Consider the following 71,789-nt stretch of genomic DNA (forward strand, 5'->3'; position numbering starts at 1 on the left):
AGCACCGATCCCTGTGGTACACCACTGGTCACAGGCTTCCAATCGCAAAAACAACCCTCGGCATAACCCTCTGCCTCCTGCCACTAAGCCAATTTTGGATCCAATTTGCCAAATTGCCCTGGATCCCATGGGCTCTTACCTTCTTCACCAATCTCCCATGCGGAACTTTATCAAAAGCCTTAGTAAAGTCCATGTAGACTACATCAACTGCTTTACCCTCATCTACACACCTAGTCACCTCCTTGAAAAATTCAATCAAATTGGTTAGACATGATTTCCCCCCACACAGGGCAGCACAGTGGCGCAGTGGTTAGCACTGCAGCCTCACAGTTCCAGCGACCAAGGTTCAATTCTGGGTACTGCCTGTGTGGAGTTTGCAGGTTCTCCCTGTGTCTGCGTGGGCTTTTGCCGGGTGCTCCGGTTTCCTCCCACAGCCAAAGACTTTTAGGTTGATAGGTAAATTGGCCATTATAAATTGCCTGTAGTATAGGTAGGTGGTAGGGGAATATAGGGACAGGTGGGGATGTGGTAGGAATATGGGATTAGTGTAGGATTAGTATAAATGGGTGGTTGATGGTCGGCACAGACTCGGTGGGCCGAAGGGCCTGTTTCAGTGCTGTATCTCTAAATCAAAATCAAAGCCATACTGACTATCCTTGATTAATCCCTGCCTCTTTAAGTGGAGATTAATCCTGTCCCTCAGAACTTTTTCCAATAGTTTCCCAACCACTGATGTTAGACTCACTGGCCTGTAATTATCTGTTTTATTCCTGCTACCCTGCTTGAATAATGGTACCACATTCGCTGTCCTCCAGTCCTGTGGTACCTCTCCTGTGGCCAGAGAGAGTTTGTAAGTTTGTGTCAGAGCCCCTGCAATTTTCTTCCTTTGCTCACATAACAGCCTGGGATACATCTCATCTGGGCCTGGGGATTTATCCACTTTTAAGCCTGCTACAACAGCTAATATCTCCTCCCTTTCAATGCTAATATGTTCAAGTATATCACAATCCCCCTCCCTGATCTCTACACCTACATTGTCCTTCTCCAAAGTGAACACAGATGCAAAGTAATCATTTAAAACCTCACCTATGTCCTCCGGCTCCACACACAGATTGGTCCCTAATGGGCCCTACTCTTTCCCTGGTTATCCTCTTGCCCTTAATATATTTATAAAATGCCTTGGGTTTTTCCTTTATCTTGCCTGCCAGTGTTTTTCATGCCCCCTCTTTGCTCTCCTAATTACTTTTTAAAATACCCCCCTACACTTTCTATACTCGAGTGCCTCCGCTGTTTTCAGCCCTCTGAATCTGCCATAAGCCTCCTTTTTTCCTTATCCAATCCTCAATCTCCCTTGACATCCAGGGTTCCCTGGACTTATTGGTCCTACCCTTCACCTTAATGGGTACATGTTGGCTCTGAACTCTCACTATTTCCTTTTTGAATGACTCCCACTGGTCTGATGTAGAATTTCCTACAAGTAGCTGCTCCCAGTCCACTTTGGCCAGATCCTGTTCTATCATATTGAAATCGGCCTTCCCCCAACTCCTTTCTTTCCAGTCCATCTTTGTCCTTTTCCATAACTACCTTAAATCTTACAGAGTTATGATCACTATCCCCGAAATGCGCCCCCACTGACACTTCTACCACTTGTCCGACTTCATTCCCTAATCTTAGGTCCAGTACTGTCCCTTCTCTTTTAGGGCATTCAATGTCCTGGCTCAAAAAGCTCTCCTGTATGCACTTTAAGAATTCCGCCCCCTTTAAGCCTTTTTAAAAAATTCATTCATGGGATTTGGGCGTCGCTGGCCAGGCCAACATTTATTGTCTATCCCTAATTGCCCTTGAGAAGGTGATGGTGAGCTGCCTTCTTGAACCACTGCAGTCCATTTGGGGTAGGTGAACCCAATGTTAGGAAGGGAGTTCCAGGATTTTGACCCAGCGGCAGTGAAGGAACGGCAATATAGTTCCAAGTCAGGATGGTGTGTGACTTGGAGGGTAACTTGCAGGTGGTGGTGTTCCCATGCATTTGCTGCTCTTGTCCTAGTTGGTAGAGGTCGCGGGTTTGGAAGGTGCTGTCTAAGGAGCCTTGGTGCATTGCTGCAGTGCATCTTGTAGACGGTACACACTGTTGCCACTGTGCGTCGGTGGTGGAGGGAGTGAATGTTTGTAGATGGGGTGTCAATCAAGTGGGCTGCTTTGTCCTGGATGGTGTTGAGCTTCTTGAGTGTTGTTGGAGATGCACCCATCCAGGCAAGTGGAGAGTATTCCATCACACTCCTGACTTGTGCCTTGTAGATGGTGGACAGGCTTTGGGGAGTCAGGAGGTGAGTTACTCGCCGCAGGATTCCTAGCCTCTGACCTGCTCTTGCAGCCACGGTATTTATATGGCTACTCCAGTTCAGTTTCTGATCAATGGTAGCCCCTACGATGTTGATAGTGGGGGATTCAGCGATGGTGATGCCATTGAATGTCAAGGGGAAATGGTTAGATTCTCTCTTGTTGGAGATGGTCATTGCCTGGCACTTGTGTGGCCCGAATGTTACTTGCCACTTATCAGCCCAAGCCTGGATATTGTCCAGGTCTTGCTGCATTTCTACATGGACTGCTTCAGTATCTGAGGAGTCACGAATGATGCTGAACATTGTGCAATCATCAGCGAACATCCCCACTTCTGACCTTATGATTGAAGGAAGGTCATTGATGAAGCAGCTGAAGATGGTTGGGCCCAGGACACTAAGACTCTCTTTGGCCTCCTTGTCTTGAGAGACAATGGGTAAGCGCCTGGAGGTGGTCAGTGGTGTGTGGAGCAGCACCTGGAGTGGCTATAAAGGCCAATTCTGGAGTGACAGGCTCTTCCACAGGTGCTGCAGAAAAATTTGTTTGTCGGGGCTGTTACACAGTTGGCTCTCTCCTTGCGCCTCTGTCTTTTTTCCTGCCAACTGCTAAGTTTCTTCGACTCGCCACACTTTAGCCCCGCCTTTATGGCTGCCCGCCAGCTCTGGTGAATGCTGGCAACTGACTCCCACGACTTGTGATCAATGTCACAGGACTTCATGTCGCGTTTGCAGTCTTTAAAGCGGAGACATGGACGGCCGGTGGGTCTGATACCAGTGGCGAGTTCGCTGTACAATGTGTCTTTGGGGATCCTGCCATCTTCCATGCGGCTCACATGGCCAAACCATCTCAAGCGCCGCTGACTCAGTAGTGTGTATAAGCTGGGGATGTTGGCCGCCTCGAGGACTTCTGTGTTGGAGATATGGTCCTGCCACCTGATGCCAAGGATTCTCCGGAGGCAGCGAAGATGGAATGAATTGAGACGTCGCTCTTGGCTGACATACGTTGTCCAGGCCTCGCTGCCATAGAGCAAGGTACTGAGGACACAGGCTTGATACACTCGGACTTTTGTGTTCCGTGTCAGTGCACCATTTTCCCACACTCTCTTGGCCAGTCTGGACATAGCAGTGGAAGCCTTTCCCATGCGCTTATTGATTTCTGCATCTAGAGACAGGTTACTGGTGATAGTTGAGCCTAGGTAGGTGAACTCTTGAACCACTTCCAGAGCGTGGTCGCCAATATTGATGGATGGGGCATTTCTGACGTCCTGCCCCATGATGTTTGTTTTCTTGAGGCTGATGATTAGGCCAAATTCATTGCAGGCAGCCGCAAACCTGTCGATGAGACTCTGCAGGCACTCTTCAGTGTGAGATGTTAAAGCAGCATCGTCAGCAAAGAAGAGTTCCCTGATGAGGACTTTCCGTACTTTGGACTTCGCTCTTGGACGGGCAAGGTTGAACAACCTGCCCCCTGATCTTGTGTGGATGAAAATTCCTTCTTCAGAGGACTTGAACGCATGTGAAAGCAGCAGGGAGAAGAAAATCGCAAAGAGTGTGGGTGCGAGAACACAGCCCTGTTTCACGCCACTCAGGATAGGAAAGGGCTCTGATGAGGAGCCACCATGTTGAATTGTGCCTTTCATATTGTCATGGAATGAGGTGATGATACTTAGTAGCTTCGGTGGACATCCAATCTTTTCTAGTAGTCTGAAGAGACCACGTCTGCTGACAAGGTCAAAGGCTTTGGTGAGATCAATGAAAGCAATGTAGAGGGGCATCTGTTGTTCACGGCATTTCTCCTATATCTGACGAAGGGAGAACAGCATGTCGACGGTCGATCTCTCTGCACGAAAGCCACACTGTGCCTCAGGGTAGACACGCTCGGCCAGCTTCTGGAGCCTGTTCAGAGCGACTCGAGCAAAGACTTTCCCCACTATGCTGAGCAGGGAGATTCCACGGTAGTTGTTGCAGTCACCGCGGTCACCTTTGTTTTTATAGAGGGTGATGATATTGGCAGCGCGCATGTCCTGAGGTACTGCTCCCTCGTCCCAGCACAGGCATAGCAGTTCATGTAGTGCTGAGAGTATAGCAGGCTTGGCACTCTTGATTATTTCAGGGGTAATGCTGTCCTTCCCAGGGGCTTTTCCGCTGGCTAGAGAATCAATGGCATCACTGAGTTCCGATTTTGTTGGCTGTACGTCCAGCTCATCCATGACTGGTAGAGGCTGGGTTGCGTTGAGGGCAGTCTCAGTGACAGCATTCTCCCTGGAGTACAGTTCTAGGTAGTGCTCAACCCAGCGGTCCATTTGTTTGCGTTGGTCAGTGATTATGTCCCCTGATTTAGATTTGAGGGGGGCGATCTTCTTGATGGTTGGCCCAAGAGCTCTCTTCATGCCATCATACATTCCTCTGATGTTTCCGGTGTCTGAGGCCAGCTGAATATGACTGCGTAGGTGTTGCCAGTAGTCATTTGCGCAGCGCCTGGCTGTTCTTTGTGCAGTACTTTTGGCTACTTTAAGAGCTACGGATGTTAACTCGCTGGGGGCTTTCTTGTAGTTCAACAGTGCAATGCGCTTAGCGGCTATGACAGGTTCCAGCTCTTCAAAGTGAGCTTGAAACCAGTCTGATTGACTATCCCAGTTGATATTGGGGAAGTTAAAATCCCCTACTATTATTACCCTATTATTTCTCCGAGATTTGCCTCCATATCTGCTCCTCTATCTCTCCCTGACTGTTTGGAGGCCTGTAGTACACTCCCAGCAAAGTGATTGCCCCTTTTTTGTTTTTAAGTTCTTCCCAAATGGCCTCATTTGAGGAGCCTTCTAAGATATCATCCCTCCTTACTGCAGTAATTGACTCGTTGATCAACAGTGCAATACCACCTCCTCTTTAACCCCCTCCCCTGTCACACCTGAAGATTCTATACCCTGGAATATTGAGCTGCCAGTCCTGCCCCTCCCTCAACCATATCTCTGTGATAGCAATAATATCATAATCCCATGTGTTAATCAATGCCCTCAATTCGTCTGCCTTACTTGTAAGATTCCATGCATCAAAATAGATGCAATCCAGCCTTACACTATTCGCTTGTGCCTTAACAGGTCTATATTTGCTTTGCTTTCCAGACTGGCTTAGTTTCTCTTCTATATTTGACTGCGCCTCACCCCCTACTGTACCTCCACTCTGTATCCCATCCCCCTGCCAAATTAGTTTACACCCCCTCAACAGCACTAGAAAATCTCCCTGAAAGGATGTTGGTCCCGTTCCGGTTCAGGTGCAACCCGTCCAACTTGTCCAGCTCCCACCTTCGCCAGAAACAGACCCAGTGATCCAGGAAACTAAAGCCCTCCCTCCTGCACCATCTCCTCAGCCACGCATTCATCTGCTCTATCCTCCTATTCCTATACTTGCTAGCACGTGGCACCGGGAGTAATCCGGAGATTACAACCTTTGAGGTCCTGTTTTTTACTCTGCTACCTAGCTCCCTAAATTCTTGTTGCAGGACCTCATCCCTCTTTCTACCTATGTCATTGGTACCAATGTGAACCACGACCTCTGACTGTTCACCCTCCCCCTTTGGAATGTTTTAAAATTTACAAAGGATGAACAAAAAAGTGATAAAGAGAGAGAAAATAGAACATGAGAGTAAACTAGCAAGAAATATAAAAGATGTAGAGGGTGGAAGGAGGTTCACGTGGAGCAGAAACCCCGTTATGGACCTCCTACAAATGCAAAATACTGAGGATGCTGGAAATCTGAAACACAAACAGGAAATACTAGAAATACTCAGCAGGTCAGACAGCATCTGTGGAGAGAGAAACGGAGTACGGTCATTGACCTGAAATGTTAATTTTGTTTATTTCTCTCCACTGATGCTGCCTGACCTGCTGAGTATTTCCAGCATTTACTGTTTTAATTCCTCTTAGGAACATGTAGGGTCAAATGGCCTGCTTCTGTGTTGTTAATACTCTGCTATAAAGATTCAGTCTGTACAATAGCAAGAAGTTATGATCTATCTTTTATTACACCAGGCCAGAGAAAGAAACACAGATACAATCAAATTGTCAGATCCCCACATTACCTTCCACACATTTTTATACTGAGCAGATCATTGTTTTATGCAGAAATTATAGTTTAAACTTTTACAGACGACCATGGGAGTGTAAAATGAGTTAACTGAACACACAGGAATACACAGTGTCTATATGGCAATACACAGTGAATATACGAGAATACACCGTGAATATATGAGACTACACAGTGAATACATGAGACTACACAGTGAATACATGAGACTACACAGTGAATATACGAGATTACAGTGAATATATTGAGTATACAGGTAAATATGAGAGTATACAGTGAATATATAGAGTATACAGTGAATATATGGAGTATACAGTGAATATACGAGATTACAGTGAATATATGGCAGTACACAATGACTAAGCAGGAAAAAGTGGAAGCACTTGACAATACCCAGTCAGCCACTCACTCAATTAAAAGGCAGTAACTTCACCACAAAATATTAACCCAAACTAACTGTTTATTCATCAAACAACTGACCCAATGGCACTGTCTGGGTACTTGCATCTGTGATAAAAATGAAGGTTGGGTCATTCTCCTGCCCCTTTAAGATGGAACATCGCACGGGAGATGCAAGTGTAGCCAACCAACTCCCCTCCCACTATCAACCAGCAGCCTACACACAGAGATAGGACACCCAAAATAATATCACCAGAATCTCCAGCCATTCCCTTTTCCCCAGGTTATTAGCTCTAAATAGATTAGAATGTTTGCCTGAAACTTTCCCCTCACAAGGAAGATTTTCACTCCAGAATTTCTTCAGTTTCCTGCTTCTCAGAAATCACCTTCCCATCAACGACCTTCTGGGAAATGATGACGACTTTCTTAGCGGCTTTCTTTGCATCTGCAATAGATTTGGAAAGACTTTGTTGAGTACACGGGAATATGTAGGGATACACAGTGAGTACGCGGGAATATGTGGGGATACACAGTGAGTACGCGGGAATATGTGGGGATACACAGTGAGTACGCGGGAATATGTGGGGATACACAGTGAGTACGCGGGAATATGTGGGGACACACAGTGAGTACGCGGGAATATGTGGGGACACACAGTGAGTACGCGGGAATATGTGGGGACACACAGTGAGTACGCGGGAATATGTGGGGACACACAGTGAGTACGCGGGAATATGTGGGGATACACAGTGAGTACGCGGGAATATGTGGGGATACACAGTGAGTACGCGGGAATATGTGGGGATACACAGTGAGTACGTGGGAATATGTGGGGATACACAGTGAGTACGCGGGAATATGTGGGGATACACAGTGAGTACGCGGGAATATGTGGGAATACACAGTGAGTACGCGGGAATATGTGGGGATACACAGTGAGTACGCGGGAATATGTGGGGATACGCAGTGAGTACGCGGGAATATGTGGGGATACGCAGTGAGTACGCGGGAATATGTGGGGATACGCAGTGAATACACAGGACTAAACTGAAATACACAGGCAAAGGAGGATGCTTTATGTCTCTTCAAGCCTGCTTCACCAGATCATGGTTGATTTGTGTCTCAACCCCTTTGTATCCCTATCCCTTGATACCCTAATCCTGATGTAATAGTTCCTCTGTATCTACTCCATTAAATCCCTGAATCATTTTAAAGACCTCAGTTAGATGATCTTTTAATCTTTTATGCTCAACACATACACAAACCTAGCCAATGCAAACTGACCTCATAATTTAACCCTTTTAGCCCCGGCATCACTCTGGTGAATCTGTGCTGCCCCCTCTCAAGGCTAATATCTCCTTCCTGAGCTGCAGGGCCCAGAACTGAACACAACTTCTCCAGTTGGGGTCTGATCAAGATCTGTATAACTGAAGCACAACTTCAGCCCCTTTGTTTTCCAAACTCCCTCAAAATAAAGGCCAACATTCCATTGCTGTCTGGATTACTTTTTGCACCTATAACAGTAGCTTTTACTGATTCCTGTACAGGGACCAACCCCCCCTCCCTCCCCACCCTCCTCACTCCAATATCTTTGCTCCTCCACAGCTCTTAGTTTCTCCCCATTAAGAAAATATTCCAATACATTTCCGCTCAGATTTAAAGTAGATGTCCTCACATTTCTCCACATTGAACTCCATCGACCATTGTTTTGCCCACTCACTTAATCTGTTTATGTCGCTTTGTAACATCCTGCTCCCATCTACACAACTTACTCTGCCTCCTAACTTAGTGTCATCTTGGATATAAAACCATCTATTCCTTCGTCCAAGTTATTACTATATATGTGAAAAGATGAGCCCCCAGTACCTTAGGGAACACTATTTGTCACATCCCACTAATCAGAGAATATTCACTTTATCCCTATTCTTTATCTCCTACTTGCCAACTAATTACTGACCCATGTCACACAATTATCTCCAATTCCCTGATCTTCCATCTTGCTAATAACCTCTTGTGTGGAACCTTGTCAAATGCCCTCTGGAAGTCCATGGACACACCATCCATAGAGATGGCCCTGCCAAGCATGCCAGTGACCTCCTCCAAAACTTCAATTAGATCACTCAGAGGAACTACCCTTCACAAAGCCATGCATTTAATCGGCGAATACTGGTCATACGACTAGGACTTAGAAACAGGAGTAGGCCATTTGGTCCTTCGAACCTGCTCAGCCATGGCTAATCTGATTGTGATCTCAACTCCACTTTCCTGTCTGCCCCACCATAACCCTTAACTCTTTTTGTCTACCAAAAATCTATCTAACTCAGCCTTCAATATATTCAATGACCCAGCCTCCACTGCTCTCTGGGGAAGAGAATTCCACAGACTAATGACCCTCTGAGAGAAATTTTTTCCTCATCCCTGTCTTAAAAGTGAGACCGCTTTTTAAACTGTGTGCCCTAGTTCTAGTTTCCCCCACAAAAAGACACATCCTCCCAGTATCCACTCTATCAAGTCCCCTCAGGATCTTATATGTTTCAATAAGATCACCTCTCATTCTTCTAAACTCCAAAGGGTTAAGGCCCAACCTGTTCAACCTTTCTTGATAAGATAAGCCCTTCATCCCTGGAATTAGTTGAATGAACTTTCTCTGAACTGCTTCTCACACAATTATATCCTTTTTCAAATAAAGAGACTAAAACAGTCCACAGTACTCCAGATATGATATCACCAAGATCCTGTACAGCTGCAGTAAAATTTCCCTATGTTTATACTCGTTTCCCCTTGCAATAAATACCAACATTCCATTTGCCTTTCTAATCACTTGCTGTACCTGCATACTTGATTCATGTACCAGGACACCCAGATCCCTCTGTACCACCGAGTTCTGCACTCTCTCTCCATTTAAATAATATACAGCTTTTCTATTCTTCTACCAAAGTGGGCAAGTTCACATTTTCCCACATTATACTCCATCTGTCAATTTTTTGCCCACTCACTTAACCTATCTATATTCTTTTGCAGGCTCTTTACCTCTTCTTAACAAAATACTTTCCTTCCTATCTTTGTGTCATCAGCAAATTTAGCTACCATACATTCGGTGCCTTCATCCAAGTCATTGATATAGTTTGTAAATAGTTAAGGCCCCAGCACTGATCCCTGTGACACACCACTAGTTACAGCTTGCCAACCTGAAAAATACCCATTTATCCCGACTCTCTGCTTCCTGTTAGGTAACCAGTCCTTTATCCATGCTAATATGTTACCCCTACATCATGTGCTCTTATCTTGTGTAGTAACCTTCGATGTGGCACCTTATCAAATGCCTTTTGGAAATCCAAGTACACCTCCACATCTACAGGTTCCACCTTGCTTGTTACTTCTTCAAAGAACTCTAATAAATTAGTTAAACATGATATCCCTTTTACAAAACCATGTTGACTCTGTCTTTATGATTTTCTGAGTATGCTGCTTGACCTCATTAATGGATTCTAGTAATTTCTATATGACAGATGTTAGGCTAACTGGCCTATAGTTTCCTGCTTTCTGTCTCCCTCCTTTCTTGAATAAAAGTGATACAACTGTGATTTTCCAATTCGCTGGGAAACTTCCAGAATCAAAGGAATGTTGAAAGATTATAACTAAAGCCTCTACTCTCTCTGCAGCCCCTTCTTTTTAGACCCAAGGATTCAGGCCATCAGGTCCTGGGGACTTGTCAGCCTTTAGATCTAATAGTTTTCCCAGTACATTTTCCCTGGTGATGGTGATTGTTTTAAGTTCCTCCCTCCATTTCACCTCTTGATTTTCAAGTATCTTTGGCAGGTTTTCTAAGTCTTCTACCATGAAAAAGGACACAAAATACTTGTTCAACCTGGTCCTAATGCTCAATCACTCTGTCCCTGGTGACAGGTTCTAGTAATCTGCTGATGCCATCAGACAGGTCTGTAGTTACCTTGGGCTTCCTTTCCTCCGTTCTTAAATAACGGAGTGACATTCACAATTTTTAAATGTACCAATTCTGAAACTAGAGAGCTTTGGAAAATTATGACCAGTGCACCTGCAAATTCCTACCTATTTATTTTAGCATTTTGGGGCGAAAACCATCAGGCCCTGGTAATGTGTTTATCTTAAGTCCCATTATTTTCTCCATTAGCATTTTGTAGTTAATATTAACTCTGCTCAGTTCCTCCCCTTGACATATTTTTAGGTTCCCTTGTACCTACAGATGTCACTGGTAGGAACTTAATGGATTTGATATAATACAGTGAGTCTGAGATTTCTTTTATAAAAGCAAAATACTGCAGATGATGGAAATCTGAAATAAAAACAAGAAATGCTGGAAATACTCAGCAGGTCTGGCAGTATCTGTGGAGAGAGAACAGGACCTGAAACGTCAACTCTACATCAGATGTTGCCAGACCTGCTGAGTATTTCCAGCATTTCTGGGTTTTCTTTTATTTGTGAGATGTGGGCATCATTGGCTAGGCCAACATTTATTGCCCATCTCGAATTGCCCTTGAATTGAATGGCTTGCTAGGCCATTTCAGAGGACATTTTAAGAGTTAATCACATTGCTGTGGAGTCACATGTAGGCCAGAACAGCAGGTTCCCTTCTCTAAAGGACATTGTGAACCATTTTTACAACAATTGGCAATGGTTTCACGGTCATCATTAGACTAGCTTTTTTAAATTCCAGATTTATTAACTGAATTCAAATTTTACCATCTGCCATGGTGACATTTGAACCCTTGTCCCCAGAGCATTAGCCTGGGCTCTAAACCACAAGTCCAGTGACATTACCCCCACACCACCACTTCCCCCTGTTAGCTGATCTCAGGTGGAACACTATTTCAATTGGCCTCAGAGCCATCTGGGCTAGCGAGGTGAGAGGTCAGCCATGGTTTCCAGTCCCCACTGCCTTCCTGAAATTTCCACGGGAAGATACATGCATGAGGAAACTAGGGACAGTCAGGATTGTTGCTGCCTGTGTTGACTTCATAGGTTGAATAGCCTGTTGATGCCCTCTGCCATGTTGTACAGCCAGGTGGCTCTGCCAGTTCCGCTGTGCAGTACAGTCACCAACTCACCTCCAATGCTCGTAGCAGGAGTAGTTCTTAAGTAATCCGTGTGACTGCGTCTGCAAAACAGAAACATATTTGAGCACAGTGGAGTGATCCCCGTCACTGAGGGCCACAGTCGGGTCATCAACTCAGTTTGGGAGGTTTCATCACCTGGCCTCTTGTCTCTAACTGCTACCCTCCCCCCACATCAAAGGTCGCCCGACATGTCAATCCTTGCGACAATCAGACAACAATGGCAGCAACAATCCCCACAATCCTCCGTGCCCCAGAAAGCGCTCTATCCACCAGGCGGTATTCCCAGTTCGAGCATGCGTGCCGTACGTCCGCTGGAGCCAAACAAGGCAAGAAAATGTCTGCATCGTTTTTCTCCTGGAGTCCAAGAGATTAATTTTGAATTCCAGGAGACTCCAAGACAGTGTGGGGCGGTCAGGCAGCCTCTGTAGGTGTTGAAATTCATCCCACATGCTGGGAATTGGCTTTGGACATGCTAGGGCATTGGAATTAACAAGTAACTATTTCACAAAGAAGACACGTTCTCCTTTATTTCCACTTCTCACTGCATCGGGAGTTTTGAATTATGAAGAAGTGCAGTTAAGAGGGGATTTGTTAGAGTAGATATCGAAAAACTGTATCCAGTGGCAGGAGGGTCGATAACCAGAGGACACAGATTTAAAGTAATTGGCAAAAGGACTGGTGGGAGAGATGAGGAGAATGTTTTTTACACAGTGAGTTGTTGTGATCTGGAAACTTGAAGGGGAAAAATTTGCAGGACGATGGGGCAAGAGCAGAGAGAGTGAGGCTCAAGCAAGAAATGCTGGAAATACTCAGCACATCTGGCAGCATCTGTGGAGAGAGAAACAGAGTTAACGTTTCAGGTCAGTGACTCTACATCAGAACTGACAAATATTAGAAATGTAAAAGGTTTTAAGCAAGTAAGGCGGGGGTGGGGCAAGAGATAACAAAAGTGAAGGTGTTGAGAGGACAAGGTCACAGAGAATAACTGACCAGAAGGTCTTGGAGCAAAGGCAAACAATATATTATTGGTGTGGTGAAAGACAAAGCGTTAATACAGAGAGGGTATAAATGGACAGAAAAATGAACAGCCTGGCCCCAAGCACAAACATGAAAAAACAGCGGGTAGGCACAGTAGAAACAAACTAAACAAACTAAAATAAAATAAACACGAAGAAAAAAAAAATAACTAAAACAAAAAGTAAAAAAGGGGGGCCCGCATGCTCTGAAATTATTGAACCCAGTGTTCAGTCCGGCAGTCTGTAGTGTGCCTAATCGGTAAATGAGATGCTGTTCCTCGAGCTTGCATTGATGTTCACTGGAACACTGCAGCAAGCCCAGGATAGAGATGTGAGCATGAGAGCAAGGGGGGTGTGTTGAAATGGCAAGCAACCGGAAGCTCAGGGTCCTGCTTGCGGACTGAGCAGAGGTATCCCGCAAAGCGGTCACCCAGTCTACGTTTGGTATCCCCAGTGCAGAGGAGACCACATTGTGAGCAGCGAATACAGTATGCTACATTGAAAGAAGTACAAGTAAATCGCTGCTTCACCTGAAAGGAGTGTTTGGGGCCTGGGATAGTGAGGAGAGAGGAGGTAAATGGGCAGGTATTACACCTCCTGCGATTGCAGGGGAAGGTGCAGTGGGAAGGGGACGAGGTGGTGGGGGTAATGGAGGAGTGGACCAGGGTGTCACGGAGGGAACGATCCCTTCGGAATGCTGACAGGGGAAGGGAGGGGAAGATGCGACTGGTAGTGGCATCACGCTGGAGGTGGCGAAAATGGCGGAGGATGATCCTTTGGATGTCGAGGCTGATGGGGTGGAAAGTGAGGACAAGGGGAACCCTGTCAAGGTTCTGGGAGGGAGGGGAAAGGGTGAGGGTAGAGGTGCGGGAAATGGGCCGAACACGATTGAGGGCCCTGTCAACCACAGTGGGGGGGAATCCTCGGTTGAGGAAAAAGGAAGACATATCAGAAGCACTGTCATGGAAGGTAGCAAAATCAGAGCAGATGCGTCGGAGACGGAGAAACTGGGAGAATGGAATGGAGTCCTTTCAGGAGGCAGGGTGTGAGGAAGTGTAGTCGAGGTAGCTGTGGGAGTCGGTGGGCTTATAATGAATATTAGTAGACAGTCTATCCCCAGAGATGGAGACAGAGAAGTCGAGGAAGGAAAGGGAAGTGTCAGAGATGGACCATGTGAAGGTGAGAGAAGGGTGGGAATTAGAAGCAAAGTTCATAAAGTTTTCCAGTTCGGGGCGGGAGCAGGAAACTGCACTGATACAGTCAGCAATGTACTGGAAAAAGAGTTGGGGGAGGGGGCCTGAGTAGGACCGGAACAAGGAATGTTCGACATATCCCACAAAAAGACAGGCATAACTAGGACCCCATAGCGGGTACCCATAGCAACACCTTTTACTTGAAGGAAGTGAGTGGAGTTGAAGGAGAAGTTGCTCAATGTGAGAACAAGTTCAGCCAGGCGGAGGAGGGCGGCGGTGGATGGGGACTGGTTGGGCTTCTGTTCAAGGAAGAAGTGGAGAGCCCTCAAACCATCCTGGTGGGGGATGGAGGTGTAAAGAGATTGGACATCCATAGTGATAGTCATATATGAGAGAGTGGGGCTAATTGGATAGCTCTTTCAAAGAGCCAGCACAGGCACAATAGGCTGAATGGCCTCCCCTGTGCTTTATGATTCTATTGTAACTCCTGCTTTCCTCTGCCAATTTTCTTCTGTACTTCATGCCACCCTGTGCCAGGGTACAGGCAGTAGGTGCCCATTAGTGCATAGTTTGATTGTATGAGCATGTGTGAATGTATCAACATCCTAGGGGTTACCATTGACCAGAAACTGAACTGGAGTAGCTATATAAATACCGTGGCTACAAGAGCAGGTCAGAGGTGAGGAATCCTGTGGCGAGTAACTCACCTCCTGACTCCCCAAAGCCTGTCCACCATCTACAAGTCAGGAGTGTGATGGAATACTCTCCACTTGCCTGGATGGGTGCAGCTCCAACAACACTCAAGAAGCTCAACACCATCCAGGACAAAGCAGCCCGCTTGATTGGCACCCCATCCACAAACATTCACTCCCTTCATCACTGACTCACAGTGGCAGCAGTGTGTATCATCTACAAGATGCACTGCAGCAATGCACCAAAGCTCCTTAGACATCACCTTCCAAACCCGTGACCTCTACCAACTAGAAGGACAAGGGCAGCAAATGCACGGGAACACCACCACCTGCAAGTTCCCATCCAGGTCACATACCATCCTGACTTGGAACAATATCGCCGTTCCTTCACTGTTGCTGGGTCAAAATCCTGGAACTCCCTTCCTAACAGCACTGTGGGTGTACCTACCCCACATGGACTGCAGCGGTTCAAGAAGGCAGCTCACCGCCACCTTCTCGAGGGCAATTAGGGATGGGGGCAATAAATGCTGGCCTGGCCAGCGACGCCCACATCTCGTGAATGAATAAAAAAGACATTGGATTGCCAGAGTATTTAACCGTAGGCAAATTCAAAGCTAAAATCAACCCCATTCTTAAACAGTGACTCTATACTCATGTTCAACCAAACTTACTGGTTAGCAACCCTCCTCAGAAGAACCACAATCACCCTCCCTCCCATCCCCCAGTCATTCCCACGCCCATTCCGAACTCTGTATCTAACCCCGGGTTATACCTGTCCTCAGAGTGTTCGATGGGGGACAGCGTAGAGGGAGCTTTACTCTGTATCTAACCCCCGTGCTGTACCTGTCCTGGGGGTGTTTGATGGGGGACAGTGTAGAGGGAGCTTTACTCTGTATCTAACCCCCGTGCTGTACCTGTCCTGGGGGTGTTTGATGGGGGACAGTGTAGAGGGAGCTTTACTCTGTATCTAACCCTGTACTGTACCTGTCCTGGGGGTGTTTGATGGGGGACAGTGTTGAGGGAGCTTTACTCTGTATCTAACCCCCGTGCTGTACCTGTCCTGGGGGTGTTTGATGGGGTACAGTGTAGAGGGAGCTTTACTCTGTATCTAACCCCATGCTGTACCTGTCCTGGGAGTGTTTGATGAGGACAGTGTAGAAGGAGCTTTCTCTTCTCTTTGGCCTCCTTATCTCGAGAGACAATGGGTAAGCGCCTGGAGGTGGTCAGTGGTTTGTGAAGCAGCGCCTGGAGTGGCTATAAAGGCCAATTCGAGAGTGACAGACTCTTCCACAGGTGCTGCAGAAAAATTTGATTGTCGGGGCTGTTACACAGTTGGCTCTCCCCTTGCGCCTCTGTCTTTTTTCCTGCCAACTGCTAAGTCTCTTCGACTCGCCACACTTTAGCCCCGCCTTTATGGCTGCCCGCCAGCTCTGGCGAACGCTGGCAACTGACTCCCATGACATGTGATCAATGTCACAGGACTTCATGTCGCGTTTGCAGACGTCTTTAAAGCGGAGACATGGACGGCCGGTGGGTCTGATACCAGTGACGAGCTCGCTGTACAATGTGTCTTTGGGGATCCTGCCATCTTCCATGCGGCTCACATGGCCAAGCCATCTCAAGCGCCGCTGACTCAGTAGTGTGTATAAGCTGGGGATGTTGGCCGCCTCGAGGACTTCTGTGTTGGAGATATAGTCCTGCCACCTGATGCCAAGTATTCTCCGGAGGCAGCGAAGATGGAATGAATTGAGACGTCGCTCTTGGCTGGCATACGTTGTCCAGGCCTCGCTGCCATAGAGCAAGGTACTGAGGACACAGACTTGATACACTCGGAATTTTGTGTTCCGTGTCAGTGCGCCATTTTCCCACACTCTCTTGGCCAGTCTGGACATAGCAGTGGAAGCCTTTCCCATGCGCTTGTTGATTTCTGCATCTAGAGACAGGGAGCTTTACTCTGTATCTAACCCTGTTTTTTTTTTTCTTTTTTTCCCCTCTGTATCTAACCCCGTGCTGTACCTGTCCTGGGAGTGTTTGATGGGGACAGTGTAGAGGGAGCTTTACTCTGTATCTAACCCCGTACTGTACCTGTCCTGGGAGTGTTTGATGGGGACAGTGTAGAGGGAGCTTTACTCTGTATCTAACCCCCCGTGCTGTACCTGTCCTGGGAGTGTTTGATGGGGACAGTGTAGAGGGAGCTTTACTCTGTATCTAACCCCGTGCTGTAATTTAGGAGTGAGGTGATTTTACCCATCCCCCTCCAGCAGTTCACGATATTGGTTGATTTCCGCCTGCAGCTTCATGTTGGTTTTGAGGAGACCTTGATACTCCCTATTCTTATCGTTCAGGGTAGCGTGAAGATCGGAGAGCTGCTGCTCATTGATTTGGATCTGTTTGTTGATGGCCTGTAGCTCTGCAGCCGCCTGATCCTCATTGTCCTGCAGAGTGCCTTCCAGTGAATGAATCTAATGAGAAAAGAATCATTTAGCAACAACATCTTGTAATTACATAACATCCTGAACTTAGTAAAACATCCCAAAGTGCTTTACAAGTATTATCAAACAAGGTTTGACAATGAGCCAGATAAAAAGATATTAGGACAGGTGACCAAATGATTTTTCAAAGAGGCGGATTTTAAGGAGCATCTGAAAGGAGCAGAGAGAGATGGAGAGGTTTAGGGAGGGAATTCCAGAGCTTAGGATCCAGGCAGCTGAAGGCACGGCCGCCAATGGTGGAGTGATAGAAATTAGGGGATGCTCAAGGTGCCAGAATTGGAGGAGTGCAGAGGTCTTGGAGGGTATTGGGGCTGGAGATTAGAGACATAGGGAGGGGGTGAAGCCATGGAGGGATGTGAAAACAAGGAAGACATTTTTAAGAAGGAGGCGTTGCTTGACTGGGAGCCAATGTAGGTCAGTGAGCATAGGGTTGATGGGTGAACGGGACTCGGTACAAGATAAGGCAGGTCTTTGAGAACCGACAGGAGTTTGGTCACTGGCCTCAGTCAGAGAAGATGTTCATTCTCCCAGTCTCAGCTGGTCTGGAACACAGGTCTGCAAGCTGAAAGGACAACCACTTGCCAAGTTCCCACTGGCAAGAGATTCTGCCTGCACTGGAATTGAAGCCAGCTGCCAGAGATGAAAGGTTGATGCCTAACTGGACCCAGTTACCAGTTGTGAGAGCAGACTTTCACCCCATCTCTGCTCAGGCTCCGTGACAGCTGCTGGACAGAGGGCAAATCTCAGGGAACTTCTCATTTACTCCAGAAAAACTGTAACATCAATGAGAATTATTGTGTTGGGACCAAAATTACATCAAAGATAGGAAGGAGGAGGGCTAGTTACTGGAAGATGGAATGCAGTGATGAAGTGTGTGTGCGTGTGCGTGAGAGAGAATGAACATGGGCAGATGCAGTGATGAACATTATTAACAGGTATTGATTAGTTTGCTGCGATTGCGTTTGGGACTTACCGTGGCCCCAATGGAGTGATGCTCAACCTCCAGGGTTTTAATCTGACGCCGAAGCCTGGATAGCTCCAGCTTTGCTGCCTGAAGGGCCTCGTTGTTCTTCGAAGCTTCAAGAGAGGCAGCATCAAACTGCGAAAGAGAGAGAACAGAACAAACATTACTTATACCTGATACATACACAGACACACACACAGACAAATGCAAACAGAGAGAGACAGACAGACACACACACACACACACAGACACACACAGACAAATGCAAACAGAGAGAGAGACATACACACACATGGATATACACACCCACAAATACACAGAGACAAATGTAAACACACACAGAGACACAGAGAGAGACAAAGAGAGAGAGAGAGACACACATACACACAAACACAGACAGAGAGAGAAACACACAGACAGACACAGAGACAAATGCAAACACACGGAGAGAGACAGAGAAACACACACACACAGACACATACACAGACACACAGAGACAAATGCAAACACATGGAGAGAGACACACAGAGAGAGAGAGAGACACACACACACACACACAGAGTCACACATGAGAGACACACATGAGAGAGAGAGACACAGAGAGAGAGACACACACACAGACAGAGAGACACACAAGAGACAGAGTCACACAGGAGAGAGAGAGAGACAGACAGACAGAGAGACAGAAGGAGAGAGACAGAGGGAGAGAGACACAGAGAGACACACAAGAAAGAGAGAGAGACACACACACACACATGGATATACACACATAGACAAATGCAAACACACGAGAGAGATACAGAAACACACACACACACACACACGGAGAGACACACACATACAGACACACAAAGAGACACACAGACACAGAGAATCACAGAGAGACACACGAGAGAGACACAAGAGAGAGAGACAAGAGAGAGAGACACACACACAGACAAATGCAAACACACGGAGAGAGATACAGAAACACACACATACAGACACAGGGAGAGACACACACATACAGACACACAAAGAGACACAGAGAGACACACAGACACAGAGAGACACAAAAGAGAGACACACAAGAGAGACACACAAGAGAGACACAGAAACACACACACACAAACAGACACAGAGAGACACACATACAGACACACAAAGAGACACACAGACACAGAGAGTCACACAAGAGAGACACACAAGAGAGACACAGAGAGGGAGAGAGACACAGAAACACACACACAGACACAGGGAGAGACACACAGAGAGGGAGAGACACAGAGAGGGAGAGACACAGAGAGGGAGAGACACAGAGAGGGAGAGACACACACAGACTCCAAATCACATAGAGACCTGTTTCAGTTACCTTCTTTCTATAACACTCCTCTGCATCCTTCCTGTTCTGATCTGCCAGAGCCTGATATTCCTCACGCATTTTGTTCATAACTTTTGCAAGATCTTCATCATCAGAATTTTCAACCTCCACAGAGATACTGGAATTTGCAATCTGCATTTTGAGTTCATCCACATCCTGCACATAGAGAGAGAGCCTGTGAATATCACAGGGTCTAAGGGAGCACTGCACTGCCAGAGGTGCCAACTTTCAAGTGAGATGTTAAACTGAGGTCCCGTTTGCCTTCTCGGGCAGACATAAAAGATCCCACGGCCACTATTTAAAATGAGAGCAGGGGAGTTCTCCCCTGTGTCCTGGACAGTATTTATCCTTTAACCAATGTCACTAAAACGGATTATCTGGTCATTATCACATTGCTATTTGTGGGATTTTGCTGTACAGAGATTGTCTGCCATGTTGCTTACATTACAATGAACGGTGACTATGATACACTTTGGGACTAGAGCATGGCTACCCGACCCAACCCCGATGGGACCTGACAACATGTGTCAGGTTCGGGTTGGGTCGGGTCGGACAGGTTCTATCACCACTTAAGGTAAGTGGCTCCAATGTTAATGTACTTTTTGGGCTTGAAAGGTGGTTTTGTTACAGTTATTTTAAGCTTGTGCAGATAAGCAACAAAGTGAAAAACGGAAGGTCGGTAACTGATGGTCAGATTGGGTCAGGCGCGTGAAAAAGTGAAAGGACTTGGGCCGGGTTGGGCTTGGGCCGGGTGTGGTTCTAACAGGCTCGGGTCGGGTTTCATTTGCAGACCCGATCCAGTCTTTATTTGGGACATCCTAAGAATGTGGAAGGTGCTATATAAATGCAACTTCTCTATTTACCTCCAGGTGGTTCTTACGGAGGTAACTCAGCTCCTCATTCATGGCCTCAATCTGTGACTCCAGCTGCATACGGCCCATGTTAGTGTCATCGAGGATTTTCCGCAGCCCATTGAGGTCCTGCTCCACTGACTGCCTCAAGTCCATCTCCGACTGCCATCTGGAGACCAATTATTGATGGGTTACAAAGCAGCCTCCAGCATCAGCCCCAGACCTCAAGCTCCTGTGCTCCAGTGATCCTGGTGTTGCACTGGTAACCCAGATAGCATGACTTCAAAACATTGAATTTTACAGCACAGAGGGAGGCTATTCGACCCTTCATGCCTGTGCTGGCTGTCTGAAAGAACTATCCAATCAGTCCCTCCACTGCTCTTCCCCCCATAGCCCCTGTAAGATGTGTCCTTTTCAAATATTTACCCAATTCCTTTTTAAAAGTTACAAAAATTCTCCTCATCTCCCCCTCTGGTTCTTTTGCCAATTACCTTCAATCTGTGTCCTCTGGTTACTGACCCTCCTGCCACTGGAAACTGTTTCTCCTTATTTACTCTATCAGAACCGCTCATGTCTTTGAACACCTCTATTAAATCTCCTCTTAACCGTCTCTGCTCCAAGAACAACAATCCCAGCTTCTCCAGTCTCTACAATATCTAGCTGTGAAATTGAATTCAATAATGCAGTGATTTGTCAGCTGGAATCAGTAATGAACCATGAAAGCTACAGAATATTGGAAAACACAATGTTTTTTTTTATTCTTCCATGGAATTTATGTGTCACTGGCAAGGCCAGCATTTGTTGCCCATTCCTAATTGCCATTGAGGAGGTGGTGGTGAGCTGCCTTCTTGAGCCACTGATTAGCAGTTTTAAACGACTTTGTTAGGCCATTTCAGAGGGCAGTAAAGAGTGGGTCTGGAGTCACATGTAGGCCAGACCGGGTAAGGACAGCAGATTTCCTTCCCCAAAGGACATTAGTGAACCAGATGGGTTTTTACGACAATCGATGATAATTTCATGGCACCATTACTGAGACTAGCTTTCAGTTCCAGATTTTTATTAATTAACTGGATTTATGAATGAATTGAATTGAAATTCTACCAGCTCCCTCAGCCCCTCTCGCAGACTCACTTCACTTTGAAATCATCAGAAGCCAGCTCACTGTTGTCCAGCTGCAGAGTCAGACCAGCATTATCCATATTCACATCCTGGACCTGCACAGGAAAACAGGATTTGTTGATACCAATACAAGCCATTTCACAGGAGGAAGCTGTACAATAAATTATAACTTGTACAAACTCCTTGTAGGTTTTGCCTAACAAAACAATCCACAAGAACTGAATGTAGCAAGACTCATGTCTGTGCAGTAAATGAGTGCAGTAATACTGGTGCCTGATCCATTGAGTGGCCTCCTGTGATACAAGGTACAGCCAGTCATTAGGAAGGGAAATGGAATGTTAGCTTTATTGCAGGGGGATAGAGTATAAAGGTAGGGACACCTAGAGTACTGTGTACAGTTTTTATTCCCTTACTTAAGGAGGGATATACTTGCATTGGAAGCAGTTCAGAGAATGTTCACTAGACTGATTCCTGGGATGAAGGCTTATGAGGAAAGGTTGAGCAGGTTGGGCCTACACTCATTGGACTTTGAAAGAATGAGAGGTGAAACATGTAAAATTCTGAGGGGGCTTGACAGGGTAGATGCTAAGAGGATGTTTCCCCTCGTGGGGGACTCTAGAACTAAGGGGCACAGTTTCAAAATAAGGGGCCTCCCGCTTAAGATGGAGCTGAGAAGGAATTTCTTCTCTCAGAGGGTCGTTAATCTTTGGAATTCTCTTCCCCAGTGAGCAGTGAAGGCTGGGTCATTGAATATATTCAAGGCTGAGTTAGGTAGATCAAAAATCTGTAAGGGGGTGAAGGGTTATGGGGGGCAGGTAGGAAAGTAGAGTTAAGGGCACAATCAGATCAGCCACAATCTTATTGAATGGCAGAGCAGGCTTGAGGGGCCGAATGGCCTACTCCCGCTCCTAATTCATATGTTTGTATAGCTGAGATGCAGCACTCTCACCTCTGAGTCAGACACTCAAGCACAAAGCTTTAGGCTGACAATCGCAGTGCTGAGAGAGTGCTGCACTGTCAGAGGTGCCACCTTTCAGATGAAACGTTAGCACAGTAGATCCTATGGCACTATTTCAAAGAAGAGCTTGTGTTTTATGACCTTATGATAATGTTCAGGATTTCTCTGATTATCTGATACCAAAGCATTTCAGACATCAGGCCCATAATAATGTCAGGAGTGAGATGTCACACATGCATTATTCAAATCAGTCAAACCTGCATCACTTTAACGCAACAAAGTCTAAATTGTTGTTAAGTAAATACAGATTCATTGCGGTTGGATCAAGGAATGGTGAAAATAATCATTTTCAGCTCCAGGGCAGCAGTAACAAGCACAGAATTACTGGCTTCTGTTGCAAAATGTGACAGCCAAGATGTGATATGTGATGTGTAATGATGTGTAATTTTTAATATCTTCATAGATTGTATGGATAGTTGAAGATACAGTATTCTATACTGCATTAGTTACTTGTGTCGTAGTGACACAAAATGATGTCCCGCTTGAGAGACAGAATGAAGGACAGAGAGAGAGAAAGAGGGAGGTGCCAGGTATGGGGTTTGAGAAAAATTACCAGAGGGCGGGGCAAGCTGCAACAGCCAAAATGACAGGAGATGCTTTAGGTTAAGGAATGTCATTTTCCTTCCCTCACCCTTTAGTTAGTTACCTTAAGTACCTTTTTTACAAAGACAGTACAACTTATTTCACAAAGAAGATGGTAAATACAGCAAAATAAATATATTTGCATACATATTTATATATGCACATATATTAAAACTCCTACAACTGGGCACACTTCCTGTCAACTGACTGTGTAAATTTGTCATGCTGGATTTGCACCTTTCCCCAATGGAAACACTGCAGTACCACCACTGGCATGAGTGTGTAATTACAGTGTTACATGCTTACATGTACAGTTTCCACTGTAAATGTAGACATAGAAATCTATAATGAATATACATTAAAAACGAGGAACAGACTTTAAAATGGGGTCTGAATGACATCTATGCACCTGGTCCTATTACATTCACTCCTTAAACCTACTTCACCTGAAGACTAAATTATAGAATGGTTACAGCACAGAAAGAGACCATTCAGCCCATGTACCCAATGCTAGCAGTTTGGCTAGTCCACTCCCTCACCCTTTCCCCATAACCCCTCCAATCTTTTTCCTCTTCAGATAATTGTCCAATTCTCTTTTGAATGCCTCAATTGAATCTGCCTCCACCACACTCACAGGCAGTGCATTCCAGATCCTAAACACTCACTGTGTGAAGAAAGTTTTTCCTCATGTCATCTTTGGTTCTTTTGTCAATCACATTATTGTAGTGTCCTCTGGTTCTCAACCCTTCTGCCACTGGGAACAGTTTCTCTCTATCTAGTCTGTCTAAATCCCTCATGATTTTGAACACTTCTATCAAATCTCCTCTCAACATACTCTTCGCTAAGGAAAACAACCCCAGCTTCTCCAATCTATCCACGTAACTGAAGAATCTCACCCCTGAAACCATTCTCACAAGTCTTTTCTGCACCCTCTCTAAAGCCTTCACATCCATCCTAAAGCGTGGTGCCCAGAATTGGACACAATACTCCACTTGAGGTCAAACCAAGGTTTTATAAAGCTTTATCATACTGGTAACTTCCTTGCTATTGTACTCTATGCTTCTATTTATAAAGCCCAGGATCCCATATGCTTTTGTGACTACTTTCTCAACCTGCTCTGCCACCTTCAATGATTTGTGCACATATACCCCAATATCTATCTGTCCTCTTGAAGTCTATCACAGTCCTCACAATTCACAATACTTACAAGATTTGTGTCATCTGCAAATTTTGAAATTGTATCTTGTGCAGCCAAGTCTAAGTTATTAATATATATCACGAAAAGCAGAGGTCCTAGCACTGACCTCTGGGGAACCCCACTATATATCTATATACAGGTTCACCACTACTCTCTGTTTCCTGTCACTCAGCCAATTCCATATCCATGCTGCCACTGTCCTTTTTATTCCATTGGCTTCAACTTTGGTGACAAGCCTGTCATGTGGCACTTTATCAAATGCCTTTTGGGAAGTCTACATACATCACATCAACCCCATTACCCTCAACAACACTCTTTGTTACCACATCCAAAAACTCAATCAAGTTAGGTAAACTTGCCTTTAACAAATCCTTAATTAATGCACGTTGTCTAAGTGACTGTAAATTATGCCCCAGATTATCATTTCCAAAAGCTTTTCCACTCACTGAGGTTAAAATGACCGGCCTGTAGTTGCTGGGTTTGTCCTTGCACGCTTTTTTGAACAAGGGTGTAACATTTGCAATTAATTTTCCAATCCTCTGACATCACCCTTGTATCTAAGGAGGATTGGGAGATTATGGCCAGTGTCTCTGCAATTTCCACCCTTTCTTCCCTCAGTATCCTCGGCTGCATCTGATCCAATCCTGGTGACTTTTAACTTTAAGTACAGGCAGCCTATGAAGTACCTTCTGTTTATCAATTTTTAACCCATCCAGTGTCTCAGCTACCTCCTCTTTCACTATAACTTTGGCAGCATCTTCTTCCTTGGTAAAGACAGATTCAAAGGAGTCAGACAATACTCAGCCATGCCCCCTGCCTTCATGCGTGAATCCCCTTTTTTTGACCCTAATTAGCCCCAACCCCTCCTTTTACTACCCTTTCACTATTTATGTGCTTATAGAAGGCTTTTGGATTCCCTTTTATATTCGCTGTCAATCTTTTCTCATATGCTCTCTTTGTCTTTGATTTCTTTTTCACTTTCCCTCTGAACTTTCTATATTCAGCCTGGTTCTCACCTGTGTTATCAACCTGACATCTGTCATATTCACGCTAGTGCATGAAACAATACATTTCAAATAAAGCAATCGCGAACAATGGGAAGAGAATTAAACAGATGGATTAAAGAGTTTGAGGAGCCACCTACCTGTTTGCAAACATTTAACACCGGCCTCTCATAAGAGCTCCAGTCCCGAGCCACGTTGCCTTTCTTGACCAGATAGTCTTGGATTTTGCCTTCCAGCGCCCTGTTCTCATTTTCCAAGGTTTTCACCTTGTTCAGAAAATTGGCGAGTCGCTTATTCAGCCCTTGGAGCTCGTCCTGCTGGTTAAAGGAGATTGGTCCCCCCACCCTGCTCAGGCTGGAAGCAATGCTCGGGCTGTAAGAAGCTATCCTGGTGCTCCGGCTGACATCACCCTGCAGGCTCCGAGCGCTGCTCGCTCTCCTGGGGGAGCTGCCAATCACCATACTGCTGGAACTGGCCGTACGGGACAGGTGGCTCCCTTTACCCCAATTCATCATGTACCGCTATCGGCTGGCTGGCTGGCTGTTCGGGGATGTCCTGGGCAGCACTTCACTCCTCTCTCTCGCTGTCTTTCTGTTTCTCTCTCTATCTCTCCGCTCTTCCCTCTGTTTCTTTCTCTCTTTCTCTGTGTCCTTATCTCTGTGTCCCCCTCTTAGTGTTTCTCTAGCTCTCCCTCTGACTGTTTCTCCCTCTGACTATCTCTCCCTCTCTCTTTCTCTGTTCCTCTCTCTATCTGTTTCTCCCTCTATCTCTCTGTTTCTCCCCCACTCTGTTACTCTATCTCTCCCTCTCTCTTTCTCTGTTCCTCTCTCTATCTGTTTCTCCCTCTATCTCTCTGTTTCTCCCCCACTCTGTTACTCTATCTCTCCCTCTCTCTGTTCCTCTCTCTATCTGTTTCTCCCTCTATCTCTCTGTTTCTCCCCCACTCTGTTACTCTATCTCTCCCTCTTTCTCTGTTCCTCTCTCTATCTGTTTCTCCCTCTATCTCTCTGTTTCTCCCCCACTCTGTTACTCTATCTCTCCCTCTTTCTCTGTTCCTCTCTCTATCTGTTTCTCCCTCTATCTCTCTGTTTCTCCCCCACTCTGTTACTCTATCTCTCCCTCTCTCTTTCTCCCTCTCTGTCTCTGTCTCAGGTGAAAAACTCCGATTATATTTACCTGGAGGTGTAGGTTGTGAGTGACGGCTGCATTCTCCAATCAGAGCGCACCGCGACTCCCTAAGGCTAATTAAAATAAAAAGGGGTGTGGTTTAATGCGGCCTCTGTCCAATAGAAAGCGAGGGGAGGCGGGGCCGATGCTTTAAAGGATGGGGGTCCGGTGGGAGCCGGCACTCGGAGTTGTGTTTGATCCGCTGTGAGGATGCAGACTGGCCGCTCACTGTTCAGCGGCCGCCCCCTGCAGAAAGCTGGCAGTTTGCGGACGGTTTCCCGGAGTTTCTCGGTCGCCTCGTCGGCGCTGCTGAATGACGCCCCCCGGGTGGACATCGACCCCCAACAGCGGGCGGCCCGGAACCAGGAGAAGGAGGAGATCAAGGGGCTGAATAACAAGTTCTCGGATGTCATCAGCCGGGTAAGAGACAGAGATCGGAGCCCAAATACCCCCTAACCTGCCTATACCCCTCAAATACCCCCTAACCTGCCTATACCCCTCAAATACCCCCTAACCTGCCTATACCCCTCAAATACCCCCTAACCTGCCTATACCCCTCAAATACCCCCTAACCTGCCTATACCCCTCAAATACCCCCTAACCTGCCAATACCCCTCAAATACCCCCTAACCTGCCTATACCCCTCAAATACCCCCTAACCTGGCAATACCCCTCAAATACCCCCTAACCTGGCAATACCCCTCAAATACCCCCTAACCTGGCAATACCCCTCAAATACCCCCTAACCTGGCAATACCCCTCAAATACCCCCTAACCTGGCAATACCCCTCAAATACCCCCTAACCTGCCTATACCCCTCAAATACCCCCTAACCTGCCTATACCCCTCAAATACCCCCTAACCTGCCTATACCCCTCAAATACCCCCTAACCTGCCTATACCCCTCAAATACCCCCTAACCTGCCTATACCCCTCAAATACCCCCTAACCTGCCTATACCCCTCAAATACCCCCTAACCTGCCTATACCCCTCAAATACCCCCTAACCTGCCTATACCCCTCAAATACCCCCTAACCTGCCAATACCCCTCAAATACCCCCTAACCTGCCTATACCCCTCAAATACCCCCTAACCTGCCTATACCCCTCAAATACCCCCTAACCTGCCTATACCCCTCAAATACCCCATAACCTGCCTATACCCCTCAAATACCCCCTAACCTGCCTATACCCCTCAAATACCCCCTAACCTGCCTATACCCCTCAAATACCCCCTAACCTGCCTATACCCCTCAAATACCCCCTAACCTGCCAATACCCCTCAAATACCCCCTAACCTGCCAATACCCCTCAAATACCCCCTAACCTGCCAATACCCCTCAAATAGCCCCTAACCTGGCAATACCCCTCAAATAGCCCCTAACCTGGCAATACCCCTCAAATAGCCCCTAACCTGGCAATACCCCTCAAATAGCCCCTAACCTGGCAATACCCCTCAAATAGCCCCTAACCTGGCAATACCCCTCAAATAGCCCCTAACCTGGCAATACCCCTCAAATAGCTACCAATACTCCCTAACCCCCCCCCCCAAAAAAGAATACCCCCTCTAACTCTACATCTTAACCCTCAAATATCTGCCATTACTTCCTAACCCTCCCAATCTTTCCCCCCCCCCCCAAAGAAACTGCAAAATACCCCCAAATACACTAAACCCCCAGGACAGAGAGAGACTGGAGCCTAACACCTGCCCCCTCCCCTCCCCTAACAGAGATGGAACAAATTTCCTTGCAGGGTGATTTGCTGTGCTAGTGGGGTTTAAACTAACAGCAGACATGTGGGCACCAGGAGGTAATACACGAGAGGAAGACCAGGTGCATGGAGAATTAAAGAGACAGATAGAACTAGAGTAGGAAATAGTGATGTATGAGGTGGGCCAGAGTGAGAGTGTTACAGTACTAGAGGAGGGAGTAGTTCTGTATTAGAGGGGAGCAGACTGAGAAGGACTATGAGGAATGTAAAGACAGGATTACAATGCATGTGTGTAAATGCACAAAGTGTGGTAAATAAGGTTGGTGAGCTACAAGCACAAATAGCAGTATGGGAATATGATGTAGTGGCAATAATGGAAATGTGGCTTAAAAATGGTGAGGACTGTGTGCTTAATATACAAGGATATAAAGTGTTCAGAAAAGATGGGGGGGGGGGGGGAAGAGGTGGGTGTGGCAGTTCTGATTAGGGAAGAGATTGTAGTCTTGGAAAAGGAGAATGTTCTTGAGGGGACAAGGGTAGAATCCATTTGGTTAGAGTTGAGAAGCAAAAAAGGTATAATCACACATTACTAAGGTTATTCAATAGACTTCCAAATAGACAGAGAGAGAGGAGCAAATCTGCAGGGAAATTCACAGATGTACAAGATCTATAGAGTGGTGAAATAAAAACAAGAGCACAGTGGCGCAGTGGTTAGCACTGCAGCCTCACAGCTCCAGCAACCCGGGTTCAATTCTGGGTACTGCCTGTGTGGAGTTTGCAAGTTCTCCCTGTGTCTGCGTGGGTTTCCTCCGGGTGCTCCGGTTTCCTCCCACATGCCAAAGACTTTCAGGTTGATATGCTAATTGGCCATTATAAATTGCCCCTAGTATAGGTAGGTAAATATAGGGACAGGTGGGGATGTGGTAGGAATATGGGATTAGTGTAGGATTAGTATAAATGGGTGGTTGATGGTCGGCACAGACTCGGTGGACCGAAGGGCCTGTTTCAGTGCTGTATCTCTAAACTAAACTAAACTAAATGCTGGAACCACTCAGCAGGTCTGGCAGCATCTGTGGAAAGAGAAGCAGAGTTAACGTTTCGGGTCAGTGACCCTTCCTTGGAACGGGTGATATATAGAGTGGTGATATTGGGGGACTTTAATTACCCAAATATTAACTGGGATAATTTTAAAGGGTAAGGAGGGGGAGGAATTTCTAAAATCTGTTGAGAACTTCCTGAATCAGTATGTTCTCAGTCCAACTAGAAAGGAGCTATTTCTGGATCTGGTGCTGGGGAATGAGGTGAACCAAGTGTCTGTTGGGGGACACTTGGGTAAGAGTGATCACCATATCATAAGGTTTAGATGAGTAATGCAGAAAAAAAAGGAAAGAAATAAGATAGAATGTCTAGATTGGAAAAGGGTTAATAGAAGGGATTTAGCCAGGGTAAAATGAAACCGAAGACTGACAGGAAGAGCTGTATCAGAACAATGTATTATCTTTAAGGAAGAGATGCTTCAGGTACAGGCTCGGTACATTCCAACAAGAGTGAAAGGTAGGAAAATCACAGCTCCTTGGATGACAGGAGAGATAGAGATGATGAAGAAACAAAAAAAAGAGGGGGTGTGTCAGGTGAACTCATCAATTGAGAACCAAGCCAAACACAATAAGTTGAGAGGGGGGGAGGAAAATAATACTGGCAAAGAGAATGAGAATAGAATGGCAGTTAATGTAAAAGGAACCCGAAAATCTTCTACTGACATGTAAATAGTAAGTGAGCAGTAAGAGGAGGAGTGGGGTTATTCTGGAAAGAGAGCGTAATATATGCTTAGAGGCACAGGGAAAGGCTAATGTTCTTTTGTATCAGTGTTCACCAAAGAAATGGAGGCTGACAAAATATCAGTAGAAGCAGAGAGGGTACAGGCAATATATAGGATACAAATTGATGGGGGAAGTACTAAAAAGGCTGGCTCTGCTGAGGGTAGATAAGCCACCTGATCCGGATGCCTTACATCCCAGGTTGCTAAAGGAAGTGAGGTTGGAGATAGCGGAAGGGCTTGTCATAATCTTCCAATTCTCCCTAGATACAGGAGAGGTGCCAGAGGATTGGAGAGTGGCAAATGTGACATCCTTTATTCAAGAAAGGGTGTAAGGACAGTCCTAGCAATTACAGGTTAACATCAGTGGTGGGTAAGGTTTTAGAAACAATCAGGGAAAATATCAATGGCCACTTAGAGATCTGAGTTAATTGAGGAGAGCCAGCATAGATTTGTAAAAAGCAGATCATGCTTGACTAATCTAATTGAATTTTTTGATGATGTAACAGAGAAGGTTAATGAAGGGAATGCGGTGGATGTTGTTTATATGGATTTTAAGAAAGTGTTTGATAAAGTACCACAAAGGGCTGGTTAACATAATTGAGGCTCATGAAATAGGATCAATATTAAATTGGTTAAAAAAACTGGCTTGAGGACAGAAAACAGTGAGTTGTAGTAAATGGTTTTTTTCCAGACTGGAGGATGGTAGACTGTGGTGTTCCCCAAGGTTCAGTGCTGGGACCACTGATTTTTTGCTATATATAAATGACTTGGATATTGGAATACAGAGTAGAATCTCAAAATTTGCCGATGACACCAAACTTGGAGGTGTGGCAAACAGTGAGGATGACATGAACTACCTGCAACAGGACATAGATAGGCTAGCAGAATGGGCAGAGAGGTGGCAGATGGAATTCAATACAGACAAGTGTGAGGTAATGCATTTTGGCAGAAGGAATAGGGAGGGGCAATATATACTTAATGACACAGTTCTGAAGGGTGTACAGGGCCAGAGGGACCTGGGGGTCCATGTGCATCGATCTTTGAAGGTGACAGGACATATTGTGAGTGGTTAATAAAGCATGAGAGATCTTGGGCTACATAAATAGAGGCATAGAGTACAAAAGCAGGGAAGTCATGCTGAACCTTTATAAAGCTCTGGTTCGGCTCCAACTGGAATATTCCATCCAGTTCTGGTCACCACACTTCAGGAAGGATGTGAGGGTCCTTGAGAGGGTGAAGGAGATTTACTAGAATGGTTCCTGGGATGGGGGATTTTAGTGACAAGGTTAGGTTCGAAAATTTGGGTTTGTTCTCCTTAGAACAAAGAAGATTGAGGGGAGATTTAATATACGTGTACAAGATTATGACCGGCTTAGATAATTTAGACAAGGAAAAGTGGTTCCCATTAACTGATGATACAAGGGCAGGTTGAAAGTTTTGGGCAAGAGATGCAGCAGGAATAGGAGGAAGAAGCACTTTTTCACTCTGGGTGGTAATGACCTGGAGATGGTTAATGACGTCAAGAGGAAGTTGGATGGTCACCTGAGAGAAATAGACTTGCAGGGCTACAGTGATCGAGCTGGGGAGTGGGACTAACTGCATAGCTTTCTGAGGAGCTGACATAGACATGATGGAATGAGGGTGCTGGGGCTGGAGGAGATTATAGAGATAGGGAGGGGATGGAAAACAAGATCGGGAGAGAAATATTAATTGCCCATCCAGCAGGGAGAGGGTTAATTGAATTATACAGGCATTTAGCTTAACACTTACAGGATACAGACTGTATTCCATTTACTTTGAGCAGAAATCAGTCATTTGTACAAACTGGCAGAGACTGGAGCAGCCCTGACCCTGAACCATTACTGGCACCTTCTGGCTGAAAAGGTATACCCCCTCCTCCACCGCCCCCTCCTCCACCGCCCCCTCCTCCACCGCCCCCTCCTCCACCACCCCCGCACAGTGGAGCAACGGGTTCTTGCATTTCAATCATGTCTTTCACCACTCCGAGATTAACAGCCAATTAATTTTTGAAGTGGAGTCACTGTTGGAGGAAGTGCGACAGCCAATTTTTACACAGCAAGATCCCACAGATAGCAATGTGATGCTGACTGGATACCCTGTTTTTGTGATGTTGGTTGAGGTATTGACCCAGGACACTGGCGAAAAGTCTCCCACTGGTCTTTGAAATAATGTCATGGGATCTTTTACGTCCATCTGTGACAGCAGACGGGGTCTCAGTTTAACATTTCATCTGAAAATCGATAGCTCCGCCAGTGCGGCGGCCCCTCATTGCCGACCTCATTGCCCACCCTCTGCCAGTGCGGCGGCCCCTCATTGCCCACCCTCTGCCAGTGTGGCGGCTCCTCATTGCCGACCTCATTGCCCACCCTCTGCCAGTGTGGCGGCTCCTCATTGCCGACCTCATTGCCCACCCTCTGCCAGTGTGGCGGCTCCTCATTGCCGACCTCATTGCCCACCCTCTGCCAGTGTGGCGGCCCCTCGGGTGCATTGGGAGTGTCAGTTGGGATTTTGTTCTGGAGTGAGACTCCCAAACCCACAATGTTCTAATTGGATGTACCACCAGCTGTCAGTCTATTGCAGACTATGAGGACTCTGCAGGTCAGCTGGGCTGGGTGTGCCTGGGTCCCACGCCCCAGCCTCATGCCCAGGTTGAAACTGAGTGGCCTGTCTGGTTTAATTCTTTTCCGTTCTGGTGGGTTTGATGATTTGCTGGGTCATTTCAGAGCGGAAGAGTAAAATACCTTGGTTATTTTGTACAGGTTCGTAAACTGGAGCAGGAGAACAAAGTGCTGGAGACGCGCTGGGAGCTTCTGCGGCAGACAGACACGTACAAGTCAAATGCTGACAAAATTGTCAATTTGTTCTGCAACAAACTGAAGCAACAGCTATCTGACCTGGAGAGGGAGAGAGAGAGGCTGAAGGCACAGATCACACAGACACAGCGCATGGTCGAAGACTTCAAAGGAAAGTACGAGGACGAGATTAACGCCCGCGCAGGACTGGAGAATGAATTTGTCATGCTTAAAAAGGTTGGTAGACAATCCTAGGATCTGACTGTAATAGTTTGTGTGTTGTGTGCAACGATGCAGGAGGGCGACTTCTGCAAGGGTTCAGGGAGCAGATACCAGAGAAATGAATGGCAGGGATCAGTGCCCGAATTCACAGCATTCCATAGTCTCTGCCCTCCAATCTGTGCTCCTGTACTGAAATGGAGGGTCGCAGGAACAGTTATAAATTCACTTTAAATTTAAACCAACATGAAACCATATTAGACATAGTTTGAATGCTATTTACCACATCAAACCAATAGAAAGCTAGCCCTTGCACAAAAACGTGATTCAAGAATATTGGCAACAAGGAGCTTTTGCGGCAACAGAGTCTGCTAAAGCAATAGGTGTGGGCCAGGAAGACTGTGCCACTTTATGCTGAAGACTTCCTCGTCCTTGTCCCATTCCCCTGCTTGATTATCCGATCAGCATCATATTCTGTGCAGCCCGGCTACCAATTATACATTGACCGTAACAGGGAGGCGAAACTACATAAACTAGGATTGTAGTCCCTGGAATTTAGAAAGTTAAGGGGTTATTTGATTGAAGTTTCCGATATCCAGGAGAACAGATAGGGTAGGTGGAGAGAAATTGGTTGGGAGTCTCTGACTAAGGGACGCAGTTTAAATATTAAAACTAGATCGTTCAGGGGTGAATTTAGGAAACCACTTCCATACACAAAGGGCGGTAGAAGTTTGGAACTCGTTTCAACAAATGGCAGTTTATTTATTTTAAAACTTGCAGGTGGTGATGTTCCCATGCATCTGCTGCCCTTGTCCTTCGAGGTGGTAGAGGTTGCAGGTTTAGAAGGTGCTGTCTAAGGAGCCTTGGTGCATTCCTGCAGTGCATCTTGTAGATGGTACACACTGCTGCCACTGTGCATCGGAGGTGGAGGGAGTGAATGTTTGGAGATGGGGTGCCAATCAAGCGGGCTGCTTTGTCCTGGATGGTGTCGAGCTTCTTGTGTTGTTGGAGCTGCACCCATCCAGGCAAGTGGAGAGTATTCCATCACACTCCTGACTTGTGTAGGTGAAGAGATTTGGAGAATCAGGAGGTGAACCACTGTCTGCAGAATTCCAAGCTTCTGACCTGCTCTTGCAGCCAGGGCATTTATATGGCTGGTCCAGTTAGGTTTCTGGGCAGTGGTGAACCAGGATGGAAGGTGTCACCAACAGTGCTATCAAGCACCACTTAAACAGCAACAACCTGCTCACTGACACTTAGTTTGGGTTCTGCCAGGGCCACTCAACTCCTGACCTCATTACAGCCTTGGTTCAAACATGGACAAAAGAGCTGAACTCAAGAGGTGAGGTGAGAGTGACTGCCCTTGACATCAAGGCAGCATTTGACCGAGTATGGCATCAAGGAGCCCTAGCAAAACTGAAGTCAATGGGAATCAGGGGGAAAACCCTCCACTGGTTGGAGTCATACCTAGCGCAAAGGAAAATAGTTGTGGTTGTTGGAGGTCAATCATCTTAGCCCCAGGACATCACTGCAGGAGTTCCTCAGGTAGTGTCCTAGGCCCAACCATCTTCAGCTGCTTCATCAATGACCTTCCCTCCATTATAGGGTCAGAAGTGGGGATGTTCGCTGATTATTGTATGATGTTTGGTACCATTCGCAACTCCTCAGATACTGAAGCAGTCTGTCCATATGCAACAAGACCTGGACAATATCCAGGCTTGGGCTGATAAGTAGCAAGTAACATTCATGCCCCACAAGTGCCAGGCAATGACCATCTCTGAGAGAATCTAATGTTCAATGGCATTACCATCATTGAATCATCCACCATCAACATCCTGGGAGTTACCGTTGACCAGAAACTGACCACTCTCCCCTCCTGACTCCCCAAAGCTTGTCCACCATCTGCAAGGCACAAGTCAGGAGTATGATGGAATACTCTCCATTTGCCTGGATGGGTGCAGCTCCAACAACACAAGAAGCTCGACACCATCCAGGACAAAGCAGCCCGCTTGATTGGCACCCCATCCTCAAACATTCATACCCTCCACCACTGACGCACAGTGGCAGAAGTGTGTACCATCTACAAGATGCACTGCACCAAGGCTCCTTAGACAGCACCTTCTAAACCCGTGACCTCTTCCACCTAGAAAGACAAGGGCAGCAGATGCATGGGAACACCACCACCTGCAAGTTCCCCTCCAAGTCACACACCATCCTGACTTCGAACTATATCGCTGTTCCTTCACTGCCACTGGGTCAAAATCCTGGAACTCCCTTCCTAACAGCACTGTGGGTGTACCTACCCCACATGGACTGCAGCGGTTCAAGAAGGCAGCTCACCACCACCTTCTCAAGGGCAAATAGAGATGGGCAATAAATGCTGACCTAGCCAGGGATGCCCACATTCCAAGAGCAGATTGGGGAAAAAGCTGCATAGTTATTCAGTCTGAGAAGGAAGGGGCTTGATGGGCTGAAGGGCCTTTGTCCAGTCCAGATTTTGTGGTGTAATAAGTTAAAAATGACTGACTAAATCACCTAAAGTCTCCAATTTCTTGTCCCGAAAACATTTTAACAGGAAGTAGATGATGCCTATTTTCACAAGGTAGAGCTGGAATCAAAGCTGGAATATCTGACCAATCTGATTGAGTTCTTGAAAATGCTGTATGCAGAGGTATGTTTTTTATTGTACAATTCAAATCGTTAATTTACATGTGGTCCCAGGAATTGGGAAAGGCCTGTTACACTGTCTCTCAGACTTAGGATAATTAGCGAAAGATTCAGTACGGCGATAAGCTTTTTTTTTTACACAGTGAGTTGTTGTGATCTGGAACGCACTTCCTGAAAGGGCGGTGGAAGCAGATTCAATAGTAACTTTCAAAAGGGAATTGGATAAATACTTGAAAAGGAAAAATTTGCAGAGCCATGAGGAAAGGGCAGGGGGGTGTGGCACAGATTGCCACATGCATGATGAGCTGAATAGTCTCCACCTGTGCTGTCCATTTCTATGACTCCTGCTTCAGCCTATCTCATCCAGAAATTCCTTACAACTGCCCTCTGGCAAATCATAGTAAATCCATCTGTTTTTTTAAATTGATCCCAGCGTTTGTTTTTGCCTCCAGACCCCATTGCACAGTCCATTTCACGTGTTCCCCACACTTTGAAGAAAAACGTCTTGCTGCCAGCCCAGGAGTGTTCCTGTAGATCAGTGACCTATTTGCATGGTTTTGTCTGAAGCAGTTTTCCACATTTGCCTCTTTAATACCATTTGCTATTGATTAAGGCTTTAATATCACCACCTCTCCATCACTCACTCAATAGGCCAGAAAAACTAAGCTCTTCCAAGCTTCATCAAAATCCAATTTTTGATGCGAAGGATCAGCCTTGTGAATCTTCTCTGTCTGCCCTCCCTCAGCGATCAACTACCTCCCAGTGATCTGTTATTCACTTCCAGGGCATAACACATGGTACATTGTAGAGGGAGGTTTACTCTGTATCTAACCCTGTGCTATACCTGTCCTGGGAGTGTTTGATGGGGACAGTGTAGAGGGAGCTTTACTCTGTATCTGGGACAGTGTAGAGGGAGCTTTACTCTGTATCTGGGACAGTGTAGAGGGAGCTTTACTCTGTATCTAACCCCCGTTTTTTTTTTTCTTTTTTTTTCTAACCCCATTTTTTTTATGGGGACAGTGTAGAGGGAGCTTTACTCTGTATCTGGGACAGTGTAGAGGGAGCTTTACTCTATCTAATCCCTGTGCTGTACCTGTCCTGGGAGTGTTTGATGGGGACAGTGTAGAGGGAGCTTTACTCTGTATCTAACCCCCGTGCTGTACCTGTCCTGGGAGTGTTTGATGGGTACAGTGTAGAGGGAGCTTTACTCTGTATCTAACCCCCGTGCTGTACCTGTCCTGGGAGTGTTTGATGGGTACAGTGTAGAGGGAGCTTTACTCTGTATCTGGGACAGTGTAGAGGGAGCTTTACTCTGTATCTGGGACAGTGTAGAGGGAGCTTTACTCTATCTAATCCCCATGCTGTACCTGTCCTGGGAGTGTTTGATGGGGACAGTGTAGAGGGAGCTTTACTCTGTATCTGGGACAGTGTAGAGGGAGCTTTACTCTGTATCTAACCCCCGTGCTGTACCTGTCCTGGGAGTGTTTGATGGGGACGGTGTAGAGGGAGCTTTACACACTCTCAGTTGGAATAACAATGTCTCAATTAAACTACCGAAAGGAACTGGAGAGTCTCTAACAGGCTGTGGAATGTGTGATTTCAGGAAATCCAGGAGCTTCAGTCACAGGTCCAGAGCACGGCCGTCACCCTGAAGGTCAACAACAGCCGCCGACTGGACATGAAACAAATGATTGACGACATGAAACAGCAACATGCTGATATTGCAGCCAGGAACAAGGCTGAGGCCGAGGCCTGGTACCAGAATAAGGTGTGCAGTAATATGGCTGGCCCATAGAAGTCAGAGGGTGGTAGTAGATGGAAAGTATTCAGCATGGAGCTCGGTGACCAGTGGTGTTCCACAAGGATCTGTTCTGGGACCTCTGCTCTTTGTGATTTTTATAAATGACTTGGATGAGGAAGTGGCAGGCTGGGTTAGCAAGTTTGCCGATGACACGAAGGTTGCTGGAGTTGTGGATAGTGTGGAAGGCTGTTGTAGGTTGCAACGGGACACTGGCAGGATGCAGAGCTGGGCTGAGAAGTGGCAGATGGAGTTCAACCTGGAAAAGTGTGAAGTGATTCATTTTGGAAGGTCGAATTTGAATGCGGAATACAGGCTTAAAGACAGGATTCTTGGTAGTGTGGAGTCCATGGGGGTCCATGTCCATAGATCGCTTAAAGTTGCCACCCAAGTTGATAGGGTTGTTAAGAAGGCGTATGGTGTGTTGGCTTTCATTAACAGGGGGATTGAGTTTAAGAGCCGCGAGGTTATGCTGCAGCTCTATAAAGCCCTGGTTAGACCACACTTGGAATATTGTGTTCAGTTCTGGTCGCCTCATTATAGGAAGGATGTGGAAGCTTTAGAGAGGGTGCAGAGGAGATTTACCAGGATGCTGCCTGGACTGAAGGGCATGTCCTACGAAGAGAGATTGAGGGAGCGAGAGCTTTTCTCATTGGAGCGAAGAAGGATGAGAGGTGACTTGATAGAGGGGTACAAGATGATGAGAGGCATAGATAGAGTGGATAGCCAGAGACTTTTTCCCAGGGTGGAAAGGGCTATCACCAGGGGGCATAATTTTAAGGTGATTGGAGGAAGGTTTCGGGGAGATGTCAGAGGTAGGTTCTTTACACAGAGAGTGGTGGGTGTGTGGAATGCACTGCCAGCCGTGGTAGATACATTAGGGGCATTTAAGTGACTCTTGGATAGGTACATGGATGATAGTAGAATGAAGGGTAGGTACGTAGTTTGATCTTAGAGTAGGTTAAAGGTTCGGCACAACATCATGGGCCGAAGGGCCTGTAATGTGCTGTACTGTTCTATGTAATTGCAGTTAGTGTCAACTGAAATTCGAATAAGGAATTTCCTGTTACTCTTCTTCCTCTGAGCAAGAAGAAAAGAACTTGCATTTATATAGCGCCTTTCATGACCTCAGGAAGTCTCTAAACACTTTACGGACATTGACATACATTTGAATTGTGGTCACTCTCTATCTCTCTGATAACCCATCTCTGTTCCTGTGGTCACTCTCGGTCTCTCACTATCCCTTTTGACAGTGAGACGTGTGCCAGGCAGGTCAATAAAGGGTGTCACTGATATCAACTCTGCTTGTCCACAGTTATTGGAGCTGGAGAATGACAGAGCCAAACAGAACGATGATCTCAGAAATGCCAAGAATGAGATTGCTGAACTCAACCGCTACCTGCAGAAGATGAAGTCTGACATTGATGGGCTTCAGAACCAGGTATGAATTTAACCCACAGAACAGGTTCCAATCTGGTCAACAGGACATAGTCATACAGCACAGAAACAGGCCCTTTGGCCCATCATGTCTGTGCCAGCCATCAAGCATCTAACTATTCTAATCCCATTTTCCAGCACTTGTCCCATAGCCTTGTATGCTATGGCGTTTCAAGTGCTCATCTAAATACTTCTTAAATGTTGTGAGGGTTCCTGCCTCTACCACCTCTTCAGGCAGTGCGTTCCAGATTCCAACCACCCTCTGGGTGAAAATTTTTTTCTTCAAATCCCCTCTAAACCTCCTGCTCCTTACCTTAAATCTATGCCCTCTGGTTAATGACCCCTCTGCTAAGGTTAGGTAGGAAGAAACTTTTTCCCTATCAATGCCCCTCAATCAGGTCCCCCCTCAGCCTTCTCTGCTCTAAGGAAAACAACCCTAGCCTTTTCAGTCTCTCTTCATAGCTGAAATGCTCCAGCCCAGACAACATCCTGGTGAATCTCCTCTGCACCCTCTCCAGTGCAATCACATCCTTCCTATAGTGTGGTGACCAGAACTGTACACAGTACTCCAGCTGTGGCCTAACCAGCGTTTTATACAGCTCCATCATAACCTCCCTGCTCTTATATTCTGTGCCTCTGCTAATAAAGGCAAGTATCTCATATGCCTTCCTAACCACCTTATCTACCTGTGCTGCTGCCTTCAGTGATCGACGGACAAGTACACCAAGGTTCTGCTGTACAGAACTTTAGTTGGGCCACACCTAGAATATTGCGTGCAATTCTGGTCGCCACACTGCCAGAAGGACGTGGAGGCTTTGGAGAGGGTACAGAGGAGGTTTACCAGGATGTTGCCTGGTCTGGAGGGCATTAGCTATGAGGAGAGGTTGGATAAACTTGGATTGTTTTCACTGGAACGACGGAGGTGGAGGGGCGACATGATAGAGGTTTACAAAGTTATGAGTGGCATGGACAGAGTGGATAGTCAGAAGCTTTTTCCCAGGGTGGAAGAGTCAGTTACTAGGGGACATAGGTTTAAGGTGAGAGGGGCAAAATTTAGAGGGGATGTGTGTGGCAAGTTTTTTTTACAGAGGGTGGTGAGTGCCTGGAACTTGCTGCCAGGGGAAGTGGTGGAAGCAGATACGATAGCGACGTTTAAGAGACATCTTGACAAATACATGAATAGGAAGGGAATAGAGGGATATGGGCCCCGGAAGTGCAGAAGGTTTTACTTTAGGCAGGCATCAAGATCGGCGCAGGCTTGGAGGGCTGAATGGCCTGTTCCTGTGCTGTACTGTTCTTTGTTCTTTGTCCATCTGATCTTCTGTACTTCCTGGGGTCCTACCATCCATTGTATATTCCCTTACCTTGTTAGTCCTCCCAAAATGCATCACCTCACACTTCTCTGGATTAAATTCCATTTGCCACTGCTCTGCCCATCTTACCAGCCCATCTATATCGTCCTGTAATCTAAGGCTTTCCTCCACACTATTTACAACACCACCAATTTTCGTGTTATCTGCAAACATACTGATCATACCTCCTATAGTCATGTCTAAATCATTAATGTACGCTACAAACAGCAAGGGTCCCAGCACCAATCCCTGTGGTACACCACTGGTCACAGGCTTCCACTTGCAAAAACAACCCTTGACCATTACCCTCTGTCTCCTGCCACTAAGCCAATTTTGGATCCAAATTGCAAAAGTGGGACCTTATCAAAAGCCTTACTGAAGTCCATGTAGACTACATCAACTGCTTTACCTTCATCTACATATCTAGTAACCTCCTCGAAAAATTCAATCAAGTTAGTTAGACACGATCTCCCCCTGACAAAGCCATGCTGGCTATCCCTAATTAACCCCTGCCTCTCCAAGTGGAGATTAATCCTGTCCATCAGAATTTTTTTCAATAATTTCCCAACCACTGATGTTAGACTCACTGGCCTGTGATTACCTGGTTTATCCCTGCTACCCTTCTTAAATAATGGTCCCACATTTGCTGTCCTCCAGTCCTCTGGTACCTCTCCTGTGGCCAGAGAGGATTTGAGAATTTGTGTCAGCCCCTGCAATCTCCTCCTTTGCCTCACATAGCAGCCTGGGATACAAGTCATCTGGGCCTGGGGATTTATCCACTTTTTTAAGCCTGCTAAAACAGCTGATACTACTTCCCTTTCAATGCTAATTTGTTCAAGTAGATCACAATCCCCCTCCCTGATCTCTACACCTACATTGTTCTTCTCCATAGTGAACACAGATGAAAAGTAATCATTTAAAACCTCACCTATATCCTCCAGCTCCACACACAGATTGCCACTTTGGTCCCTAATGGGCCCTAATCTTTCCCTGGTTATCCCCTTGTCCTTAATATACTTATAAAATGCCTTGGGATTTTCCTTTATCTTGCCCATCAGTGTTTTTTCATGTCCCCTCTTCGCTCTCCTAATTAATTTTTTAAGTACTCTTCTACACTTTCTATACTCTAGTGCCTCTGCTGTTCACAGTGCTCTGAATCTGCCATAAGCCACCTTTTTTTTTCCTTAGCCAATCCTGAAGGAGGTTCAGAAACCTGCAGCTCAGCAATAAAACATCTCAAGGGTCCTCTCTCTAAAACTGGGTACAGTGGGGGTTAGGTAGAGGAATGCTCTAAAAGTCTGAAACTTAAATTATTAGCATATATCTAAACCTGTTTTCTTTTTGAGCAGCCAACCCCATGCTGTATCTGTCCTGGGAGTGTTTGATGGGGACAGTGTAGAGGGAGCTTTACTCTGTATCTAACCCCTGTTTTTTTTTTTCCAAGGTGGCCTTTATACCCCAGGCCCCTTTTATATATTTCATGTCGATGGGGCCTTTATTCCTCGGGCCCCCTTTATATACATATTTACAAAAATAACTATTAAAAACAGAATAATAAACCAAAACTCAAATTAAAATGCCATTCTCTGCGTCGATGATGCACTCCAGTCCCTGTGGTGCCCACCGGTCGCGGAAGGCCTTAAGCGTACCAGCGGACACCGCATGCTCCCTCTCCAGGGACACCCGAGCACGAACGTAACCACGGAAGAGGGGCAGGCAATCAGGGAGGACGGACCCCCTGACGGCCCGCAGCCTGGACCTGTGAATTGCCACCTTGGCCAGGCCCAGGAACAGACCGACTAGGAGATCCTCCTCCCGGCCCAAGCCCCTCCTCACTGGGTGCCCAAAGATCAGGAGTGTGGGACTGAAGTGCAGCCAGAACTTGAGGAGCAGCCCCTTCAAATACTCGAACAGGGGCTGCAACCTCGCACACTCCATATATATGTGAAACACTGACTCGTCGAGGCCGCAGAAAGTACAGGCGGCCTGGGAGTCCGTGAACCTGCTTAAAAGTCCATTGCACGGGACTGCTCTGTGCAATACCCTGCACCCCAGGTCCCTGATGTAAAGGGAGAAGACTCCTGCATAGAGACCTCCATCGGGGTTTACCCGCGCCGCCAGATGGCAATGCGGACCGCCAGGGCGTGTCCAGCCGGCTGACGAGGGCGAGGAAGTGGAGAGTGTGCAGGAGCAGCCTGTACAGGAAACTCCTCTACGCCAATTGAAATGGCACGGAGGGCATTTCCGAGAGGCGGCTCAGGTTGTGTGGGACCGGTTCCCGAGGAGGGTTTCGGGGCCTGGGTCCGATGAGCAGTTCCAGCCGAACGGGGTTCAGCTCGGCCGGGAGCGCTCTGCACTCCCAAGCCCCCTTGCCACCCGCAGTGAGGGGTGTCCCGGGGGTTTCGGCTACTCCTCTGCCCGCCGGACCGTCCCCGGAGCCGGCTGCCCGGACAGCCAAGGCGCTCTCCTCCGCCGGCGGAGGAGCGCCATGACTGGAGGCGACCATGTTCCAGACTCTGAATAGATCCCGGTAAAAGACAGGCAACTCCCTCAGAGGCACGGCTAACGGACTCCACCGGGAGCTGCGTGTCATCTTGAAGGCAGTGACACTGGCAGAAAAAATACGTCGCCAGCGCACCATCTGGGAGGACGCTCGACGTACAGGTATCTCTGCAGGGTCCGAAGGCGGAGAGTCGCAGCCTGGGTGCGGACGCACACCAGCGACTGGCCGCCCTCAATCGGGAGACTCAGGATCGCGACAGAGACCCAGTGTTTCCTCTTGCCCATGAAGAAATCGATAGGTTTCTTCAGGATCTTGGTGGCAAATGCAGAGGGTGTGGCCAAAGTGACCAACCAGTACCACAACATGGAGGCCACCAGTTGGTTTATGACCAGCACTCGGCCCCTGTAGGAAAAGACTCAGGGCAGTCCTGTCCAGCGCCCTAGCCAAGCGGTGACTTTTGCCTCCAACTCCTGCCAGTTTGCCGGCCAGGCTTCCTCAGCGGGGCTAAGGTGGACTCCCAGATAGGGGAGGTGCGTGGTGCTCCACGCAAAAGGTGTCAACTCCTCCGGCAGGGAGTCCACCCGCCACTGACCAACCAGGAGTCTGGAACATTTCTCCCAATTGATCCTCGCGGAGGACGCGGCAGAAAAGGTTTAGTTTAGAGATACAGCACTGAAACAGGCCCTTCGGCCCACCGAGTCTGTGCCAACCATCAACCACCCATTTATACTAATCCTACACATTCCTACTACATCCCCACCTGTCCCTCTATTTCCCTACCACCTACCTAAACTAGGGGCAATTTTATAATGGCCAATTAACCTATCAACCTGCAAGTCTTTGGCATGTGGGAGGAAACCGGAGCACCCGGAGGAAACCCACGCAGACACAGGGAGAACTTGCAAACTCCACACAGGCAGTACCCAGAATCGAACCCGGGTCCCTGGAGCTGTGAGGCTGCGGTGCTAACCACTGCGCCACTGTGCCGCCCATCTGCTGGCAGTCGCGCATCCTCCGCAAGTCAACGGGATCTGTGACCGCGAGGAGCACGCCGTCGGCGTAAGCCGAGAGGATGACCCGCATGGCCGGCACGCGCAGAGCCAATCCCGTCAACCTCCTGCGAAGCAGGCACAGGAAGGGCTCCACGCAGATGGTATACAATTGGTCGGACATGGGGCATCCCTGATGCACTGCTCTCCCAAAGCGAAGGGGCGCCGTCAAGGACCCGTTAACCTTGATTAGACACTCTGCGGCGGCGTATAAAATTCGGGCCCGGGCCACGAAATGCGGCTCGAGTCCGAAAGCGCGCAGAGTCCCGAGAAGGTATTCGTGATCCACCCTGTCGAACGCCTTCTCCTGATCGAGGAAGAGAAAGGCGACCGACTGACCAGTCCTCTGGGAAAGATGGATCAGGTCCCGGACCAGGTGGATGTTGTCCTGGATGGACCCGCCCAGGACCGTGTAAGACTGGTCGGGGTAGATCACGTGGGCCAGCACGGAGCCCAGGTGGGTAGACAAAGCCCAAGCAAAGATCTTCTAATCCGTGCTGAGGAGGGAGACCGGATGCCAGTTTTTAAGCAGGCGGAGATCGCCCCTTTTCGGCAGCAGGACGATGACCGCCCTGCGCCACAAGAGGGGCATCTCCCCGGTCGCCAGTCTTTCCCCCCAGGACCCGCGCGTAATCGTCTCCCAGAACACCCTGAGGAACTCCACGGTCAACCCATCCAGCCCTGGGGATTTGCCCCTCGAGAGCTGGTGGAGGGCGCCGGTCAGCTCCGCCAACGTGAGTGAAGCCTCCAATCCTTCGGCGCCCTCCGGGCTGACCTGCGGCAGGTCCTCCCACAAAACTCTGCGCGCATCCTCGCTGGACGGATCCGGATAGAACAACGCACTGTAATAAGTATGGACCAGGAGGCCCATTCCCTCCGGATCTGTGATGGAGGATCCGTCGTCGGCCAGCAGCTCGACGAACTGCTTACGGACACCCCGCCATTTTTCCAGCGAGTAGAAGAAGGGTGAGGCGCGGTCCAAATCTTCCAGGATCTGGATCCGCGACCTCACGTACGCGCCTCGGGAGCCTATGAGCTGCAGGTCCCTCAACGCGCCCTTCTTCTCTTTGTACGCCTGCCACAGGGCCGGGTCCACGACGGCATGACCGAGACGGGACTCCAAGTCGAGCACCTCCCTCTCAAGGTGCCCGATCTCGGCTTCCTGCCTCTTGGTCGACCGTTTCGCGTACTCCCAACAGAAGATGCGGATGTGAGTCTTGCCCACAGCCCACCATAGCCTCAAGGAGGGGAAGCCCCCCTGCTTCCTTCTCCAGTCGGCCCAGAATCGACAGAACGAGTCCCGGAATCACTTGTCCTCCAGCAGCCGGTTGTTAAAGTGCCAGTACGCGGACCCCCCCCCGCGTGCAGAGCAGAATGAACTCCGTTCACCAGGCGGTGGTCTGAGCACAGCACCAGCCGCATGGAGGTCGCTGAGATGCGGGAGATGTACGCCTGCGAAAAGTAGAGGCGATCGATTCGGGACCCTCCTCCAGACCTCCACGTGAAGGCGCTGGAGTCGGGATGGAGATTCCGCCAGATGTCCACCAAGTTAAGGGAGCTTATCAGTTCCCTCAACCTCTCCACCGACGCTTGGTCGCGCTGGGGACCAGAGAGATTCCCCCACCTCGAGGGTGCAGTTAAAATCCCCCCCCCGAGGATGATGCACTCGCCACTATCGATGGAGCTCAAGAGAGCGGACACTTCTTTCAAGAAGCACGCTTGCAATGTGCCGGGCCTGGGCGCGTACACGTTCACAAAGTGGAGCGGCACGCTACCCAGGTGAACGGCGAGATGGAGCAAGCAGCCCGGCACTAGCTCCTTGACACCCAAGATCTCTGGCTGAAAAGTCGGGGCCAACAAGATAGCCACCCGACTAGAAATAGGGGTGAGGTGACTCATGTAGACCCCACCCTGCCAGTCCAGGAGCCAGGTGGCTTCGTCTCCCGGAACGGTGTGGGTTTCCTGCAGAAAGCTCACCGCGTATCTCCCTTCCCTAAGGACTGAGAGATTGTGAAATCTGCGATGAGACCCTCTGCTGCCGTTGATGTTGAGGCTAGCTATGGTTATCATCTTGTCAAAGGTACTTAAAACCCGTTACCAACACCTCACTGTGAGGAGGGAGTGGAAGTGCACTTGGCCTTCCACTCCCCCAGCAACCCATTGAGGAACGCATTAAATCGGCGCCTCTCAACCAGTTTCACGCCCGCGCCCTTGCTTGCTTTCTTGAGGGCGGCACAGACTGACTGGATGATCAGCCCCAGACTCTCCCAACGGCCGAGGGTCAGCTGAACTTTATTGCGACAACCCCTGCAAGCTGCGAGGAAATCCCGGAGTTCCACCTTGGGGATGAGAGGAGACTCGGTGGGAGGCACGAGGGACTCCACCACCTCACTGGCGATGGAATCAAGGTCATCCTCCGTGCCCCACACTGAATCCCCATCATCCTCTGGGTTATCACCGCCAGCGGCCGACACACCCACCACACACTGCGAGGCGGATGTCCCGGCTGCGCCAGCTGATCCCGCCTCCGTCACGATCCCACCGCCAGGATCGATGGTAGAGGAGTCCTCTCTGGGTTCTACTGTGAAACTGGAGCCTGTGGGCGCCAGCGGTTCAGGACCCCCCTCCACCTCCGTCCCCAGGCCAATGAGTGGTCCAGGGGAGACGGAAGTTCCCGACTCCGGAAATCCAGCCGGTGCCGAGACTGGAGGTGGAGAGAGGAGGCCATCTCCCGCCCCGCCAGCACCCACAGGCCCAGCAGCAAGGACAACATTTTCAATTGCAACCGGGTCGGGTGTCTCCTGGTTGGTGGAGGACTCCGGCAGGGAGGGCTGACCCTTTGGGGCCTCGCCCCTCCCCTCCAGGCACCCGACCCAGTAGCAGTGGCAGAATGCGCGGCGTCCCCAGGCTCCCCCACCGCAGGCAGGGCTCCACTTACTCCTTCAGGAGGGGCCACGTGTACCGGGGCCTCCCCCTCCCCTCCTGAGGAATAGGGTGCTCCTGCCCAGACTTTGTAGCTTTGGTGGTGGTGGTACGGGAAACCTGGGGACCCGAAACAGGAGACAGCTCCCCTCCAACAGATGGGCCCTGCGCCTCAGGGCCCCTTGTTACCTCTGTGGAGGGGTGCCTTCTCTTTTTTTTTTTTTCCCCCAGTTGGGTGCGGAGGCTCAGATCTCCATGCCATCAGAGGCCTCCGCCTCCACACTTTTTTTTTTTTATTCACCCTGGGCCTGAGCCCAGCCCTGGGGCAAGTTGACTCCCCGAGATCGGGCTTTGGGCTGAGCTCAGACTCTGGTTGTGTCAATGTGTCCTGGGGACGCGCCTCTCTGTTCATTTTTCCTCCGCGCCTTCCTTCCACTTGGACGGGCACCCTCCTCCCGACTGGTATCTGGTGGAGGTGCAGCGGCGCCGCCCTGGGCTGCCGAGGTGTTGGCAGCCGGGAGGTTGGGGCAGTTCTTACGAACATGCCCCACCCCCTTACAGACATGGCACCGCACCCCGTCCAAGGTCCAGAAGACGCGGTAGGCCGTCCCCTGGAACTCTACATTGAAATGGCCCTCTGTAACCTCCTCCCACGCTGGCTACATGAATAGCTGGCGGTGGAAGGAGTAGACATGTCGGAGGCTATTCTCCCGAAGACCGAGCGGAACTGGGGTGAGCCCCGTCTTTACCTCCCCCCAGATGGTGCAGGTGGGGAAGGAGGAGCTCACCAGGAATGAAGGGTGGGACATTGGATAAAATGACCCTTTGTGCAGTGGCCTCCAGGGGGTCCACTGGCAGAAAGGTCCCGCCCACGGTGAGCCCCTTGTTCAGAGCCAGGGACACCGCCCGCTCAGTCCTCAGGAATAGCACTGCCTTCCTGTACATTTTAGAGGCTGCAACAATGGCCAAAGGGCCGACGACCTCGGCCATTGCTTTCACACATGCCTCTATCGTCATGTTCGGGTGGACGTAGCTCTTGACCCCATGCTTCGATGTTAATAAAGCAAACGGTGACGGGGCAACAGGTGCAGCTGCAGCAGCATATGTATGGGAAGGCCCTGCCACCAGAGAAGGAAGGCTTGTCATGGGGTCTAAGAGCTACGTCCACCCCCAAGAAACAAAGCAAATTTACACAGTTGAAATGAAAAAAAGCAAACTTTAAACAAGGTGGAGTGGGAGTAGAGGAGGGTAGGAAGGTAAAGGAAAAGGGGGGATAGGTGACTGAGGCGACTGAGTGGAGGAAGGGAGAGAAAGGCTGAAAAGGATGTTTGATCGAACTGCCAGTTGGAGCACCTTTATCACAATTGGTCCAAAACTGTTTGTTGTCTTCCAGTTGGGGGAGGCTTCTTCGCCCGGGACGGCTGGAGCCGCCCGGTACTCTCCTCTTCTGATCTTAACAAGAAAGTCTTCACCCGGGCAACTCCAGCTGTCCCAAGCAGGCAGTTGGGGTGGGGAGGGTGCTCCCTGTGTGCAAGCACCAATACAAATACAGCGGCCCCCTACCGGATTTAGCAGCCCCACCCAAGTCTTCCGGCCTCTTCTCCCTCCCCCAGACAGTTCAAACTTGGTCCTTCAGGTGCCCTGACACCCACCTCTCCAAAACAATTACAACCTTCCCTGATGGTTTCAATCCACTCTGCATTCACCTCTCTCCAGTCTCCCCTCTCCACTCTGCAGTTGCAGTAGCACAGGTGCAGCAGCTCCCCCTGATTGCAGGCAGGAAGTGCTCCAAATTGCCCAGCCAATCCCTGTGCTCTACCTGTCCTGGGAGTGTTTGATGGGACAGTGTAGAGGGAGCTTTACTCTGTATCTAACCCTGTTTTTTTTTTTTTCTTTTCCTTCTTTTCAAGGTGGCCTTTATACCCCAGGCCCCTTTTATTTTTGTCAAGGGGGGGAGCTTCTTTCCTCAGGCGACCTTTATATGAATTTAAATAACAAGTAAATAAAACAAACCTCCAAATTAAAATGCAATTTTCTGCATCAATGATTCACTCCAGCCCCTGCAAGAAGGCCTCAAGTGAACCGGCGGACACTGCATGCTCCTTCTCCAGGGACACCCGGCTGTGAACATCACCTTGGAAGAGGGGCAGGCAATGAGGGCAGACAGATCCCCTGATAGTCCACTGCCTGGACCTGTGAATTGCTACCTTGGCCAGGCCCAGGAGCAGACTGACTAGGAGATCCTCCTCCCGGCCCATGCCCCTCCTCACTGGGTGCCCAAAGATCAGGAGCATGGGGCTGAAGTGCAGCCAGAACTTGAGGAGCAGCCCCTTCAAATACTCGGAGGAGCTGCAACCTCGCACGCGCCATATATACAGGGGAATACTGACTCGTCCAGGCCACAGAAATTACAGGTGGCCTGGGAGTCCGTGAACTTACTTAAGTCTATTGCATGGGACTGCCCTGTGCAACGCCCTCCATGCCAGGTCCCCAGTATAAAGGGGGAGGACTCCTGAGTAGAGAGCGCTCACCGGGGTTTCCCCTCGCCGCCAGATGGCAACATGGACCGCCAGGGTGTGTCCGGGCAGCAGACGAAGGTGAGGAAGTGGAGAGTGTGCAGAAGCAGCCCCTCCACACAGTGTAGAATGACACGGAGGGCATTTCCACGAGGCAGCTCGGGTTATAAGGGACCAGCTGCCGAGGACACCTAACCCATCGGCTGATGGAGAGATTTTTCCCGTGGGGTTCACCAGGCTCCCCCTGCCACAGGTGGGTCCTCTCCTTCCTCATCGGCAATTGCCAAATTAACAGGGGCTTCTCTTCCCCACTCCATCCTGAGGGACAGAGGGCTGCCAGTTAGGGCTCGAGGGCCTAATGGTGCTGTGGTAGGGGGAGCTGACAAGCCGCACCCGGAGATGGACCCTGCAACTCATGGCCCTCTTCAGAGGAGGGGCATGGAGGCTCTGAGACCTCCATCTCACTAGAGGTCTCTGTTTCTACCCCCGCACCCACCTGCCCAGATTCCTTCGGCCTGAGCTCTGCCAAGTGGGTTACCCTGGATCAAGCCTAGGGCTGAGTTCAGGCTCTGGTTGTTTTTCCATGTCCAGGGGGGGTGCCTTTGGGTGTTTAGTCTTTCATCGTGCCTTCCTTCCTGCCAGATGGGGCCCTCCTCACCCTTCCCAGAACAGTCTGTGAGGTGGCTGCTATAGGTGTAGGGGGAGATGCAGTGGTGCCACCCTGGACCATTGAGGTGGAGTTGGTGGCTGGGAGGTTGGGGCAGTTCTTATGAATATGCCTCACCCCCTTACAAGCATCGCACCACACCCGTCCTGAGGTTGCCCCCTGCAGCTCTACATTGAAATAGCCCTCCGTGACCACCTCCTGCGGCAGAAGGAGTAGAGGTGTCTGAGGCTGTTCTCCCAAAGAACAAGTGGAAGTGGGGTGCTTCCCGACCTCACCTTCTCCTGTCGATGCAGGTGGGGGAGGAGGAGCTCACTGGGAATGAAGGAATGCACATTGGACAACAGAATTTGCTGCGCAGTGGCTTTAGAGGGCCTACTGGCAGGAAAATCCCACCCACAGTGAGCCCCTTTCTCAGGGCTAGGGACACCACCCACCCAGTCTTCAGGAAAAATACAGCTTTCCCGTACATTTTTGAGGCTGCGATAACGTCCAAGGGGCCGACAACCTTGGCTCACTGCTGTGTCCAGGAGATTAATCTCTAGTTCTTGGAGACTCCAGGACAAGCTTGGAGGGTTGGCAACTCTATTAAACATGTCATTTTCCCATAGCGCGCCTCACTGGAGTCTAACATTGCGGATGCGGAGGAGCGGAGACAGATGGCCATCGATGAGGCCAAGAGCCACCAGAGCAATTTGCAGCAGGCCCTGAGCAACATCAAGACAGACATCGCCGATCAGATGCGTGAGCACCAGGAACTGCAGAACGCAACAATGGCACTGGATATGGAGATCATCACCTACAAAAAACTACTGGACGGGGAGGAGGAGAGGTAAACACAACATTAAAAACATACTGCCAGGAGGAACCTCCATTTCTACAGTGCGTTTCACCATCTCCCATCCCAAAGCACTTTACAGCCAATAGAAAGACTTTTATTAAACCATCGTAACTGTTGTAGGAAACGTGGCAGCCAAATTATGCACAGTAAGATTCCACAAACAACAATGACCAGCTAATTTTATCTTCAGGTTGGTTGAGTGATGAATATTGTCTGGGACACCAGGGGAACCTCCTCCTCACCCCCACTCCCCACCGACTGTTCCTCATATGAGATTAAGTGGTCTTAAAGGTCGCTGTTATGAGCCAGGTTCAGGAGGATTTAGAGGGTAATTTTTTCACTCCTCCAGTCCTAGTGCACGGTGCCAGGATACATGAGAATACTGGGCCAGAATCTTGCAACTACAGTAAAGAGCAAGGATGCCGTTTCCATTCCCTGAAAGACGCGGGGAACCGGTTGGGCTTTTACAACATTTTCCTCTTTATCTTTTCTGCTGCCAATGCACAAATGAACAGATTTGTTCCATTAAATTTCTCAAATTGCCCTGGTGGGATGTGAACTTTGGCTTCATAATTAGAGGCATTGAGTACAAAAATAGGGAAGTTATGCTGAACCTTTATAAAGCTCTGGTTAGGCCACAACTAGCATATTGCATCCAGTTCTGGTCACCACACTTTAGGAAGGATGTGAGGGTCATTGAGAGGGTGAAGAGGAGATTTACCAGAATGGTTCCAGGGATGAGGGATTTTAGTTACAAGGTTAGGTTGGAGAAGCTGGGGTTGTTCTCCTTGGACCAAAGGAGATTGAGGGGAGATTTGATCGAGGTGAACAAGATTGTGACATTTAGATAAGGTAGACCAAGAAAAGCTGTTCCCATTAACTAATGGTACAAGGACTGTGAGAGACGGATATAGGGTTTTCGGCAAAGGATGCAGGGGGGATATGAGAGAGAACTTTATGTAGAGTGGTAACAACCTGGAACTCGCTGCCTATGAGGGTGGTGGAAGTGGAGATGATAAATGATTTCAAAAGGAAATTGGATGGGCACTTGCAGGGCTACGGGGTAAGAGCAGGGGAGTGGGTCTGACTGGATTGTTCTAGAGAGCCAGCATAGACTCGATGGGCCAAATGGCCTCCTTCTGTGCCATTATAACTGACTGTTGACATCCCCTGGGTTGCTAAGTTACTGAATTGCTTTGGGGCATCATCTAATGGTCTTTTCCTGCCCATCAATTTCATATGGTACAATCATTTAAATTATTTGACATAACTCGGTCAGGCGACATAATGAGCAATGGTAATTGCACACTAAATATCCTGATGTGTTGCTACACTCTAATAGCCAATTGTGAATGTCCTGAATGCCTACTGCTGTTTCATTGATTCCATTCCAGGGATGGCACTTCAACCAGTGGAACCATCACCCGAATGGTCAACGTGAGCGGTCCAAAGGGAAACTCAATCAAGACAAGATCGAAATTCTGTAAGAATAATATTCCACTTGAGTTTTTAACTTTGTGCAATGAAAGGAAGAGATCTGATAGAGGTCTTCAGAATTACAAAGGGATTCAATAGGGTAAATGTAGAGAAGATGTTTCCACTTGTGCGGGAGACCAGAACCAAGAGGCTATAAATGAGTCAATAATAAATCCAATGGGGAATTCAGGAGAAACTTCTTTAACCAGAGAGTGGTGAGAATGTGGATCTCACTACCATAGGGGTTGAGGCAAATAGTCATAGTCATAGAGATACAGTACTGAAACAGGCCCTTCGGCCCACTAACTCTGTGCTGACCAACAACCACCCATTTATACTAATCCTACATTAATCCCATATTCCCTACTACATCCCCACAATTCTCCTATCACCTACCTACACTAGGGGCAATTTATAATGGCCAATTTACCTATCAACCTGCAAGTCTTTGGCTGTGGGAGGGAACCGGAGCACCCGGAGGAAACCCACGCAGTCACAGGGAGAACTTGCAAACTCCGCACAGGCTGTACCCAGAATTGAACCCAGATCACTGGAGCTGTGAGGCTGCAGTGCTTACCACTGCTGCCCCCAATAGTATGGATGTATTTAAGGGGAAGCTAGATAAACATGAGGGAGAAAGGAATAGAATGATATGTTAATGGGGTTAGATCAAGAGGGGTGGGAGGAGGCTCGTGTGCAGCATAAACACCAACATGGACCAGTTGGGCTGAATGGCCTGTTTCTGTGGTGTGAAATTCTATGTAATTCTTGGTTTCCATCCCTTTTTTAAAAATCTTTCTGTTGTGGGGGGTGGGGTGGGGGTGGGGGAAGAGACTGAGATATCACTTTACCCTCAAGTAAAAGTCCTGAGCCTGAGGAAACCTTGAGGAGATGCAGATTGGGTAGAGAAGCCCAGCTTGCCCAACTCTGAAGCCTGTGGTCTGTGCACATTCCACTTAAAAGATTGATGAGCTCACACGCTTTCCAGCACAACTGGTGGGGGTAGGGCACGAGGAAAGGGATTGAACTGAGGGAATGGGGAGAGATTCCTTCTTAAAATGGTGAACATTCTGAATGTTCACTATTTGAGCTGCTTGTAGCTATACCAGAACCAAACATTTGAAGTAATTCAATGTCCCATCAAACAAGTTTGATTTTGACATGTTCAAAAACACAGCATATAGGAAGTGACATTGCCAGTAAGTAAGCTAAGGCCCGTCTAGTTTGCCTCCAGTGCCCGAGAACCCATGATACATAGATAATGGAGTCATTGATAAATCAAAGCAAAAAAAAATAGTCTTCAACAAACTCTGACATGAGACAAGGAAAACCATTGGTGGAAGGCTTTGGAACCATAGTTCTACATGGTGAAGACCCACTGGGAAAGCTTACAGACCATCCTGTGGCATTACCTGTATTTCACATCTGGCCTTGCTACTCATAACCAGTGAGGAAGACCCCACCCTCAAGGTCATAATCACACTGGCCTTCGTGAATTCAGAACAAGCTTGGATTTGAGCTGGCTGCTTGACCACTGGATGCAGCAGGTAACACTTCATCTTTGGGACTTGAGCCATTGTCCTGGCCAATGGAATCTGCTGCCTGCAAGATTCCTAATGTTAAATGGCTTTGGATCGAGTCAGCCCAGTTACCAGGGTTCATTCACAAAAAGTTCAACTCGAGTTAACATTCCCTCTGAACAAGGGATGGTGGGGAAAACAGATACTTTAACTAGTCATTTATCTACATCTCTGTAGAAACCAGTTCCTTTAAATAAACAAAATCCTGTCTTTTTTTTCAATTAGATTAAGTTCACTCGGTTATAGTGGACGGATTTGAAATGGATAGAAACAGGAATCCATTTCCCTGCCATCGAACAACCCACCGCTGACTACATCACACCTGAAAACCCTCCTTCCAGACAATCACCACAGGCAAACAACAGGCCTGAGCGGGAGATGGCAGACAGAACCTTTTTCCTGTTTGGAACTTGGTTTCAATTGTATTGCTGGTCTTAGTTTAAAAAAAATCTGGTGTCTATTCAGCTGTTTAATGTAACACTGCTAAACACTTAGTGTCATAGCTTGCCTTGTCTGTTTTTATTCAGTCCGACTCTGCTCAATTCTCTGAACTCTCCCCTCCTGTCCCTCTCAATCCCCAAATCCATGTCCCACACACTCTTTCCCCAATCACACCACCCCCCCCCCCCCCCACCACACCTCCGTCCCACGCACTCTCCCTCCTCCCTCACTCTCCCCATGACTCATCACTCAGTATCTGACTCAATCATTCTTACCCAGAACCTCAATCTGTGGGACTCTGTCCCTCCCTCAGTCTATTCTGCTTCCACAGTTCTCGATAAAAGCCAAACACGGTTTCACCTTTTGAATATTGCATGATTTACCTCAATGTTAGGGATCTTTATCCAAACTTCCTGCTGTCCTGCACTAAGTGCCTCATCCCTTCATTTGTTTATGGTGAAATGTACTTTTCCTGTTGGGGCAAATATTTATCATTGTTGGGTATTGTGTAATAAAAAATTCAAACAAAGATCTCTGTCTTTGGTTGTCAATGAAGTATCAGAGTTTATGTTCAGATGTGTGAAAACAGCTCACCCTCTCAAGAAGGGACATTGACCCAGGATCATGTACCTTGATCCAGAGACTGGGCCTTTCCCTATGACCTCACCAGGGTCCTCATCTCATCTCAGCTGGTGAGTGTCCAGTCCAGCCTTTAAACTGTGGAATGACCAGAATTTAATCAAACCTTCCTCAGTGGTGACCCTTTCGGTGGATGACTGATCCACAACCACCAGTGTGCACCCTCCGCTATCAAATCCCAGTGGTAACAGGCCAGATCCCAAATTCTGCTCCCTCCCTTCGAATGATCTAACTAACCTTCACCCACCTAGTGCCAAATTGGATTTTGAATTTACATAGACTGTGATCCCAGAAGTTAGGCCAGGTTTGCGATCACTGGCGTCCTCGAGTGTTGATCCCATTAGAATAGTGCAGAGTCGGTGAGCTCATTTCCAGGGGCCTGAAAGGTTCCTGCACCATTACAGAGACATCTCGCATGTCTGCTGGCCCCATGCTGCTGGAAACCCCAGCTGCCAACTGGGGGGATGCCCAGAGAGCCCCGCCCCACAAGAAATGCGGTCTGTCCCCCTTTCTGTTGCTGAATGAAATCACTGGAAAACCCAGTTAAGTTAGTGCATCCGGGTCCTGTTGCAGTGATGGTGGAGCAGAATTTGGTCCCAAGCTGCCAATTTCTAAGTTACCAGCAGGGGGAGACTATGATTATGTCAGGATGTTGCTTGTAACTTGTTCTCCTTGACCATAAGCGTCAAAAAAACCATGGTCATGGGACAAGGTGTTACATCTCCATCCCTGATCGCACGAAATAACACCCCACTGGGTCCATGGTGACAGTCTGTCCCGTAATGCAGAGCTCAAAACACTCATCGGGAAAGCAGCTACCATCTTTAGCCGACTTGCAAAACACGCATGGGATAACACCAAGCTGACCCTTCGGACCAAGCTGATGGTTTATGAGGCCTGTGTTCTCAGCATCTTGCTGTATGACTGTGAAACATGGATGACTTACAGCTACCAGGAAAAGAAGCTCAATAATTTCCATCTTCACTGTGTTGCATTATGGGTATACCCCGGCAGGGCAAAGTCAAAAATGTGGCAGTCCTCTCAAAGGCAGAGCTCCCAAGTGTGTTGGCACTAATCAAACAGGGGGGGCTTCGGCAGCTCTCCCACATCTGCAGGATGGAAGACGGTCGCATACCCAAGGACCTTCTGTATGGTGAGGTAGCCAGAACCAGACAGCCAGTGGGTGCCCAAAGCTCCTCTTCAATGATGCTTGCGTGTGATATGAAGGTCCTAAATGTCAACTATCACACCTGGGAGTCACTAGCTGGTGAAAGAGGGAAATGGCGACACAGCCTGTGGACTGGTGTGCACTACCACGAAGACCAGTGGCTACAGCAGCTTGGCAACAGGCGTCAACACTGAAAACAACAACTGACGGCGTCACTTGGCGGTTTCACGTGCAACACTTGTGACAGAGCCTGCTTCTCAAGGATTGGCCTTCACAGCCATCAGCAAAGGTGCGCCAAGAGAAGACACTGTATCTCTCTAAGTGCTGCATCTCTCTGAGACACCCCCACCAAAATGGATTGTTTGTTGTGTGTCCATAATTTTTCGTAAATGAAAGGATGCCAACCAAAAAAAGTGCTTGACTAGTCTGTGGGGCAGCTGTCCCAATTTTGGCACAAGTCCCCAGATGTTAGCGAGGAGGGTTGACTGGGCTGGGTGTGCCTTTGCCCATTCCAAAGCTAATGCCTAGGTCAAAGCCGAGTGGTCCTTCTAGTTTTTATTTTATTATACCTTTTTTATTGTGATTTTATACAACTGATTGGCTTGCGAGAGCATTTCAGAGGGCAGTTAAGAGTCAACCACATTGCTGTGAGTCTAGAGACACATACTGGGTGACGCAAAAGACATTGGTGAATCAGTTGGGTTTTTACAACAATCCGGCAGCTTCATAGTCATTTTTACTGAGACCAGCTTTTCATTCCAGATTTATTTAGTTGTTTTTTTTTTCTGATATAGCTGAATTCAAATTCACAAACTGCTAATAATCTCTGGTTTATTCATCCTAGATTATTAATCCAGCAACACAGACACTACTGAATCCTCCAACGTGTTGTGTGGCACTACCACTGTGCTAAATGAGATAGATTAAGAACAGAACTCACAGCTCAAAACTTGGTTTAGGTAAATGGACTGTGTCTCCAGCCAAGGAGAGAGCGTACAGACAAAAACACGACATATGGCTGGTAATTTCTCAGGAGGGACGGTTTCCAGCGCATGTCAGATTGAAAATACAGTCTAGAAGGATAAGATGAATGGGTCAAGTAGCATTCTTTATCTGATGCCATTTTATGAATTGTTGAATTGCTTAATTGAAAGCAGGGATTGGAATGAATTCCTTCCAGTAAGATGAATGGGACAGGAAGCAGTGAGTATGACCAGTGCTTGCACAACCGCAAAGGATGACATCTTTGCATGATTCAGGATTCATTGATGCAGCTTGTGAGCTCAGCTGACCCTCCACTTGTGCAATTGTAGGCCTGCTTCCCACAGACCCTTTGAGTCTGCACAGATCATCACTCCTGACCCACAATAACATAAGGACTAGGAGCAGGAGTGGGCAATTCAGCCCCTCGAGCCTGCTCCGCCATTCAATACGATCATGGCTGATCTCATCTTGGCCTCAACTCCACTTTCCTGCCCGTTCTCCATAACCCTTCAAACGTTTACTAATTAAAAATCTGTCTATCTCCTCCTTAAATTTACTCAATGTCCCGGCATCCACCGCACTCTGGGGTAGTGAATTCTATAGACTCACGACCCTTTGAGAGAAGTAATTTCTCCTCATCTCTGTTTTAAATCTGCTACCCCTTATCCTAAAACTATGACCTCTCATTCTAGATTGCCCCACAAGAGGAAACATCCTCTCTACGTCTACTTTGTCAAACCCCTTAATCATCTTATACACCTCAATTAGATTTCCTCTCATTCTTCTAAACGCTCGAGAGTAAAGATCTAAACTGCTCAATTTCTCTTCATAAGACAAACCCCTCATCTCTGGAATCAATCTAGTGAACCTCCTCTGAACTGCCTCCAATGCAACTACATCCCTCCTCAAGTAAGGGGACCAAAACTGTACGCAATACTCCAGGTGCAGTCTCACTAATGCCTTGTACAGTTTCAGCAACACTTCCCTACTTTTATACTCTATTCCTTTAGCAGTAAATGCCAAAATTCCATTTGCCTTCCTTATTACCTGCTGCACCTGTGTACTAGTTTTCTGCGATTCATGCACGAGGACACCCAGATCCCTCTGCACTGAAGCACTCTGAAGTTTCTCTCCATTTAGATAATAATTTGCCTTTCTATTCTTCCAACCAAAATGGATAACCTCACACTTATCCACGTTAAGCTCCATCTGCCAAATTTTGGCCCATTCACCTAACCTATCCATATCCATTTGTAAATTTCTTATTTCTTTATTGCAACTTACTATCCCACCTATTTTAGTGTCATCTGCAAATTTGGCTACAGTACCTTCTATCCCTGCATCCAAGTCATTAATATAGTTTGTAAATAGTTGGGGCCCAAGGACTGAACCCTGTGGCACCCCACTAGTTACATCTTGCCAACCAGAAAAGGACCCATTTATCCCGACTCTCTGTTTTCTGTTGGTTAGCCAATCCTCTATCCAAGCTAATAAATTGCCCCTAACCCCATGTGATGTTGTGTATTAACCTTTTGTGCGGCACCTTATCAAATGCCTTCTGGAAGTCCAGATATACTACATCTACAGGATCCCCATTATCCTCTTTACTTGTTACAATGACTCTAAGCTGGAGGGGTGTCAGCCTTGCTCAGTGGGTAACACTCTCCCTCACCTCTGAGTCAGCATGTTGTAGGTTTAAATCCAACCCCAGTGACTTGAGCACATAACCTATGCAGAAACTCCAGTGCAATACTAAGGGAGTGCTACGTTGTCATAGGTGTTGTCTTTCAGATGAGCTGTTAAACCGAGGCCCCATCTGCCCTCTCAGGTGGACATAAAACATCCCACAGCATTATTTGAAGAACAGAGGAGTTCTCCCTGGTGTCCTGGCCAATATTGATCCTTCAATTAACATACTAAAAACAGGTTATTTGCTCATAATCACATTGCTATTTGTGGGAGTTTGCTGTGCACTAATTAGCATGTCACATTCTGACAGTAATTCAAAGTACTTCATTGGCTGTGAAGCACTTTGGGACATCCTGAGACTGTGAAAGGTGCCACAGAAATGCAAGTTATTTTTAAAGGATGTGGCCCTGACTTTCCCCAGGACTGGTGATTAGGTGGGAGAAAGGCATCAGGTGCAAGCGGCTCAGTGAGGGAGGAATATCAGACAGGACCAGAAACACTCTGAGGGGACTCCGTGAATTTCCATCAGACCTGGAACAGACTGACTCGAATCTTGGCACAGCCCTACTGCCCTTTTAAACTCCAGTATTTTAGTTCTCCTGTTACTGTATCACTCAAAGTCTTGACAACGCCATCTGGTAAATCTCACTCATCGCTCAGTGCTGACTGGGCTCCTGACTGGACAGTAGAAAAGATTACAGACTGCAACAGAAACTGTGAGTCATTCTCACTGGGTTCTGCCCCCTCTGACGTCACAACTCCATTTACAGTAATTTACGAGGAACAGTTTATGTTTTGCAAACTCTGCCTCTTGGGTAACCAGTGGCCCTTGAACTGAAACATGGGGCAGGATCTTGCCAGTGTGGAACAGCCTGTCCCATTAGTTAGACTTTTAACTGAACCCATCAGCTTGAGTAATTTTTTGCCCGGTAATTTGCTGCAAGTGCGAGCTGATAACGATGCTGCAAGGGCAACGAGACACCTGGGGAAATGGGACCAACTATCTATCTCCTTAACCAATGAGATTTTAAACATAGAAAATGTATCTATGTATCTGTGCATTCTGAACAAGAACAATGCAGTCTAACCCACCATCCAGCTCTTGTTCCATAGCCCTCTAGGTTACAGCACTTCAAGTGCAAGTAGTTTTTCAATGCAATGAGGCGTTCTGCCTCTACCACCTGTTCAGGCAGTGAGTTCCAGACCCCCCTCACTCACTGGGTGAAAGAAATTCTCCTCAACTCTCCTCTAATCCTTCCACCAATTACTTTAATTCCAAGCCCCCCAGTTATTGATCTCTCTACTAAGGGAAATAGGTCCTTCCTATCCACTCTATCCAGGTCCCTCATAATATTATACACCTCAATTCAATCTCCCCTCAACCTCCTTGTTCCAAAGAAAACAATCCCTGCCTATCCAATCTTTTCTCATAGCTAAAGATTGAGAAATAAACTGGAGAATGATGGAGAAGGAAATAGAGTGAATTAGAGTCAAATCAGGGAGAGAAAGAGAAATAAAGAGAGGGAAAGAAAGAAGAGAAAAAGACAGAAAGGAAAGTAACAAAAAAAGTAAATTTAAAATGACATTTTTTTAAATCTCCAGCAATAATTGACTACTTGCAGGAATGAGATTAAATTGTTCTCATTCTGGGCCGGAGAGGCTGATTGGCATTGCATTAACAATTAACACATTGTTAAATAGGTATTATGATATTAGTTACCAGCCCTAATTTTTTTGCAGTGAGTTTACTGGACACGTAAGGTGAAAATTCAGCAAGTTCCTAAAAATAACGGGGAGGTTGAGGCTGAGATGCCGAATGTGTGCAGCAAACATCAGCGCACGTCAACACCAGCAAGTTACATACAAACATACGAATTAGGAGCAGGAGTAGGCCACTCGGCCCTGTGAGCCTGCTCCGCCATTCAATAACAACATGGCTGACATTCAAAATTTAGTTTGTAATTAACAGCGTGCATCATTAACACACCATTCATTTTTCAGCAAGATTTGGCCCAATTGTTTCATCATCACTCAAGCCTTCCATTGGTGACCAATTTGTGTCATCACCTTACTTTACTTAATCTTCTCAATCTACCACTGATTTCTGCTCATACCTGTTACTTAACCAGCAACCCACTAAATAGAATACCTGGGTAATGGGTAAAACCAACTGACCTTCATCGGAATGTCCAGGCAGCCAGTCTCAATCTGATAGCATTCAATGGTTTTTACATCAGTCACTTTGGGACAGCTAGTGGGGAATCACAGTTTGAAATTAACCTTTTCAACAAATGTCTTTCAAAACTTCGTTTTCAAATGTGATGTAGCTGGCAAGGACCCATCCCTAGTTGTTCTGGAAAGGTGGTAGTGGTGAGTTGCCTTCTTGAACCATTGTAGGCTTCATACAATTAAGCAACTTTCTACGCAACATCAGAGGACAGTTAAGAGTCTAGGACATCGGTGTCGGACCTGAGTCACATATAGGGTCATACGGGGTAGGAACAGCAGGTTTCCTTCCCGAAAGGACATTGGTTTTTATGACATTTAGGACTTCGTGCTGATTACCATCTAACGCCCCCACCCCTCCCCCCCTCAGCTGATGAATCAGTACTCAGTGCAAGATGCACGGCAGCAATATACCAAGGTTCCTTAGACAGCACCTTCCAAACCCGTGACCTCTACCACCTAGAAGGACAAGGGCAGCAAATGCATGGGAACACCACCACCTGCAAGTTCCCCTCCAAGTCACACACCATCCTGACTTGGAACAATATCACCATTCCTTCACTGTCACTGGGTCAAAATCCTGGAACTCCCTTCCTAACAGCACTGTGGGTGTACCTACCTCACATGGACTGCAGTGGTTCAAGAAGGCAGCTCACCACCACCTTCTCAAGGGCAATTAGGGATGGACAATAAATGCTGGCCTAGCCGGGGATGCTCACATCCCATGAATGAATTAGGAAAAATCCAACAGCGTCATGGTCACTCTTGCTGAGACCAATATTGATACATAATTTGCACACGATGCTGATTTTGACATGCATAAGAACATAAATAGCAGATGGAGTAGACCATTCGGCCCCTCGAACCTGGCTGATCTGCCTCAACTCCACTTTCCCACCTTATTGCCATTTCCCTGTAATTCACATGCAATACAAATTTTTACATGTAATTTACATCTACCACTTTTGACATGTAATTTCATGCGATAGCATATTTTCAAGTTTTCCTTCATTCTAAGAGATTTCAATGAGGCAATGACATGTTCGAAAATCCAATGAGCCTTTATTGATTTAACTGGAGAGTATTAATTCCATTGGCCGACTCACTCTGTGTCAGTTTGGTGGTTCCTGTCTCTCCACCGCTTTGGCTTATTTCCATTTCAAACTGTACACTTACAAGCAGCACCGTGAAGAACCTTTGAAACCTCTGCCAACTGTGGTTTGACACAGGACCCAAAACCTTCAAGGTTCCAGTTTCGAGCTGTCAATGAGAAGTTTACAATGTGCACTCATGGCAAAACTCCAAATATTAAGTAACAGAACTAACTCTGCAGGGTCTGCACCTGCCCAATTCAAAGCAAATAAATAATGTATTAAATAAAACTCATCATCGAGAGAAATGAACAAATAAAATATAAACTTGAATATCAGTTGGGTTGAACTGAATTGGAAACTTATAGTTATAGACGATATCTCTAGATTTGTTTGGTGTTTGGAAAACATTTCATGCTTTTGCTTGTGTGATTTACGGTTAAAGCACATGAGATGAACTCAGTGACTGTATTGGTGTGTGTGTGGCTCAGTTGCACTCTGACCACCTCCAGATGTCCCAAAGTGCTTTACAGCCAGTGAAGCACTTTGTAAAGTATAAAGTAGGAAATGTGACAGTTAATTTGTGCACAGCAAGCTCCCACATGCAGCAATGTGGTAATGACCAGATTATCTGCTGAAGTAGGTTGAGGAATAAATATTGGCCAGGACACCTTCAGGATTAGGGCCTAAAATAGTAACACCTAAAAACAATAAAATACACATACAGCAAAAAGAAACATTTCAGTTCAAGTTAGTTTCTTTGCCACAACATTGGCAAACTCTTTGGAAAACATTTCTCCATAGTTCAAAGTATTCCTTATTGTTCAGAACTAGGACGAATGGGACCAGGGCGGCACTGCTGATCCCTAAACAGGACAGGATGATGTGGAGCCTGGAACCTCTACTCCTCACAAAGAAGGAGACATGGATGTAAACAATGTAAGGGACCCAACAAAGCAGGAAGATGAGGAAGAAGGCGATGACACACTTGGCGTATTTAAAGTCCATTTCCTGCTCCACTGGTGAGGCTGAGTGACTGTGTACTGACCTGTGGATCTTCTTAATTGCGTTCATTTGCCTTCGTGCCACATAGAGTATTCGGACAATCATTACGGTGATAGCTACAATGGAAGGAATGAGCAAGCCATAGATCTCCAGGTAAATGTATGAAGAAGGGAAAATGAATTTGAAATAGCAATATGTGGTTCCCGGGTTCCAGTTGTTCCAACCAATCAGAGGCAGTGAGGTGAAAAGCAAGGGCAGGACCCAGGTGGTCAAAATGACAATGGGAACAGACTCATGAATCCAGGAGATCCCATAGTGCAAAGGATGGACAATGCAAACATACCTGTCATAGTGGACCACCACCATGTTGGATAGGAAAGAGAGGAAGATGAAGTTTGGGAAGAGATGGAAGAAGAAGCAGATCCAGAAAGCAAACCCGCTCTTGAAGCTCATCCTGGGGATGGAGGGCAGGATGAGGCCAGTGCACAGATCAGCCACCAGCAAACTCAGGAAATAGTAGTTGGTGGGGTTGTGCAGCCTCTTGTTGCCGATGATCCCCACAATGGTGACCAGATTTCCTGCTACGATGATGCTGGAAAGAGGAATGGACAGCAAGTTGATCAGGACCTTCTGGGAGGAATAGCAAGCATCCGGACTTGAGCTGTTCAAGCATTCATCCCAGCTCTCATTCATATTCCAAGTACTGGGCTCCAAATGTCAAATGCACGGGAATGACATCAATCCCAGCTCAGTGCGAGACCAACTTGATAGCAGTTCAAGTTTTGGAGAGTACAAGAATAGTCCAATGATGTGCCAATGGGAAGCTGAGTGGAATTAATCTCTAAGAACAGGGGCGATTCCATTCACCATGTCCACCGAATGGCCTTTGTCCCAGGAATGATTTCTTCCGAGTAGCAGTGCAGCCCTTTAAAGCCCAAATTCCTTGGTGTTCACTCTTGAGTGTTGGCTTGGATTTCGGGTCTGTCCTTCTCACTGCTACACCTCCCGCAACTGACAGAGGAAACCTATTTAAATCGGTCCAATGAATCTAAAGTGCTCCGGGAGTCATTGATCCTGGTTCAATATCCTGACATTCCTTGTGATGAAAGTTTTCTCCCTCCAAAGAGGTTTTCTATTTTTCAGGGAAGTCGTTGAGATTTTATTTTCCGCAGGAAGTTACAATAAAATTAATTAATCTTTCAAAAGACGGGAAAGGGTGCAGCTTCAGTGTTAAAGTGTGTGAGTTCAGGGTTAAACTCTGCTCCACTCACATCCCAACACACTAACTCTCAGCTATCTTGTTATTGCTGTTAAAAACACTGCTTAAAAACACCCCTCATAGAGTCCAAGACAGAACAAACTGTGTCTCTTCAAATGAACTGAGTGCAGTTGTTTTAATCGCATAGGGAAGTGAGATGTGCTGATCTCAAGCTCCAATTGGTCCACCTCATCGCCCTCTTACCCTTCTTTCACATCTCTCCGTTCCCCAGCTCTGTGACTCACGCCATCCCTTTCTCCCTTAGTGACCCAATCACTCAAATAATACTTACTGTTAGTCAGGATATTTCTTTTAACTCTCGTGAAATTTTGAACGACCAAACATCTCCGCTTTTCTCTAATTACATAGAAAGCATTTTAAACATAAGCTGCAAAAAAGACACAAGATGTTCCAAATATACCTTAAACTCATATCTGATGAGTTATAAATCACAAAGCTAAAGCACAACTTTATATAAACCTCGCCCCCTGCACCCCTCGATTAGATTCCAGTCTGTAACTCACTCCTGGGTATCTGTTATTCTATATATAAACCCCCCGAACCCCTCGATTAGATTCCAGTCTGTAACTCACTCCCGGGTATCTGTTATTCGATATATAAACCCCCTGAACCCCTCGATTAGATTCCAGTCTGTAACTCACTCCCAGGTATCTGTTATTCTATATATAAACCCCCGAACCCCTCGATTAGATTCCAGTCTGTAACTCACTCCCAGGTATCTGTTATTCGATATATAAACCCCCCGAACCCCTCGATTAGATTCCAGTCTGTAACATACTCCCAGGTATCTGTTATTCTATATATAAACCCCCGAACCCCTCGATTAGATTCCAGTCTGTAACTCACTCCCAGGTATCTGTTATTCGATATATAAACCCCCCGAACCCCTCGATTAGATTCCAGTCTGTAACATACTCCCAGGTATCTGTTATTCTATATATAAACCCCCGAACCCCTCGATTAGATTCCAGTCTGTAACTCACTCCCAGGTATCTGTTATTCGATATATAAACCCCCCCCCCGAACCCCTCGATTAGATTCCAGTCTGTAACATACTCCCAGGTATCTGTTATTCTATATATAAACCCCCCGAACCCCTCGATTAGATTCCAGTCTGTAACTCACTCCCGGGTATCTGTTATTCTATATATAAACCCCCGAACCCCTCGATTAGATTCCAGTCTGTAACATACTCCCAGGTATCTGTTATTCTATATATAAACCCCCGAACCCCCAGATTAGATTCCAGTCTGTAACATACTCCCAGGTATCTGTTATTCTATATATAAACCCCCCGAACCCCTCAATTAGATTCCAGTCTGTAACATACTCCCAGGTATCTGTTATTCTATATATAAACCCCCGAACCCCCAGATTAGATTCCAGTCTGTAACATACTCCCAGGTATCTGTTATTCTATATATAAACCCCCTGAACCCCTCGATTAGATTCCAGTCTGTAACTCACTCCCAGGTATCTGTTATTCTATATATAAACCCCCGAACCCCTCGATTAGATTCCAGTCTGCAACTCACTCCCAGGTATCTGTTATTCGATATATAAACCCCCTGAACCCCTCGATTAGATTCCAGTCTGTAACTCACTCCCAGGTATCTGTTATTCTATATATAAACCCCCGAACCCCTCGATTAGATTCCAGTCTGTAACTCACTCCCAGGTATCTGTTATTCGATATATAAACCCCCTGAACCCCTCGATTAGATTCCAGTCTGTAACTCACTCCCAGGTATCTGTTATTCTATATATAAACCCCCGAACCCCTCGATTAGATTCCAGTCTGTAACTCACTCCCAGGTATCTGTTATTCGATATATAAACCCCCCGAACCCCTCGATTAGATTCCAGTCTGTAACATACTCCCAGGTATCTGTTATTCTATATATAAACCCCCGAACCCCTCGATTAGATTCCAGTCTGTAACTCACTCCCAGGTATCTGTTATTCGATATATAAACCCCCCCCCCCGAACCCCTCGATTAGATTCCAGTCTGTAACATACTCACAGGTATCTGTTATTCTATATATAAACCCCCCGAACCCCTCGATTAGATTCCAGTCTGTAACTCACTCCCGGGTATCTGTTATTCTATATATAAACCCCTCGAACCCCTCGATTAGATTCCAGTCTGTAACTCACTCCCTGGTATCTGTTATTCTATATATAAACCCCCTGAACCCCTCGATTAGATTCCAGTCTGTAACTCACTCCCGGGTATCTGTTATTCTATATATAAACCCCTCGAACCCCTCGATTAGATTCCAGTCTGTAACATACTCCCCGGTATCTGTTATTCTATATATAAACCCCCTGAACCCCTCGATTAGATTCCAGTCTGTAACATACTCCCAGGTATCTGTTATTCTATATATAAACCCCCCGAACCCCTCAATTAGATTCCAGTCTGTAACATACTCCCAGGTATCTGTTATTCTATATATGAACCCCCGAACCCCCAGATTAGATTCCAGTCTGTAACATACTCCCAGGTATCTGTTATTCTATATATAAACCCCCCGAACCCCTCAATTAGATTCCAGTCTGTAACATACTCCCAGGTATCTGTTATTCTATATATAAACCCCCAAACCCCCAGATTAGATTCCAGTCTGTAACATACTCCCAGGTATCTGTTATTCTATATATAAACCCCCTGAACCCCTCGATTAGATTCCAGTCTGTAACATACTCCCAGGTATCTGTTATTCTATATATAAACCACCCAAACCCCCAGATTAGATTCCAGTCTGTAACATACTCCCAGGTATCTGTTATTCTATATATAAACCCCCTGAACCCCTCGATTAGATTCCAGTCTGTAACATACTCCCGGGTATCTGTTATTCTATATATAAACCCCTCAAACCCCTCGATTAGATTCCAGTCTGTAACTCACTCCCGGGTATCTGTTATTCTATATATAAACCCCCCGAACCCCTCAATTAGATTCCAGTCTGTAACATACTCCCAGGTATCTGTTATTCTATATATAAACCCCCAAACCCCCAGATTAGATTCCAGTCTGTAACATACTCCCAGGTATCTGTTATTCTATATATAAACCCCCTGAACCCCTCGATTAGATTCCAGTCTGTAACATACTCCCAGGTATCTGTTATTCTATATATAAACCACCCAAACCCCCAGATTAGATTCCAGTCTGTAACATACTCCCAGGTATCTGTTATTCTATATATAAACCCCCTGAACCCCTCGATTAGATTCCAGTCTGTAACATACTCCCGGGTATCTGTTATTCTATATATAAACCCCTCGAACCCCTCGATTAGATTCCAGTCTGTAACATACTCCCAGGTATCTGTTATTCTATATATAAACCCCCCGAACCCCTCGATTAGATTCCAGTCTGTAACATACTCCCAGGTATCTGTTATTCTATATATAAACCCCCTGAACCCCTCGATTAGATTCCAGTCTGTAACATACTCCCGGGTATCTGTTATTCTATATATAAACCCCTCGAACCCCTCGATTAGATTCCAGTCTGTAACATACTCCCAGGTATCTGTTATTCTATATATAAACCCCCCGAACCCCTCGATTAGATTCCAGTCTGTAACTCACTCCCGGGTATCTGTTATTCTATATATAAACCCCCCGAACCCCTCGATTAGATTCCAGTCTGTAACATACGCCCGGGTATCTGTTATTCTATACATAAACCCCCGAACCCCCAGATTAGATTCCAGTCTGTAACATACTCCCGGGTATCTGTTATTCTATATATAAACCCCCGAACCCCCAGATTAGATTCCAGTCTGTAACATACTCCCAGGTATCTGTTATTCTATATATAAACCCCCCGAACCCCTCGATTAGATTCCAGTCTGTAACATACTCCCGGGTATCTGTTATTCTATATATAAACCCCCGAACCCCCAGATTAGATTCCAGTCTGTAACATACTCCCGGGTATCTGTTATTCTATATATAAACCCCTCGAACCCCTCGATTAGATTCCAGTCTGTAACTCACTCCCAGGTATCTGTTATTCTATATATAAACCCCCGAACCCCCAGATTAGATTCCAGTCTGTAACATACTCCCGGGTATCTGTTATTCTATATATAAACCCCCCGAACCCCTCAATTAGATTCCATTCTGTAACATACTCCCAGGTATCTGTTATTCTATATATAAACCCCTCGAACCCCTCGATTAGATTCCAGTCTGTAACATACTCCCGGGTATCTGTTATTCTATATATAAACCCCCCGAACCCCTCGATTAGATTCCAGTCTGTAACATACTCCCAGGTATCTGTTATTCTATATATAAACCCCTCGAACCCCTCGATTAGATTCCAGTCTGTAACTCACTCCCAGGTATCTGTTATTCTATATATAAACCCCCGAACCCCCAGATTAGATTCCAGTCTGTAACATACTCCCGGGTATCTGTTATTCTATATATAAACCCCCGAACCCCCAGATTAGATTCCAGTCTGTAACATACTCCCAGGTATCTGTTATTCTATATATAAACCCCCCGAACCCCTCGATTAGATTCCAGTCTGTAACTCACTCCCGGGTATCTGTTATTCTATATATAAACCCCCCGAACCCCTCGATTAGATTCCAGTCTGTAACATACTCCCGGGTATCTGTTATTCTATATATAAACCCCCGAACCCCCAGATTAGATTCCAGTCTGTAACATACTCCCAGGTATCTGTTATTCTATATATAAACCCCCCGAACCCCTCGATTAGATTCCAGTCTGTAACTCACTCCCGGGTATCTGTTATTCTATATATAAACCCCCCGAACCCCTCGATTAGATTCCAGTCTGTAACATACTCCCGGGTATCTGTTATTCTATATATAAACCCCCGAACCCCCAGATTAGATTCCAGTCTGTAACATACTCCCAGGTATCTGTTATTCTATATATAAACCCCCGAACCCCTCGATTAGATTCCAGTCTGTAACATACTCCCAGGTATCTGTTATTCTATATATAAACCCCCGAACCCCCAGATTAGATTCCAGTCTGTAACTCACTCCCGGGTATCTGTTATTCTATATATAAACCCCCCGAACCCCTCGATTAGATTCCAGTTTGTAACTCACTCCCAGGTATCTGTTGTTCTATATATAAACCCCCCCGAACCCCTCGATTAGATTCCAGTCTGTAACTCACTCCCAGGTATCTGTTATTCTATATATAAACCCCCCGAACCCCTCGATTAGATTCCAGTCTGTAACTCACTCCCAGGTATCTGTTATTCTATATATAAACCCCCCCGAACCCCTCGATTAGATTCCAGTCTGTAACTCACTCCCGGGTAACTGTTATTCGATATATAAACCCCCGAACCCCCAGATTAGATTCCAGTCTGTAACATACTCCCAGGTATCTGTTATTCTATATATAAACCCCCGAACCCCTCGATTAGATTCCAGTCTGTAACATACTCCCAGGTATCTGTTATTCTATATATAAACCCCCGAACCCCCAGATTAGATTCCAGTCTGTAACATACTCCCGGGTATCTGTTATTCTATATATAAACCCCCCGAACCCCTCGATCAGATTCCAGTCTGTAACTCACTCCCGGGTATCTGTTATTCTATATATAAACCCCCCGAACCCCTCGATTAGATTCCAGTTTGTAACTCACTCCCAGGTATCTGTTGTTCTATATATAAACCCCCCCGAACCCCTCGATTAGATTCCAGTCTGTAACTCACTCCCAGGTATCTGTTATTCTATATATAAACCCCCCGAACCCCTCGATTAGATTCCAGTCTGTAACTCACTCCCAGGTATCTGTTATTCTATATATAAACCCCCCGAACCCCTCGATTAGATTCCAGTCTGTAACTCACTCCTTGCAAGGATGAAACGAGAACTGAGAGGTTATAAGTATGAGGAAAGATTGAAGAGGTTGGTGCATTCTCCTGTAGAAAAGGGAGACTGTGTGGTGACATAATAGATGCCTTTACAATGATGAAAGGGTTTGATAGGGTAGACATAGAGATGTTTGCACTAATGGAAGAGACCAAAACAAGGGGCCATAAATTAAAGATGGTCACTAATATATCCAATCGGGAATTCAGGAGAAACCATTTTAACAAGAGAGTGGTGAGAATGTAGAAGCTGCTTCCACAGGAAGTAGTTGAGGTGAATAGTGTAGATCCATTTAAGAGGAAGCTGGATAAACACATGAGGGAAAAAGGAATATGTTGATGAGGTGAGATGGAGAGGGGTGGGAGGAGGCAGCATGAACACTGGCACAGATCAGTTGGGCAGAACGGCCTGTTTCTATGCTGTACCTTCTCAGTAATTCTGTACTTATTAAAAGGTTAACACAATTAATGCGTCTGTCAATTAATACCTGCCAGAAACTACATCAAATGTCCTTCTACCCCCCAACCAGATATTTCAAATTGAATTCAAACTGTCAACCTGTCATGGATGATTTGAAGTCACATTCAGGACTGTTGGTCCAGGCTCCTGGATTACTACTCTGTTAACATAACGACATCACTGAAGTGTAAAACAAATGAATGCAGATAGTGAATGGAGAGAATGATTGGGCAGTGTGTGCAAGGAACGATCACAGCCTGACAAATATGTGAAAGATCACATGGAGCACTGGCAGAACATTCCAGTATGTTTGCCTCAGTGGGTAGCTCCCTGACTTACACCAAAGGATTCTGATTTCAAGCCCCTGAGACTGGAGCACCCAATGGACTTGACACCCCAGTGCAGTACTGAGGGAGTGCTACACATCCCAGTGCAGTACCAAGGGAGTGCTACACCCCAGTGCAGTACCGAGGGAATGCTACACATCCCAGTGCAGTACCGAGGGAGTGCTACACATCCCAGTGCAGTACCGAGGGAGTGCTACACATCCCAGTGCAGTACCGAGGGAGTGCTACACATCCCAGTGCAGTACCGAGGGAGTGCTACACACCAGTGAAGTACCGAGGGAGTGCTACAAATCCCAGTGCTGAATCGAGGGAGTGCTACACACCATGCAGTACCGAGGGATTGCGACACACCAGTGCAGTATCGAGGGAGTGCTACACACCAGTTCAGTACCGAGGGAGTGCTACACACCAGTGCAGTGCCAAGGGAGTGCTAAACACACCGATGCAGTACCAAGGGAGTGCTACACATCCCAGTGCAGTACCGAGGGAGTGCAACACACCAGTGCAGTACCGAGGGAGTGCTACACATCCCAGTGCAGAACCGAGGGAGTGCTACACATCCCAGTGCAGTACCGAGGGAGTGCAACACACCAGTGCAGTACCGAGGGAGTGCTACACATCCCAGTGCAGAACCG

The 71,789-nt window shown here is 47.1% G+C and overlaps 3 protein-coding genes across 3 annotated transcripts; 1 reads left to right on the forward strand and 2 right to left on the reverse strand.

The window, feature by feature from the left end:
* Positions 1 to 6,365: 6,365 nt before the first annotated feature.
* LOC137371656 (keratin, type I cytoskeletal 18-like) lies at positions 6,366 to 26,526 on the reverse strand. Its single transcript, XM_068034452.1, has 8 exons — positions 25,541 to 26,526; positions 21,611 to 21,693; positions 20,492 to 20,648; positions 19,620 to 19,784; positions 18,278 to 18,403; positions 17,060 to 17,274; positions 11,903 to 11,952; positions 6,366 to 7,263 (listed from the first exon to the last, which is right to left on the reverse strand). Exons 1-8 carry the CDS (start codon positions 25,913 to 25,915, stop codon positions 7,163 to 7,165), a joined length of 1,272 nt encoding a protein of 423 aa, XP_067890553.1. The 5' UTR covers positions 25,916 to 26,526; the 3' UTR covers positions 6,366 to 7,162.
* A 238-nt stretch (positions 26,527 to 26,764) lies between these two features.
* LOC137371657 (keratin, type II cytoskeletal 8-like) lies at positions 26,765 to 54,870 on the forward strand. The gene is made up of 8 exons (XM_068034453.1): positions 26,765 to 26,987; positions 32,877 to 33,146; positions 35,704 to 35,799; positions 37,399 to 37,563; positions 38,909 to 39,034; positions 50,648 to 50,868; positions 52,272 to 52,360; positions 54,159 to 54,870. The coding sequence occupies exons 1-8, from the start codon at positions 26,778 to 26,780 to the stop codon at positions 54,161 to 54,163; spliced, it is 1,182 nt and encodes a 393-aa protein (XP_067890554.1). The 5' UTR covers positions 26,765 to 26,777; the 3' UTR covers positions 54,164 to 54,870.
* Positions 54,871 to 62,145: 7,275 nt separating this feature from the next.
* On the reverse strand, positions 62,146 to 64,526 carry gpbar1 (G protein-coupled bile acid receptor 1). Its single transcript, XM_068034455.1, has one exon. The coding sequence runs from the start codon at positions 63,867 to 63,869 to the stop codon at positions 62,913 to 62,915; it is 957 nt and encodes a 318-aa protein (XP_067890556.1). The 5' UTR covers positions 63,870 to 64,526; the 3' UTR covers positions 62,146 to 62,912.
* Positions 64,527 to 71,789: the final 7,263 nt, after the last annotated feature.

Source organism: Heterodontus francisci, chromosome 7 (genome assembly GCF_036365525.1).
Source record: "Heterodontus francisci isolate sHetFra1 chromosome 7, sHetFra1.hap1, whole genome shotgun sequence".
NCBI classification, from domain to species: Eukaryota; Metazoa; Chordata; class Chondrichthyes; order Heterodontiformes; family Heterodontidae; genus Heterodontus; species Heterodontus francisci.

What these genes read in the sequence shown, in the direction of transcription:
- LOC137371656 (XM_068034452.1), bottom strand. Translation starts at nt 25,915, where the DNA reads ATGATGAATTGGGGTAAAGGGAGCCACCTGTCCCGTACGGCCAGTTCC. An exon ending in AGGAGTGTTATAGAAAGAAG is followed by an intron (nt 18,404 to 19,619) that starts GTAACTGAAACA and finishes TCTCTTTCGCAG; the next exon opens with TTTGATGCTGCCTCTCTTGA. An exon ending in GAACTGCTGGAGGGGGATGG is followed by an intron (nt 11,953 to 17,059) that starts GTAAAATCACCT and finishes TCTGTTTTGCAG; the next exon opens with ACGCAGTCACACGGATTACT.
- LOC137371657 (XM_068034453.1), top strand. Translation starts at nt 26,778, where the DNA reads ATGCAGACTGGCCGCTCACTGTTCAGCGGCCGCCCCCTGCAGAAAGCT. An exon ending in AATTTGTCATGCTTAAAAAG is followed by an intron (nt 33,147 to 35,703) that starts GTTGGTAGACAA and finishes ACATTTTAACAG; the next exon opens with GAAGTAGATGATGCCTATTT. An exon ending in AGGCCTGGTACCAGAATAAG is followed by an intron (nt 37,564 to 38,908) that starts GTGTGCAGTAAT and finishes GCTTGTCCACAG; the next exon opens with TTATTGGAGCTGGAGAATGA.
- gpbar1 (XM_068034455.1), bottom strand. Translation starts at nt 63,869, where the DNA reads ATGAATGAGAGCTGGGATGAATGCTTGAACAGCTCAAGTCCGGATGCT.